The sequence below is a fragment of the Gossypium hirsutum genome, chromosome D04, assembly GCF_007990345.1.
Source record: "Gossypium hirsutum isolate 1008001.06 chromosome D04, Gossypium_hirsutum_v2.1, whole genome shotgun sequence".
Taxonomy (NCBI): Eukaryota; Viridiplantae; Streptophyta; class Magnoliopsida; order Malvales; family Malvaceae; genus Gossypium; species Gossypium hirsutum.
In genome coordinates this window covers 52,202,614-52,274,702 of record NC_053440.1, presented here as the reverse complement: position 1 = coordinate 52,274,702, position 72,089 = coordinate 52,202,614, and the positions used below count along the sequence as shown (strand labels likewise).

General features: G+C 33.6%; 4 protein-coding genes and 2 long non-coding RNA genes across 7 annotated transcripts; 2 read left to right on the top strand and 4 right to left on the bottom strand.

The window, feature by feature from the left end:
• Positions 1 to 4,888: 4,888 nt before the first annotated feature.
• On the top strand, positions 4,889 to 5,799 carry LOC121215942 (uncharacterized). The gene is made up of 2 exons (XR_005911931.1): positions 4,889 to 5,300; positions 5,600 to 5,799. It is a non-coding gene; the product is annotated as an uncharacterized lncRNA (long non-coding RNA).
• Positions 5,800 to 25,604: 19,805 nt separating this feature from the next.
• Positions 25,605 to 29,311, bottom strand: LOC107898932 (uncharacterized). Its single transcript, XR_005911930.1, has 5 exons — positions 28,956 to 29,311; positions 28,094 to 28,302; positions 27,930 to 28,002; positions 27,038 to 27,119; positions 25,605 to 25,651 (listed from the first exon to the last, which is right to left on the bottom strand). It is a non-coding gene; the product is annotated as an uncharacterized lncRNA (long non-coding RNA).
• Positions 29,312 to 35,639: 6,328 nt separating this feature from the next.
• LOC107898360 (germin-like protein 9-3) lies at positions 35,640 to 36,766 on the bottom strand. Its single transcript, XM_016823866.2, has 2 exons — positions 36,674 to 36,766; positions 35,640 to 36,452 (listed from the first exon to the last, which is right to left on the bottom strand). The coding sequence occupies exons 1-2, from the start codon at positions 36,764 to 36,766 to the stop codon at positions 35,802 to 35,804; spliced, it is 744 nt and encodes a 247-aa protein (XP_016679355.2). The 3' UTR covers positions 35,640 to 35,801.
• Positions 36,767 to 44,335: 7,569 nt separating this feature from the next.
• On the bottom strand, positions 44,336 to 55,997 carry LOC107898095 (germin-like protein 9-3). The gene is made up of 3 exons (XM_016823641.2): positions 55,351 to 55,997; positions 44,537 to 44,614; positions 44,336 to 44,417 (listed from the first exon to the last, which is right to left on the bottom strand). Exons 1-3 carry the CDS (start codon positions 55,995 to 55,997, stop codon positions 44,336 to 44,338), a joined length of 807 nt encoding a protein of 268 aa, XP_016679130.1.
• Positions 55,998 to 65,092: 9,095 nt separating this feature from the next.
• On the top strand, positions 65,093 to 67,233 carry LOC107898936 (pentatricopeptide repeat-containing protein At1g11900). 2 transcript variants are annotated; one of them, XM_016824506.2, is made up of 4 exons: positions 65,107 to 65,463; positions 65,580 to 65,736; positions 65,872 to 66,728; positions 66,917 to 67,233. In XM_016824506.2, the coding sequence occupies exons 1-3, from the start codon at positions 65,314 to 65,316 to the stop codon at positions 66,606 to 66,608; spliced, it is 1,044 nt and encodes a 347-aa protein (XP_016679995.1). In that variant the 5' UTR covers positions 65,107 to 65,313; the 3' UTR covers positions 66,609 to 66,728; positions 66,917 to 67,233. The 2 variants fall into 2 exon arrangements, with proteins under 2 accessions (XP_016679994.1, XP_016679995.1); XM_016824505.2 differs by having other exon boundaries at positions 65,093 to 65,463; positions 65,580 to 66,728.
• A 39-nt stretch (positions 67,234 to 67,272) lies between these two features.
• Positions 67,273 to 71,136, bottom strand: LOC107898935 (external alternative NAD(P)H-ubiquinone oxidoreductase B1, mitochondrial). The gene is made up of 10 exons (XM_016824504.2): positions 70,921 to 71,136; positions 70,189 to 70,465; positions 69,542 to 69,748; positions 69,184 to 69,434; positions 68,723 to 68,942; positions 68,529 to 68,633; positions 68,181 to 68,444; positions 67,971 to 68,092; positions 67,728 to 67,847; positions 67,273 to 67,616 (listed from the first exon to the last, which is right to left on the bottom strand). The coding sequence occupies exons 1-10, from the start codon at positions 71,013 to 71,015 to the stop codon at positions 67,529 to 67,531; spliced, it is 1,749 nt and encodes a 582-aa protein (XP_016679993.2). The 5' UTR covers positions 71,016 to 71,136; the 3' UTR covers positions 67,273 to 67,528.
• Positions 71,137 to 72,089: the final 953 nt, after the last annotated feature.

Genomic DNA, 72,089 nt, shown 5'->3' with positions numbered 1-72,089 from the left:
ATGATTAAATCCATGCTTCACTAAATTCCATCTTAGCTTTAGGCCAGTGTTCTTTCCAATCGGGAATCGTGAGATACGAATCCATACCAAAAATTCTTCCAATCGGTATTCACATTTTTCCTAAGTATCAGGATTGACAACTCATCCCTTAAAGTTAACTCGATTTCAAGTCAAAAAGTAGAAGTTGGGTTAGAGTCGTGTTTGTTGATAGTTGGAGGAATAAGTTAGCCATGTTGTATTTGGATCTTCGAGAACAAATCAAGGAAGAAGTGATCGAGTTTAAACGACCCACACGGTTGAGGCCGTTAATTCAAGTTGGGTTCTTCAGAGCGCAAGGCTGCCGAAATCTTGAATCGGCAACAAGTGTATCTCAGTTAGATAATCGGTAAGGGTTGGTTTGTAGGTTGTATCAGGACCAGCTACGAGAGGAAGAATTGGTGGTTAGGACGTTCTTAACTGCTATAACCAGCTTATTGATTGGAGGAGAAAATTATTTTTTAAGGATCGATTCAAAAAAATTCGGAATCCATCGAGTCTAAGGCTAAGGCTTATTATCTTTGATTACAAAATCCGAATTTAAATTCCAATTTATTTAATTATTTATTTTTGTTGTTTCAATTACTTAGTTTCTAAACATTCCAAATTCCGATGATTTATTCGTTTATTTTCTTTATAGGTCCGTTTGGAGTCGTGGGCATGACTTTTGCCATGACTTTCAACACGACAAAAATTTTGATCACAAGTTAAACGCAGAAGTTGATTATAACATCCAATCCATTTGGACTCGACCCTACTACCACTCTTTACTACTATTTAGAGTTATTTTTGTAGGAATTATTTTTGGTGGTTTCGATGCCTATTAGTGAGTCAAATTTGTAAACACCTATCTTCTTAGAGGTTCTTACTGTTTACTCAATATTTGTACCAATTGTAAATTTGGAGAGTTACTAGCTAGTGTAGTGCTTTATCTAAGCTTTAAGAAAAATATAGGGATAGTAAAGGTTCACATTTTCTTTGAAATGAGACCATTCTTATAGTGAATTGGGGAAATCCCTTGGTTTTTGAGCCTAAAAATAATAGGTACTAATCATATCCAACTCTTTTTGATACAAAAACAATGCCCAGAACTACCCATAGCCCCTCCCCAACTCATAAATAAGAGGATAATACGCTTCAGCAAACTCGAACTCACGTTCTGCTATATTTACAAGAATGCTTATGCTAATCGAGCTAAGACTCAATCAACAATTTATTTTTAAATTGTCATTGCAAATATTTTACTATCAATAATATTTTTAATCTAAAATTTTGATATTTTTATTGTTAATAACATCATTGAATTTAAAATTTGTGGGTAAGTAGAAATCAATTAGATTTTTAGGATTTAAAACACATGTAAAAAAATTTCAATTTTGTAAAAATAATTTTTGAAGTTAAACAAAATCAAAATCAATTTTTTAAAATATATTAGATTTTTTTAATATTTTGCATTATATTTTAATAATTTCTCTTCACTCATTAATTTTACTTGCAAATAACAAGATAATATTTTTTATGTGTTTCTTGTATTTGCAATTGTCTATCAAAATCATATGATATAAGTTGAAATTGTATATTTTATGACAATAGTCAATGGCAAGTAGAATTTACAAACTATAAATTAAAACAAATTAACAATTTATGTTATAAGTATTATGTTTATTAACCTCTCTCAAAAATATTTAAGTTTAAGTCAATTTGAGTCTAGATTAATTTTAAATCCAAATTATTGACGTTTTTATAATCCAATCGAGTTTAATTGGGTTGGTTAACATAATTTTCTTGTGGAATAGGCCAATTTACAGCCTCGAGTGGTCAATTTTATGAGTTAAACAGATAGCCGAGCGGCTACGCTACAAACAACCTGACGAGGAAAGGAAGCGTAAGAATGGGACTCATCTAGTATAGCAAGCCAAGCAAACAAGGGGGATCATCAATGTTTCAATTGACTCAACCTTGTCGTTAGTAGCTCTCAAGCCTCATGGGATAGGCCCACTATCGCTTATCATCGTTCAAGAGAAGAAGATAAGATTTTGCCAAAACGAAAAAAAGGGGTGCTACTAAACGATAACATGTTTAGATTCCCATAGGTTATAAACTCTATTATAATAGAATCTTGGAACACTGCATGTGTTCTAAGCTTATGCAATTTGACTGCAAAACCTTGAGGCAGATTCAATCACTGATGTTGCAAGAGGCTACTTAAGTTGAGGGATCGTTGATCTTTCTTTTGTCAAAGCAGCGGAATGGGGAAAATTATTTGGATGCTTTATGGTCACAAAATTACAAGGAAACTAAAGCAAAGAGATAAGCATTATGCATGAACTAGAAAAAAAAAGTGGGTAGGTTAACTGTTAAATAAAAGGACTACTTTATGGGCATGGTCCCTTGTTTACACTAATTTTGTTTTGATTGTTGAGGTGCTTGAGATTAGAGTTTTTTTTTTTGGCTTATTGTTTCTTCTTAAAAAATGGCATTCATATATAGCTTGGTGGGGGTGGGGGTGGGGCTTTATCTTGTGATTTTAGTAGAATGCAATGAACATTTAAAAGAAAGGCGCTGCCTAGAGTTGTGTCAAGGATGGAGACGACGCAGTAGTGGTGATAACGGTTGAATTTGATTTTTAGATATTTTTGAATCTTAATTAATAATTCAGTTTAGTTCTTGATTTTTTCATATCAATTTTTTATTTTAAAATTTTAGACTTATTTTTAACAAAATGAGCTTTGTTTTAAACCTTTTGAATAATATTTGACAAAATTTCAAAGCTTTTTTTTATATATATTTCTAAAAAAATTCAAGAACATTTAAATTAATTTCACTATTTTAAATATAAAATATTTATTTTATATCATAAAAATTAAAATTCATTATATAATAAATAAAATAGAATTCAGTTCAATTATGGGTAGTCACATTTTTCAAACTGGCATTCTATAAACGTCCAAACACCTTGGTTTGGGTTAATTTTTTATTTTCTTGCTCAACCCTACAATGCATGGTGTGTTATGGGTAAAGTGTATTGGTAGTCACCCAACTATTAGTTTCTTTTTTGGGCGTTGAACTATGAAAAATTACAAAATGGTCATCCAACTATTTGACTTTTTTTTCTACCCACTATGCTAACGGAAAGATAACACAACAACTTTTAAAAATATTATAATAACAAAATCCTCAACGTGTCGAAACTATTTTTTTTTTGAAATTTGAAAAATGGGGATCGATTTTGAAAATGGAGTCGCCACCAATCTTTTATTGAGGTGATATCGGATAACCTTAAAATGATTTTAGGTCTGCGAATTTTGAGAAAACAAGTTCGGGAGTCGGTTACACACGAGGAAGGATTAGCACCCTCGTAACGCCCAAAATTGGTACCGAATTGATTGTTTAATGTCTTAGTGTCGAAACTTGAAAAGATTTTTAAATACGATCCCATGAAATGAAAGCTTAAATAATTGAATTGGCTAAATAGACGGACCCATTTCAAATGAATAAACCGCCACACTCAGTGAGTTAGAGTGCAACAGTTCAGTCTTCGAAGTTAGATTCGTCTCTTTTTTTTAAAAAAAATCATATGTTTTAAGAAGGATATTTGATTATTTAGATAAATCGAGAAATCAGAATCCAGTAAGTTAGGGTTCAATTTCTCGAAATTCTTAAACATCAAATATTGCCTTTATTTTAAAATCGAGATAACAAAATATCATATCCAGTAAGTTAGGATCCAACATTTTGAAATTTTAAGAACTTTATTTTTTTTTAAATGTATGGTTTTAATAAAATGGACATTTGATTATCTAAGTTCATCGAGAAGAATTGAAGCCCAGTAAGTTAGGGCACAATTCTCTCTAGAACTTATAAACACCAAGCTTTTTTAGGAATTATGAAATAAAATGATTATAGTGCTTTAATAAAATACAACTCTTACAAATGGAACATGATTGAATGACAATACATATAATGCAAAAGATAAATAACAATCTAAACTTAAACTAGAAGCAATCAAGCAAGTGATAGGCAAATACAAACATTAACTTTAATCATATCGTACAAACTTCAATATTAATAAATAAACAACCAACAAAACGCAAGAAATAAATAAGGTTTAAGAAACAAAACATTTATATATAAAAACTATATATATAAAAAAGCTAATTCGAAGTTAATGATATATTTTATATATATACACTTATACTAAGAATAATTTCATATAAATTATATATATATTCAAAAGAATCATGTAATATTATTGTGAAAATAAGATTTAAGCTATATTATAAAATACATTGTTCAAAGATATAAATTAACATATCAAAATTTTATAAAAATATATCAAGAATGATGGAACAAATAATAATATCAAATTGGAAAATAAAAGTGTACAATAGAAATTTTGAAATATTAGAAATAATGAATTAAGATAAGAATTAATTTACTTAAAAAACACTTTTGAAGACAAAATTAGATATGATAAAACGACTTTGAAAAATGATAACAATAATTATAAAAAATATCAATGAATTTAAAATTGGAGCTTAAATAAAATAATAATAAATATATAGTAGATTCAAAATATTAGCATATAATGAATTTAAAAGTATCAATAACAAATTAAAATAATAATTTAATATATTTTAAAACCATAATAGTGAATTTAAAATATTATCAAAAGTTAAATATCCAAAAATTATGTTAAATTTTATAATAAATGAAAGTAGGACTAATTATAATTAAAATATTGTTGAATTTAAGAAAAGAAAACTAAATTTGTATGAAATTAAAATCTATTTCAACATTGAAGGACTAAATCAGCAACTACACGCAAGCATTGAAATAATCAAGATCAATCGTAAAAACAGCGCCGCTTAGGCTTGGATTCAAGTGAAAACAAAGTCAAATATGCGGTACAAACTAAAAAGATTAAAGGAAATCAAATTGAAACTATTTGAAACAAAGAGGGACCTGTTGAATAAATAGACCAATCGATCCATAATGCGTGGATCCTGCCCGGATCGGGTCACCATGCGGATCGGGTCCTCAAAACGATGCCGTTTCAAAGCCATTGCATTGACTCCAAACAACAGCGTTTTATTCCCGTGCTTAAAGGCCAAAATAACCTAAAAAATCCTTTTCATTTTCTTAAAAAAACCTAAATAGAATCAGATGAACTCTGCGCCGTTTTGTACTGAGGGCATACAAACGGTTTTCGAACCTAGCCCATAATCCGATGACGACGGAGATGGCCAGGATCTCGTCACAAGGTACGTTTCTCCTTTCTTTTACTGCCTTTTTTCCTTAACAAACGATCGACAGATGCAAAACGAAAAAAAGAAAAGCTAAATAACAACCAGGGAATGAAAAGTAAGAAGAAACTCAAAAATCACCTCTTCAATTTCCTTAAGATTTTGATTTTTTTTTGTTTTCACTTTCTCTGAATGCGTGTGTCTAACTGATTACAACGATTTCGCCTTTTGTTTTATAGGCCGAAAAAATAAACAAAAATAACAAAAATGAAAATACCATTTTTTCTTTTCTGTTGCGTTGTTTGCTCTATTTGCAGGTACGGCGTACGGAGTCGGGGACGTGGCGTGTACGGAGGCCAGCTGGAGGCGCGTGGTGGTACTACGTGCGTGGCTTGGTAGCGGCGCATCAGCCATTAGGGTTTTCCGGCTTTTGTTTCTATGTTGGGCCATTTGGGCTGAGTTGGTTATTGGGCTGGGGTGTATTGGGTAATTCGGGTTATGTTAGTGGGTTTTGTATTGTATTTTGATTTATTTGGACCTGTAATATTGGACTTTGAAAGTGGACTTTTAATTTATTTATTTATTCGGTTTTTATATTTGTATCGGGCTGGACAAATTTGGGTTTCTACACAACCTTTACACAATACCTAATGTAGTCAAGTGCAAATCTTTTAAAACCGATGAAGAGTGAAACGACGAAGACAAATTAATCTTAGTTATTAGTTTCCCATCCAATTGTGGAGAATCGAAGCATCAATAGAAAGAATTTGAAAATGTGAAAATTATGATCTTGGGTTTTTGAGTGTTTCTATTTTTGGTATTTTTTTGTCAAATTTTGCTGATAAATTTTCTTTTTAAAGCTTTTTAAGTGAAATGGTCACAAAGAAAGGCAAAACTACAAAAATGACTAAATTGCACAATGTGTGAATGTTTATTGTTAAATTTTTTTTTAGAATCAAGACTAAATTGACACAATGTATAAATGTTTAATGGTTAAAATTGCTATTATGCCAATTTTAAAAACTGACATGTCATTTTTCCATTAGCTGTTTAATGTCTAGTGACCAAAAAAGAAAAGAATCGAATAGTTGAGTGATCATTTTGTAACTTTTCATGGTTAGGTGACTAAAAAAAACTTACTGATTATTGGTTGACCACTGGTGTAATTTACTCTTATTTTATTTGGCTAGAGAGAGATAACATGATTCTAAAGACATGTTTTAGCCTTATTGAATATGGTAGAATGTTTCAAAAGCTCTCGAATGTTGTAGCCTTGTATAGAGTAGTTTAGGCTAGTGTAGAATACTCTAAAGACATGTTATGGACCATCAAATGTAAATGATCTTGGTTGTAGGATCAATGGGCTTTACCTATAAATAGGAGGCACCCCTCCTTCATTTTTACATAACTTTGCATTTAAGTGAAATACATCTCCTAGCATTCTCCCAACCCTCAGTGTGCTTAAAGAGTGCACTCTTAGTGTGCTTGTAAGGCTCAAAGGCTAGAGAGTGCTGATGTGTCTTAAACTAACTAAAAATTTGACTAAGGCAATTGCACCTATCAATTAATAGTATAGCTAAGGTAAGCAAAGATATCATTTCCACGAAGGCTAAAAGTACTAGTAATTACTATCTTTTATTTAACTGATAAATTCGAGTGATTGATTAAAAACTAAAATTAACTAAATTAATTAACTAACGAACACAAAAAAGAAAAAACATGAAAATAATCGATTAACAACCAAGAAGCAAAACAATACCCAATAAAAGAATTCACCTACACTTCATCCGCCACTATCAATCTAAATTACACAATTTATTTACTCAATATCTTGATTCGTAGAAATTCCTAAATTATGCTAATATCTCTTTCGAGAGTAAGAGCAACTGACTCTAGGTTGATTACTTGAAATTTCTTTCTAATTAAAACTCCTATTATCACATTAACTTATGTTATGGATTCTCTTATTAGATTTGACTCTAATCTGGTAGATTTATGTCATCTTATTTCTAGGATTGCATGCAACTCCACTCAATTACGCAAGATCTACTCTTAAATAGGTTCTATTCCTCCTCTGGTTTAAGCACATCAAACATGGGTCAATAATCTAGAAATATCAAACTATTAATTAAGCACACATAATTGAGAACAAAATCTAAGTATTTATTGCGTAAAATAAAAATTATATGACAAAATCCATCGTAGGGTTCATCTCCGTAGGTATTTAGAAAATTAGTTCATGCTTAAAGATAAAAACATCCAGGATACAGTATAACCACAAGAAACAAAGAAACTCATGATGGCTTCTTAAGAAATCAACTGGGAGTCTTTAATCTTGACGGGAATCTACTTCAAAATCGACTTCAATGGTGTTTTTCAAGTTATTTTCTTGAATATTCTATGACGACTCTCTCCTATCTTCTTATTTTTATCACATATATGTCTTATAATGCTTGAAAAACCTAAAAATCGTGTTTTCCTGCAGTTCAGAGTGCCAATTCATAAAATCGACATGGCAGTATGGCAACCCATATGGCTCACACGGCCATGTGGAAGGAGTTAGCCCGTGTAGATCTTGTACCTTACTCCGATTTTCTAGTTTTTGCTCATTTTGCTCCCAAATGCCCTTCTAAGTATAAAAATATGAATTTAAAGGATTAGGAGCATAAAATTCACCATTAACATCGAATAATCAGCCAAAACACATTAAAAATTAGATTAAAACATGTTACTTTTAACACTTATCAAGTGCCTCTTCGATCTAAATAGTAGGTTTTACTTCAGTATTATTGGCATAAAACTCTAACTTAAGGTCTCACGTTGGTGGAGCTAAAGTCTCGGCCCATGATACATCCACATGGTTTGCCTTATCAAGCATCTGATGAGGCAATTCAACTTTCTGAATTAATTGCCTCTTTAGGAACTTGGGCTCTCATTAGATTCGGGAGACAAAACCTTCCACTAGGGACAACACTGACCCTTTAAAGTGTCCATTGGCTCTCGCCTTTCTAGGCACTTGACAAGGCACTCCCACCCTATGAATTCGTCGCCTTTTCAAGCGATTGGGCTCTTATTAGATTAAGGAGAGTAAACTCTCACCAGAGATAATACTGACATGATGAGAGGTCATCAGCTCTCAGCAAACAACATTTCACAGAATTCTCCCAACGGAGTTAACCTTCCTCAACAAGATCTTAGCTTAATGGTAAGGTTAATGCCTTAGGAACTTTAAGATCTCAAGTTCGAATCTCACTTTACCTAACCATGTATAGGTTCTTAGTCTATTTTTATTTTGGTTTATGTCCCACTATATGTAGACTCTGTATATATTTATTTAGTATAGGTTTAGATATATTCCAATTATCAATCTAATCGTGTTTTATAATGATAAATTCTGATTATAATTATTCGAATATATTATTTGTGATTGCAATTGTGTTTTTACTAGTAACTTCTAAAAAACATACAAATATTAATTGAACAATACATTATTTTTAACATATGACTATATTAGAATATAATGCAATTTATAATTTAATTTAATAATATTTAAATTATTTTATAACTAATTATTTTTATTATTTTTAATTAAAAATTATTTAATATAAAGATTGAAGGTAAAAAATAAAATAATAAATAAATAGTAAGGAATAAAGTTGTCTTTTTCTTTAAAAAATATTTAATAACAAGTTTCCTCGGGTAAGTTGTATCCTTTGGAAATACCAGAGTGGAAGTGGGATAAGATCACCATGGATTTTGTGTCAATGCTACCCCTCAGTCCTTTAAAGAAAAATTTAATTTGGGTGATACTAGATCGACTTACTAAGTCAGCTCATTTTCTGCTAGTGAACACTACTTATTCTCTGGAGAAGTTAGCTAAGCTTTATATTTCTGAGATAGTACGTCTGCATGGAACCTCACCTTCCATAGTTTCACATAGAGATCTAAGGTTTACTTCAAGATTATAGAAGCAATTACATGGATCATTGGGAACTAAGTTGCAATTCAGTATTGCTTTTCATCCTCGGACAGATGGTCAGTCTGAAAGAGTTATTTAAGTTTTAGAGGATATGTTAAGAAGTTGTGTAACTGAATTTGTGTTAAATTGGGAAAGGTGTGTTCCTTTGGTTGAATTTATGTATAACAACAATTATCATACTAGTTTGAAAATGTCTCTATTTAAAGCTTTGTTTGGTAGAAAGTGCAAAACGCCCACATGTTGGATGAAACTCAGTGAAAGAAAATTATTAGGTCCTAAGTTAGTGTATGAAACAGAATAAACAGTTTTTGTTATCCGTAGTCATTTAAAGGCTGCACAGAATCATGAAAAAGCCTATGCTAATCTGAAGAGGAAAGAAATTTCTTTTGGAGTTGATGATAAAGTATTTTTAAAGGTTTCTCCTTGGAAGAAGATTATTAGATTTGGTCAAAAGGAAAAATTAAGTCCACGATTTGTAGGGCCATATAAAGTTTAAAGCAGGCTGGACCAGTGACTTATAGGTTGGCTTTGCCTCCAGAGTTTTCAAATATTCACAATGTATTTCATGTGTCTATGCTAAGAAGATACAAATCCAATCTAAATCATATTGTACAGAGTGAAAAATTAGAGGTTGAACCAAATCTGTCTTAGAAAGAAGAGCCCGTTCGTATTCTGGCAAATGAGGTAAAAGAGCTAAGGAATAAGTGGATCCTATTAGTGAAAGTATTGTGGATAAATCATAATATAGAAGAAGCCACTTGGGAAAGAGAAAGTATAATGAAAGAGCAGTATCCACATTTATTCACAGGTATGAAGTAAGGTTCATAGTATTAGGCTAACTCATACGTTAGTACCAGTTTACTACTCAAGAAGATAACGAAGGTCCAAATGATAAGAGCAAGAGACCTATTTTATAGACTTATGTTAAAGTTTCTGGTGAGTTCCTTCTTATTTCTATGTGTTGTCGTTTCTTTATTTTATATTTCATGTAAGGTAAGTATTTTTCCTCTATAAAGTATGAAAAGTGTGTGAGTGATTAATGAATGAAAGATGTTTGTGTGGATAATGGTTATCCACAATTATCTGTCGGAGTACAGTTTGTCTGTAAAGTGAAGTAAACGCCATTCTTCATGCTTAATCCACTACCATCTGCTTTTTATATGTATGATACGATATGATCTGATATATGATGATGAGGATGTGGAGATATATTTGTGTAGCCTTTGGTAGGGTAGATATATTGCAAACCAGATTGGTAGAACACGATAAAACATGTTGTTCTGAATGGAAATGAGATGAGGAATTAAGAGGGAGTATAATTTTGAATAAGTCTAAATGATACACTTTTAATTTTGTATTCTGGGTATGTGGATGGCACGAAGATGGATTTGTTTGAGTTATGTTAAGTTGGTGTACAATATACGCCTAAATGGTAAGTAAGTTGGCATTCTAAGTCTAACTGTGTTCTGTATACACTAGTGGGCGTACTCTATGTAATTCATGTACGATCTTCAGAAAGGTTTGGATAATGTACTAAGTAATGTATTATATGATTTTTCTTTGGAACTCACTAAGTTCAAACGAACTTACTCGATTATTCCCTTTTCCTTCTCTGGATTGTTGATAGAATGAAGATTTTGTTCAAGGATTACGCCTGAGTGTTGTTAGGATTGTGAACTAACTACTTTGTGTCTGTATCATGCATGTCTTATGGGGGAGGCACATAACTGTATTGTGAAATGGAATTGTACAAAGAACTTTTTGTTAAGACTCTGTTTTGATGAGACTTTTATGAAGTACTAATATTTGACTATGTAAGATTTATCCAAAGTTTTTGCTGAAATTAGTTTGATTTTAAGTAGTGGCACACCATACTCAAATCCTATTATAAGGTCGAATTTGACATGTTACAAGTTTAATATGGGTTTGAATACTTTCACATGAACTTTTTAAAATAAGGTGTGATTAAATAAATAACTAACATATTAACAAAAAAAGTAATCAGATACATTGCAAAATATTAACAATTATTAGAGACCATGATCCTTCATTGGTGTGGAAAAAATACACGATCATAAAAAAGACATGAATTTCACATCAGTTATATATTAAAATTGATATCAATAAATGTTTTGTGTAACAATAAGATATATTATACTTTTAATAAAACAACACATATTTAATCTTTAAAAATTAGATTAATAAAAAGTAAAATCATAAACCAAACATTAATATAAAAATAAAATGAATACTAAAATTGATATTCAAATATCAACATTCACATTATTTTCAATTTATAAAATATATTGTTTGAATGTACCCGCAAAGCAATGTGCGTACTCATTTCGATGATGAATAAGAATTTGATTTAACCAAACAAAGGCGAAAGCTGTCTGCCTACTTAATGTGTCAATCTTATCCAGTTGACGAAGACGTCAATGGGGACTCGTAGACACTCACATGCATATATGCCTTCTGCTCCTATCTCTATGGAAGCAACCTGCTATGTATCTTTCACTATCTCCAAACTGTACCAACACAAGCTCTTGTTTTTCACTTTAATACTAAAGCAGAACCCCCAAAGATAATCAAGAATATTTATGTAAATTAAAAAGTGGGAATAAAAAAGAAATTTATGATAAGAGAAGATAAAGGGACTTACCGTATTTCAACTTTAGTCAATTCTGTCATTCTAATGGTATATATATCAGCCGATAACAAAGCAGTAGTACCTAATTAGATACCATGCTGATCAACTGCATAGTGAAATCTTTAAAAGTTCATTAATATTTAATAAGATAGAAAGAACATGAAATCTTTAAAAGTTGGATTTGATATAGTGAGTGTTTTTTTCACTTGAAGTTAGCATGGTGGAGAATCAAGTTCAATTTTGATTATGTAATCATATTTAAAAAATTTCATCAGGTGGACGTCAACAACAAATAATAAAAATAATAAAAGTATGAATTGAGGATGACATATTTTAAGTTATCTATTTACAAATAAATATTTCGGATTAAATTGGGTTACGAAAAAAACTACCTTTAAGGCTTGGCAAAGGAAATTTATGTTACTAGGCTCCATCTCCCCTTGCCTATAAGTATAGCTAACTACAAGGGCTACTCTCTTACGGTGTGTTTTCTTTTTCTTTCTCTCTCTATTTTCTTTTTCTCAAAGTCCAAACTCCAAACACAAGTGAAGAAAGGCGTTTTGGTTAAAGAAGAGATGAGCTTGAGGAACACAAGCAGGGAACTGTTGCAAGTAGAATCACAGGTGATGCAAGGCATCAAAGACCACCAACCTCCAATCACTGGGTCCGTTTTCAAATCTTCTTCTAAGCAAGTCAGAAACATTTGTACTGACAAATCTGCTAAAAAAACTAGTTATGACACCAACAAGCTTAAACTGCAGTCGGAGGAGTCCCTTAGGACTGTCATGTACTTGAGCTTCTGGGGTCCTAACTAATGTCAATACAAGTTGGCTCTACTATTTCAAGTCTTTCAACTGTGTTTTTTTTTTCTCTAGAGCTGGCTGTTCCCTAAGCCAAATCCAGGCAGTCACGGCATATGCACAAATATATATATACATATATATCTTGATTATTGTAAATTATAGTTGCCTGCATAATTAGGGTTCTGGTGTCTATATTGACACAAGTTATCAATGTTTCTCTTAAAAATGATTGCTTGGTTAAAACGAATTACCCCACCGACACACGGAGTGTACAAATTCTAATATTATCCAACAGGAGTAAAAAAGGGGAATGTTATTCAACTCAACCGGGTGAATTAAATAGTAGGAATTGTGTGCTAATAATGTATGAGTTGTAAAAAAAATGATGGTTAATTTTCGGCTAAAATTTTAATAGATGTTAAAATTTTAAGATATTATTATGTGATATTATCTTTTAGGAATATATGGTATATTATTATATATTTTTTAGGTATATATTGAGGAATATATTGTATATATTTTCTATTCCTACGTGATTACTGTTGAATAAATATTATGTATATTCTTAAGGTCTATCAATAATATTAAAAGAGGTTACTCTATTTTTATCACAAACACAATAAATAATGATTACTATAATTTTAATTTTTATTATAAAACAAACTCGGAATTATGAGCTATTAGTGAAACCTTTATTTTTCTCACGAACTTATATTCGAATAATCGTTGTATATAGAAAAAAAAATCTTGATCATAAAGTCGTCTTCACCTTTCACACATGATCTAGATTGGCCAAAAGGTAGCATTAGAATTTGAGCTGCTCGATTGATAGGTAAATCCACCATCCTTATATTTTTAATTACTGCAATATCTTGAAGGCTTTGGATTCCATTGTATGGTAATGAAGTGGATTGGTTTTTTGTTTACCTCGATCCTGGCTATACCTCTTGCTCCTATCCTGCCTCAAACTAGAATTTATTAAATTTTAAAAAATTAAATAAAATATATAATAAAATTAAGAAAGTATAAAAAATATTTTATAAAATTAAAATATTAGAAGTTAATCTACCCAAAAAAATTAAAAGTTAAAAAAAATCATAAATGGTTATATAATTAAAAGACAGACAAGTTACTAAATATATCTGGAGGTAAGATGGAGCATATTTTTCCTAAACTCAAGCCAACCTAATCCAAAAATTTTGATAGAAAATTCGACGCATTCCACTCGTAATTCCATTTTCAAAAGAAAAAAACATCTTTATAAAGTCAAGATTGCCCATTTTCACCAAGGTCATAGGATCCAAATTAGACTGTGTGGTAGGCTGAAATTCCCTTTTTACACCAATTTTTAAAAATATTTTTATTCTAAATTTGATTTTTATAATTTTCGTAATGTAACTTACTTTTTTTATAATTTTATGATAATTAATTATAATATTTAAATAAATAAAATAGCATATGTTAAATTTTACAATTTAGTATTATGTTCATACTTGACAAGAGTATTATGTTCTACAGTTGATTACCCTCAATTATTAAAAAAATATTATATATACATAAATAATCTATTAATATGCTATTATCTTTACTAGTTTATCCGAGTTAAGATTCAAATGTATAACTAAGGACGAAAGATTTGCACCTTCCATATTATTACCATTGTAATGGACCATTTTTGCCCAAGCCCTAAACAGAGACTAAAAAACAAATAAATACAAAAATACAAATTGATAGTCCCAAAGTTCATTTACAAAAGAGGCCGAAATAGCCCAAAACTAAAAACCCTAAAGTTACGGCCCAGTGGCCCAAAACATTTCAGAAAAAATAGGAAACCCTAATTCCTTTCTAGCGCCGCACCCCTCCCTTCGCATGCACGCCGCCCGAGGTGCCTCGTCCCGAGGCCTGGCGCGCCCTGCCACCATTTGCACCACAACAGCAAGCCTTCACCTCCGTTGACTGCCAACGCCTGCAAAAAAGGACAACAAAAAATGAAACAGAAGTAGTAAGAACAACAGCATAAACAGTAAAGAAACAGAAGTGAAACAATGTATTAGTGGCTATAAAGGCCACAAAAACATATTGTAATTTACAGAGCGAGAAATATATACAAAAACAAAAAAGTAATCAAAAAACGAACAAAGGAGATTTCTTTTTCCGTCTTATTTTGAAAAGAAACAATAAATAAAAAGTAAAACTGGTTTTTTACCTGAGTCGATTCATCTTCCACGGTTGTCGGATGCCTTCTCCGGCGTCGAATCTCTGAATCCATTAGGATTCGGCCTAGGCTTCGACGGAGCAGGACCTGAATAGTTAACTGAGGCGAAGGTTTTCCTTCACAGTTTATATATTTTTATTTTTATTTTTATTTCAAAAAAGCTTAGTGTAATAGGCCAATTTTGGCCCAATCCAAAATAAACCAAATAAAGTCCAAATAATAAATAAAAACACCCAAATTACCCAGCCCAATAACCTAAAAAAATTAACCCTAGCCTAACACCAAACTAAAAACTAAAAAACCCTAGGTAGCAAAGTCCTTAACCGCTGCCACTAGCAAGGTCTCCAGCCACCGCACGCCTCGGAGCCGGCCACCGCGCGCGCCGCTTCTCCGCACAAGCCACCACGTGTGTACCTGCAAAAGGACTAGAAGAGTTCAAAACCAACACAAACAATGTAAAAAAATAGAAAAAATAGGGAATTTTTGGGCTATATAAACATCCAAATTTATGTATTTTGGGACACAAATGAATCAGAAAGAAATAAAGAGAAATCAGTTCAAATATCGATCCTTTTCAAAGGTAGTCTTTTTTTTTTTTCCGGCTTACTTATCCTTTTTTTATATATTTAAAAAAACGGAAGTAAAAGGGTAAAAATCATACCTTTTCCGCAAGAGAGGTACCAATTCCGATGAAAATCGGCGTTCTATGGACTCAGGGACGGAAAAATAAAAAAAATGATGACTTTTCGTTTTTCGGCCACCGCAGAAGGAGCCGCCGTCGCCGACGACCGGCGGTCGCCACGATGGTTCGACACCGGAGTCATAGCCGGATTCTGGAAAAGTTTGAAGGTTAGAAGGGAGTTGAGAGAAAAGAGTTTTTTTCTTCTAAAAGGAGGCTTCAGCTGATTTTTTTGGGGTTTTTTTTACTTATATAAACACCCCAAAACGACGTCGTTTTGGGGCATGGCTTCTGATGCCCAAAACGACGTCGTTTTATGTTTGCCCATATGTGACCCGACCCGTCCAAGGGGGATCCGCGTGTTTTGTTAAATTGGGCCATTTGCGCGATTGGTCCTCGTGTTTTACATCGTATTTTTAAATTAATTTTTTTATTTCTTTTAAATTTCGCAAGCATATTTTATTTTTGCTTCAATTTAGCCCATCGCTGTGCAGCATTTTAGAAGGCGGGAATAATTTCCCTTTTGGTCCTCCATTGTTGCTTGCGCATTCAAGTTGGGCCCTCTCTTTTTTATTTTCGATTTTTACCCCATTTTTTTATTAAACTTTAATTTAGTCCTTTTTCCTTTTTAATATAATTTTAGCCCTATTTTGTTTTAATTTTTTTATATTTCGAGGGCAATTAAGTTTCTTTTTGTTTTTTCCCTATCTTGTTTCTAATGTTTTATTTATTTATTTATTTTTTACTTACTCCTTTAGTTTTTTTCATCGTTTTTGTTTTATATTTTGTTTTATTTTATTATCATTCTAATCTTCATTACTACTATTACTATTGCTAATATTATTATTATTATTATTATATTTTTATAACAATTTATCTAACCTTTTTGCATGAATAATTTTATTCTATTTATATCACTGTAATATATTATTATTTTATCTTATAATGTATTATTTTATTTCTTTTTAAAATCTAATATAATGCATATATTTTGATGTTTTTATTTTGTAGTATGTGTTTTTTAAAAACTTTCATTTTATATATTTTTGTGTTTTGAAGATTTATATAGAGGTATTTTTATATAATATTGTTTTATCTATACATATACAATTACTGATTTGTTTAAACTACTGAAATTATTTTTATACGTGAGTTTTCAAAATATTCGGCGTTCGAAATTCTCGAGGGGATTGTGTCCTAACTTACTGGGTTTCAATTTTTTTCGTTGAATTTAAATAGCCGAATATCTTTTTTTTTCAATAAATTTATAAACATTTCAAGATTTAAATTTACTCTCGAGACTTCAAAGGGTTGTGTCCTAACTCACTGGATGTGACATTTTGTTATCTCGAGACGAGTGTTTTTAAAAACAAAAGCAAATTATTCATTCGACCTCAAGACATTAAATAATTAATTTGGTACCAATTTTGGGCGTTACGAGGGTGCTAACCCTTCCTGGTACGTAACCGACTCCTAAACCCATTTTCTCAAATTTCGTAGACCAAAATCGTTTTTAAGGTGAGCCGATCACACCTCAATAAAGGATCAGTGGCGACTCTAATTTTCATTTTTAAGTCGAAACTAAATTTTTTTTGTTTTTGAAAAGCGGTTTCGACAACTTGGCGACTCCACTGGGGATGCTAGAGAGTCGAGCCATAAATTGATTAATTTTTGTCTTATGGTCGAAAAATCAAACTTTGTTTTAAATTATGATTTCCCTTTTGCATTCATTTGTTTTCTTCATGATATACTTGCTCGACTGGTTTAAATATTTGCATATTACATTACATAAGTTTGGTGATTTTACCCCTTTAAATGGGAGTGAGAAGCTAGTCCTTCGTGAGGTTTTCACCTCCGTGTAGGATAGTGGACCACTTTCGGAATACATCCGTACCTATGTCTTCGTGAGATTTTCATCTCTGTGCAGCCATAGGAAAATGTATTCCCCTGAACCGAACTCGGTCCATATGAGCCTATAACGGGTGAGGATCGAGGAATCTGCTGGTTTGGGTACCTTTGTTCTAAAAGCTAAAACCTCATGTAGTGAACCTTAGGAACTTGCCCTAGGTAGAACTATACCAAACCCTAGTAGATTCCTGAATAGGTACTTTATTATTTCCTGTTTGTGCTGAATTTTGTTTTTATACATGATACTAACTTTTGTATGTTTTGCTTTGATTGCATGGCATTTTGACTGCATAGCATTTCATCCTAAAAGGTGTCGATTCATATTCAGTTACTAAACAGAGAGCTTATCATGGAAAATGAATTTCTTGATAAAGTAGAGGATAATGCGGCTGTCCAAACTTGGTCTGAGGCAATACAGCAGGAAAGAGGTGATAGTTTGGCCAAAGGATATGTATCAGAGTTGTGGGACTTCACTCGTATTAGTGTAACCCAGAATAGTCTGTAGGAATTAAAAGAGATCTGGGATCAGTGGAATGATGAGGTCAAGCAGCTTTTTTATGCTAGCTATAGAGATTTGCCTTATCTGCTTGACATAAAGGTGGACAAACACTTGTTTCGTGCCCTCGCCCAGTTTTGGAATCCTGCTTACAGTTGTTTCACTTTTGGGGGAGGTGATCTGGTACCTACAGTGGAGGAATATATGGCTACAGTGGAGGAATATATGGCTTTACTTCGTTGCTCGAATATTCAAGCAGATAGAGTTTACTCGAGAGCTGTCAATGTCCCAAAATTTTTGAAGAAGTTGATAAATATTACTGGGATGAGCGAGCAATGGGTTGCAGCACGAATCAAGCAGAAAGGGGATAGCAAATGTATTCCTTGGAAGAATCTGAAGGGTCTAATTCTAGCACACCCAGATGTGAAGAGGAAAGTTGATGAAGAGCGTCAAAAAGAACAGCTCATTTATTGCCAGAACTAAGTCAAGAACAGAGATCATATTATGGGGGAGGCTGTAACTCAGATTCGAGAAGTAGCAGATTATTTACAGACTTTGGCAGTAGAAGCTGATATACTAAGTGTAAAGTATGAACTGGAATCAGACCGGGGGTAGGAGTTAGCTTCACTGTTTAGGAAAATTAAGGCCATGAGTGTTAGGGCTAGGCCGTATATGTAATTTGTTTTATGTAAATATTTTTGTTTTCTAGTAAAGTTTTCTAAATGGAATTGAATTTAAATTGACGCCTTTTTGCATTCACTTCATGCATTTGCATTACATCACATCATATGCATTAAAATCCACCAAAAGGACCTAGTTAGTTAAAATTATTTCAGTTTACCTGGTAACCAGCAAAAAACCTGTCAGCAAAAAATCAAGTGGGAACCAATTATGTTCCCCCACATATCAGAAATTTTTGTGTCAGGAGGGATTATTCATTCTGAGCAAAAGACGTCAATGAGAGAAAGTATTAGAGAAATGTTGAGAAGTGTTCAAATAAATGCCATAGACCGGGCTGAAAGAAGGACATTGTTAGGAATTCGCCCTTACGAACCTGGGAGCGAGCTAAATAATTAGACTGCGGAAGAAATCCCTGTAGTCTTTAGAGCTTATTCAGAGTAATGTTCAGAACATTCTTATTGTTTTTAGCCTAAAAATAATAGGAAATCCTTTGTGAAATAGGCTCATGTCAGAACGTTATTATTCTAATAAAATACATCCTTGCATTAATTTTAAGCAAGTATTCTTTTATTCTTTCATTTGTTTGAGATTGTTTTCCAAATCATTCTTCATTACATTTATAATTATGTTCATAAATTTATTCCTTATATATTCTTTGGTACCCATCATAGGTCCCCAGATATGAATGACATGAGTGACGCTGCTACGAACTCAGAATTTCCTTTTGAACGAGACATGTGTTTAGAAGGATCGCATGACTTTGGAGATGTAGACTGTAGTTTATCTCCGGACTTATTGAGGATGGTAGAACAAGAAGAGAAACAAATTCTACCTCACAATGAGTCAATAGAGATTGTGAGTTTGGATGAGGGAAAAGATGTGAATATGGGAACTGACATTACCATAAAGACGAGGCGAGACCTCATTGAGTTACTCTAGGAATTCAGGGATGTCTTCGCATGGTCATACCAGGATATGCCGGGATTAAGCACTAACATCGTAGTTCATCGCCTTCCTATAAGAGAGGATTACAAGCCAGTTTAGCAGAAACTCCGAAGGATGAGGCTTGACATTATGCTAAAAATAAAGGAGAAAGTCAAAATGCAGTTCGATGCTGGGTTCTTACAGGCGATCAAGTACTCCGAGTGGGTAGCCAATATTGCCCCAGTCCCTAAAAAAGATGGGAAAGTAAGAATGTGCGTGGATTACAGAGACCTAAACAAGGCCAGCCCAAAAGATAATTTCCCGCTCCCTCATGTTGACACTCTGGTGGATAATACAGCAGGCTACTCTCTGTTTTCCTTTATGGACGGCTTCTCTGGATACAACCAGATAAAAATGCATCCCAAGGATATGGGAAAGACCACATTCATCACCCTGTGGAGAACGTTTTGTTATAAGGTGATGCCGTTTGGTTTAAAGAATGCTGGGGCAACATATCAAAGAGCCATGGTAGCCTTGTTCCATGACATGATGCACAAGGAAATCGAGGTTTACGTTGACGATATGATTGCAAAATCTAGAACGGAGGAAGAACATGTGCAGGTCCTGAGAAAGTTGTTCTTAAGACTGAGAAAGTTCCAGCTCAAGCTTAATCCAACGAAATGCACCTTTGGAGCTAGGTCAGGAAAACTGTTGGGTTTTAATGTCAGTAAAAAAAGAATCGAGATCGACCCAAATAAGGTCAAGGTGATACGAGATTTACCTCCGCCACGGACTCAAAAGGAAGTTCGAAGTTTCTTAGGGAGATTGAATTACATTGCTCGGTTCATGTCACAACTAACTGAGAAATGTGATATCATATTCCGTATTTTGAAGAAACGTAATCGAGGTGAATAGGACGAAGAATTCCAGGAAGCTTTTGACAGGGTAAAACAGTACTTGTCCAATTCCCCGGTACTGTCGCCACCTAGCCCCGATAAGCCATTGATACTGTATTTGATGCTGTTTGACAATTCTATGGGATGTGTGCTAGGCCAACATGATGAGACAGGAAAGAAAGAAAAAACGATATACTATCTCAGTAAAAAATTTATTGATTGTGAAATGAGATACTCGTCTATTGAGAAATTGTGTTGTGCTTTGGTCTAGACAACTTAGAGACTGAGGCAGTACATGTTGTACCACACAACTTGGTTGATTTCAAAATTAGACCCTTTGAAGTATATGATGGAGGCAATCGCTTTGAATGGGAGGATGGCCAAGTGGCAGATTTTGCTTTCCGAATTTGACATAGTCTATGTGAGTCAGAAGGCCGTGAAAGGGAGTGCAATAGCTGACTTTCTAGCTAATAGAGCCTTGGAAGATTATGAGCCATTGAATTTTGATTTCCCAAATGAGGACTTGATGTATGTGGCAACCACTAAAGAAGATTCTCAAGTGGGTCACATTTGGAAGCTAAACTTTGATGGAGTAGAATTGGGGTAGTCTTAGTATCCCCAAATGGAGATCATTATCCTTTTGCTTGCAAATTAGATTTTGATTGCACAAACAATATGGCAGAATATCAAGCATGCATCATGGGCATTTGTGCGGCTATAGAGCGTGAAATCAAAGTGCTAGAGGTATATGAAGATTCTATATTGGAATATACCAACTCAAGGGTGAATGGGAAACGAGATATCCCAAATTAATTAGTTACCAAAAGCTGGTTCTCAAATTGATTGAAGAGTTTGATGACATTACTTTCTGCTATCTTCCACGAGATGAAAACTAAATGGCTGACGCGTTAGCTACTTTAGCCTCCATGATTAAAGTGAACAGACAGGAGGACATGAAGCCTATCCGAATGAGCATCTATGAAACTCCAGCTCATTGTTGTAATATTGAAGAAGGAGAAAAGGATGACAGCCCGTGGTATCAAGATATATTACGATATGTGAAGAATCGTGAGTATCCTGATCAGGCAGCTGAGAATGATAAAAAGACTCTAAGAAGACTAGCCATTGGTTATGTCTAAGATGTGGAGATCTTATATAGAAGAGGGAAGGATCAGGTACTATTAAAATGTGTGGACGCTATGGAGGGTAAAAGAATCTTGGAGGAGGTCCATAAGGGTATTTGTGGAACGTATGCCAGTGGTTTCACAATGGCTAGACAGATTATGAGATTCGGGTACTATTGGTCCACTATAGAAGGAGATTGCATCAATTATGCCAGAAGGTGCCATAAATGCCAAATTTATGGTGATAAAATGCATGCGCCTCCTTCACCTCTTCATGTTATGACTTCTCCATGGCCTTTTTCCATGTGGGGTATGGATGTCATTGGCCCAATATCACCGAAGGATTCTAATGGGCATCGTTTCATCTTTGTGGTTATTGATTACTTTACTAAGTGGGTGGAAGCTGCTTCATATGCTAATGTCACAAAGTCAGCGGTCAGCAAGTTCTTGAAAAAAGAGATTATATGCCGATATGGAATGCCCGAAAGAATCATATCTGACAATGCGTTGAATTTGAACAACAGCTCAATAGCGGAGGTCTGCAGTCAATTTAAGATTAAGCACCATAACTCGTCACCATATCGCCCAAAAATGAATGGTACAGTGGAAGCTGCCAATAAGAATATCAAGAAAATTGTGGGGAAAATCACTGAGACTTATAAGGACTGGCATGAGAAATTACTGTTTTCTCTCATTGCTTATCGAACCTCAATCAGGACTTCCACCGGGGCAACGCCTTTCTCCTTGGTTTATGGTATGGAGGCAGTGTTACCTATTGAAGTTGAAATCTCTTCTCTCCGGGTGTTGGCTGAACTAAAGTTAGATGAAGCAGAATGGGTCTAGTCTCGATACGATCAGCTAAACTTAATAGAGGGAAAAAGGCTAAAAGCTATCCAACACGGTCAGATGTATCAGAGGCGAATGATGCGGGCCTACAACAAAAAGGTTCATCCAAGAGAATTCCACGAGGGGGACCTAGTATTGAAAAAGATCCTTCCTATACAAAAGGATTTTAGAGGGAAATGGATGCCAAATTGGGAAGGTTCATATGTTGTAAAGAAGGCCTTTTCTGGATGAGCTTTAATCTTGAGTGAGATGCAGTCAAGAGGTACTTTACCTAAAAGAGGAAGGATCAAGGTTAAAACCCGCAAAGGGCGCTTTGAGTCCTTAAAAAAAAGGAGAGGCCAAGGTGAAAACCCGCAAAGGGCGTCTTGAGACCAAAGGGGATTTGAGTTGAAAACTCGAAAAGGGCGGCTCATATTTTGATCAAGATGGGACATGAGGTGATCAGAGTAGCTCAAAATTTTGATCGGGGCATGTGGTGATCTTGCAATGCCTGAATTAATAGGAAAGGGGTATTCGATTTTTAGGGCATCGACAGAGTGTTGTAGATCTTCTAAACACATGTCTTCAGAAAGTTTGTACAAAGAAGCTCAGGCTGCGATATCTGGGGCACCTAGTCTTCTTACTATTTATATTAAACTTATTGTCCCAGGAATACTTTATTCTTTGCTATTATTGGAATACTTTATTCTTTTCAAGAAATTTGTTCTCAATCAATTTTTTATATATATACATACTTCTCGATAATTTATTCACTTCGAGCTATCTTATTCATATCCAGTGTCAATCTTTTGCAAGCATGTTGCATTAGAATAATGATTAATGGACTGACAAATTTTCATAAGGGAAGTTTTGCATATTACTCTGGAAGTTTCTAAATAATACAGTAATCTGAAACAGGACTATTGTTTAGAATATGCCAAGCTTAAATGATGAAATTTCTAAGAAGGAAAAGTCTAAGTTGAGACTATCCCTTCAGATTTTGTTGTCAGAAGTATTGATTAAACAAAATGACAAGATGTCATGTTGGTGATAAATCTTCAATCACTAAGCAATAAAAAGGGGTTTCCTTAGAGAAGCGAATCATTCATTTATGTATAGGCATTTGGTTTGACACATTGGGAATGGTGTAAAGGGTCAAAAAGTCTCACATCCTTAAATTGCAATAGGAGAAGATTGAGAAAGACCAGGTTTTTCTACCCTTAGGTTACAGTGGGAGAAAAATGGTACAAATTTTGTGACCCAGTGGATTGAACTTTGAAGTTTATAGTGGGGCAATCTGATTAAGTTTTGTCTTGGATGCTGATCGAGCAGGAAGGTGTTATAGCACGTCAATGATAAGACCTTAATAAACTTCGAGCAATGACAACATATGAGATAAAAAAAGGATCATTCTAAAAAAAATGACAAAAAAAGAGAAAAAAATAACATTCTGCATTCATGCAAACATATTCATACATGCCTAGTTAGGAGCATTTGATTCACTTTGATCATGGCATCCCAATCATTAGGCATAATTAGGTTCGTGCAGGTCTTGTTCCCCATAGAATAGACCATTGAAGATTGCAGATCTTGTCTCCCTAATCAGTAGCGGAGCAGATCGAAGACGGCGAATCTTATCTTCCCAAAATAGTGGAGAAGCAGATTTAAGCCATTAGTCCTATCTCCTTGAGCAGCAGTGGAGTAGGTTAAAGATTGCAGATCCTGTCTCCATAAGCAGTAGCGGAGCAGATCGAAAATGATGAATCTTATCTTCCCAAGATAGTGGAGAAGTAGATTTATGCCATTAGTTCTATCTCCCTGAGCAGCAGTGGAGTAGGTTGAAGATTACAGATCCTGTCTCCCTAAGCAGTAGCGGAGCAGATCGAAGACGGCGAATCTTATTTTCCCAATATAGTGGAGAAACAGATTTAAGCCATTGGTCCTATCTCCTTGAGCAGTAGTAGAGTAGGTTGAAGAATGTAAATACTGTCTCCCTAAGCAGTAGTGGAGCACATCATGGATCTTATCTTCCCAAGGTAGTAGGGAAGCAAATTTAAGCCCCTCCTATTTCCCTGAACAGCAGTGGAGTAGGTTGAAGATTGTAGATCCTGTCTCCCTAAGTAGTAGAGGAGCAAGTCGAGGACGGCAAATCTTATCTTCCTAAGATAGTAGTGAAGCAGATTTAAGCCACCGGTCCTATCTCCCTGAGCAGCAGTGGAGTAGGTTGAAGAATGTAGATACTGTCTCCCTAAGCAGTAGTGGAGCAGACACTACACCAAAACAGATTTTTAGCGGCGTTTTTTAATACCTTTAGCGGCGCTTTTTAGCGCCGCTAAAAGTATTTGCGGCATTTTTGAAAGCGCTGCAAAAAATGCCACTGTTGTCATCGCCGCAAACTTTTGCGGCGTTTTTAGAAATAAACGCCGCTATAGATCAGGATCTTTAGCGGCGCTTTTCTAACAAACGCCGCTATAACTTGGGATCTTTAGCGGCGCTTTTCTAACAAACGCCACTATAGCTCAAGACCTTTAGCGACGCTTTTACCACAAACGCCACTATATATCAAAGACCTTTAGCGACGCTTTGATTACAAACGCCGCTAAAAACACCATTCTTTGGCACCGTTTATGAAAAAACGCCACTAACTTTTAAAAAACATTTAGAAATATTAAATATTAAAATAAAACATTATTAATATAAAAATTAATTAGTATTAAATATATACTTTTAGTTAAAAAGATAGTATTTAATCATATAATAAATTAATTTTTTTAGTCAAAATATTGAAAAATTATGTTAATATTTAAATAGCAAAATTACAAGTTCAAATAGTGCAACTAATTGATTGCAAAAAAAATGCACAAGTTCAAAATGTAAAATTTATAGACTAAAATGGAAATTCAAAAACCCTTTGAAATTAAACTGAAATGGATCATCTTCATCTTCATCTTCATCATCTTCTTCTTCACTTTCAACTCTGTGACCATCTTCTTCTCTGCTGCCTATGTGATTCAATGCTCTCCTTTCATCATCTTCATCGTCATTATAAGGCACAGTGACTCTTCAGGAGGTGAAGATGGTGAATCCACAACCCTCTGCCGTTTTAAGTCCCGTTTTACGTCTACACTATCACCAAGTTTCCTTTTTGCTTTCATCTTCTTTCCCCCTCCTTCACTCTCACAATTTTTGCTGTTATACCACAGTAGCATTCATCAATTAAACTAAATTCCCATGAGATCTTCTACTACAATCGTTCACCTAAAATAAATGAAAAAAAAAAGAACTATACTTTTGGATGCTGAGAAAAAAAGCAGAAAAATTCATAGCCAACTATTTAGGGTTTTTATTGAGTACCAGATAAAACATAGCAGCATAGCAAGTCAAAGTTGGTAGGGATTTTCCCAACCAAGAATATGGAATCACACTACACTAGAAGAAAATAACATGCCTCGTTGCTTATTTCGGTTCCACAGTCATGATCATAAGTATAATTATAATAAAATAGGTTTTGAGTCCTGAAGTATTGACTGACCTGTTGGGGTCTTATTATCTTTGTATCGGGATCATCTAGAGACTCGTGCCAGTGTGCCAAGTACCCAGCCATTCGAGGGATTGCAAATAACACAGTGAAGAACTCTGGTGGAAATCCCATGGCCCTATTGAATAAAACCTCAATTGTCACTGGTCTAACATCTAAAATATATCTTATACATTCGTCTAGTTTCTCAAAGTGAGCAGTGAAATTAATCTTATCTTACCGATATATTAACAAAATAGAAATCAACATTTGGATAAAGCTTCCTCTTAATAAAATATTCGTCAGATAATGCGGCCTTCTCCAAACTAATAGCTACCTGCAAAAGGGGAAAATGATAGACGGCAAGAGAAAAGCATATTAAAACATTTACAGTAAACAAAGAAATCATGGACAAAATTAGAATGTCACTTATACAAACTACAAAGTACTAATGAATCCCTGTTTAGAAAACATAATACTATTTACGGAATTTGCCACCAAATATGAAGCCAACATGACTGGACTCTCAGTCTATGCGTTATTATACCTTGATCAGCTTACATACCATGAAACATTCAAGTTCAATCATGAAGAACTTAAAACAGATTAGGTGTGGGAAAAGGTTAGTGGGAAAAGGTTAGTTGCTTTATGTAAAAGAAAATAATCCGGAGGGTTGTCGACAAACACCTCAATAAGTGGATCCCGACCAACAATAGAAAAAATTAAGTACAAAGGAGATTAGATAAATTTTCAAACAAAATATCAGCGACTAAAATATACTATACATTTCTTTTATTTTTTTAAAGAAATTAGAAGAGTTTAACAATAAAATTATGAAAAACCACAAGCCACTGTCACTACTGCTGGGACATTCAAACTGACATAAATTAAAACCAAACTCCGATCAAGAAATGAGTATATAGAAAACAATAGAAGATTCTTCAAATATGAAAAAAAATTAAAATCAAAATAAAGAGGAAAAAATACTAAAAAACAAAATAAAATATCAAAGAAAATGAAGCGAAGAAAATTTTCATAAAGAAAATAAATATGACCACCTTCTGTGCAATTCAGTGCAATTGTTGACAAGCCCATTGAGTTCTTAGTACCCTTAGCAAGAGATTCCAAAGAAGCACCAGCCTGCAAAAGGGTACAAAGAAATAGACTGAAACAGGGTTCAATAAAGTAGAAACACAATTCATAGGACGAATAGAAACACTTTGGAAGATAAAGTTGATTAATTATTTTTTCAATTTTTTTATTATAAAGATTAATATTTTCATTTGGATATATGAATGTCTATGAATATATTCAGAATATATGCTTAGGGGCAAACAATGGCCTTACACCTTTCGTTAAATGGAATAATATCAATTTTAATCTCTCAATTTCGTTAAATTTTGTTAAAATTTTACTTTTAACCCCCCAAAATTTTAAAATTACTTCAAGCAATGCATAAAAAAATATCATAATTTTTTTTCAAAAAACAAAGGATGAAAATGAACTAAAATATAATGAAAAAACCTCAATTTTTTTAAAAAAAATTCTCAAAAATAATTAAAATCCGATGATTGAACTGATTGAACTAGCTGTTACCTTATTTATAACTAAGTAAAAAAAACATGAACAAAATTTCGGATTACACCAACTAAATTTCTTTCATCAATGCTTAATAAACCTCATATACTCGGACATGTAATTATAGTATGTTTACTATATACATAAAGAATGAGTAAAAATATATGATCAAAAGCAAATATTTTTTTGATAAAGAAATTCAAATTTGAACCCGCAATTGCAGCAGTAAACTATGCATGTTATCCAGTTTCTGTTTAAGTTCTTTAATGTTAGTAAGGTTCACCAGGGAAGACTCAGAATTAGATGATTCAGTGATGAGAGCGGCACATTTTTCAAGCTTGAGCAACCACAAGATTCCAGCAGTTAACCTACCAATTGAATCAACTTCGGATTTGCATAAGAAAGCAAGGTGTTGAAGTTCGTCCTTGGTTAAAACAGCCTCAATCTATAGAAGTGAATGAAACCTTTATTTAAGAGTGTGATTGGAGATTACTACCTATGTAATCAAGTTCTTTTAAAAGTAAGATTGAATTTACCTGTTGTTTGACTGAGAGTTTAAAGTTCTCCATCATCCAGTTGATGGTTTCGTTGTCAACTTTATCTTCCAATATCTTCATACGAACTTCAAGATTCATTCTTCCAAATATTCAGACACTTTATTTGAAGCCATTTACAGGTAAAGGATCTTTAAGGATGCTGCTCCTCTTGATATTCATGCTAAATGCACAATTTGGATCCCATTTTCCTGTTGATATTCATGCACTCTTTGCAAATAAGGGCACTACCAGACCAACCAGAGTAATGTCATTTCATGTTCTAGAAAAGCTACTTGCATCCATGAATAGAAACACTTTGGCACAGCGCAAACCATGTTTATTAGTAATATTTCTACATCGCATTCTCACAAGCAATCTATCTATTGACAAATTTTGGCATTATGCAATAGAATTCCTCTGAAACAACAACAACATGAGGATAATCTTATGAATATCCTAACTTTATAAACATAATGCAAGAATCGTATAATTTTTTTTAACACAACCAACTTATATTGCAATGAATCCACGTTTTAACACAATAAACCCAGAATTTGAAGACTAGAACAGTGGCAGTGCCATACATCCAAAAGACTAAAAAGGACACGTAAATAAGCTCAGCAACTCTAATAAATAAAACAAGGAAATAGAACGGGCGAGAAATTTAAAAGAAAAAAATGCATTATTTTCTAGCTACTAGAAAAACAAAGAAGACTTCAAGTTGACAGCAAATACGAACAGAAAAAAAGTCGAATTGAGACCACAAGTAAAACCAATTCCTGAAACAAGTATGAAAAAGACCCAATCTTTATTTTATTCCTTTTCTTAAAAACCAATGAAGGAGAAAAGAAAAGGCAAGTACCTCAATAGCGTTCTTCAAAAGAAGGTCATCTTCAGGTATCCAAGTGGAAAGGGCTGGCGCCAAAGCCCCCATCTATTTTGGAACACAACTAAGCAAGAAGGAGCCACCTTTCAACCCCTTCCCCCTTTTCTTTATATTCGTTTTACAACTTTGTCTTCCCACGATTTGTGTCTGGCGAAGCGTCGGTTTGGGTCTCTCTAAGTGTGTGAACCATGAAAATGAAAAACAAAAGAACAAAAAAGAGTGTGTGGGAGGGAATTTTAAGAGGAAACCTAGAACTAAAAACTGAAACCAGAGGACAGTAGAATAGAATAGCTAACCTGGAACAGTAGAAGTCTGCATTTTGTAAAGTTAGGGGTTTCAGGGGAAATTAGGGATTTCGAAAATTTGGGAATAATATGGCGCGATTCTTTTAAAAGTGTTTGTGGCGTTTTACAAAAAAACGCCACAAAAAATCATAGTTTTTAATACATAGTTTTTCGAACTTTGCGGCGTTTATATCATAGCGCCACTAATGCTCATAAAAAACAACACCGTTTTGTTTAAACAAAAAAAAAACAATGAAATTTTGCGGCGCTTTTAGCGTAGCGCCGCTAATGATGACCTTTAGTGGCGTTTTTCTTCTAGCGACGCGAAATCCATTAAATTCGTAGCCAAAAACTACACAGTTTTGTCTATATTATTAAGAATTTTTTTGCGGCATTTTGGACAAAAACGCCACTAATAAATGAAATTCTTTATTGAAACGGCGCCGTTTTGGAAAATTTTAATACATAGGTTTTTTTAAGTTATATTTATAAAAATTAGATAAATTTAAAAATTTTAGTTTTTTAAGTAATATTTATAAAAATTAGATAAAATTAAAAGTTTAGTGTTTTTATTTCATTATTATTTTTGTATTTTAATTTTATTTCTTATAAATTGGCCCTCTCCAAATTTAATAATTATACTTACATTATCCGTAGCAATCTATTACTTTTTTAAACTTATTTATTAATTCGATTTATGGTAATATTTAAATATATCAAATGGTTTAGATTCAATTTTTTTAAATATAAAAACATTAATTAATTGTATAAAATTCCAAATCTCAAGTAAACTTTAACCTTATTAAACCCTAAATGAACCATTGAAATGATATAAATATTTAAGTCTATCTATTATATACATCTCTTTCAAGGCATAATTTAAACCCTAAATTATACATCTTTTACAATTACATAATAACATATTTAAAATATAAATAAAAATCTAAACCCAAAACCCTAACCCGACCCCTAAAACTCTAAACCCTAAATCCCTAACTCTTAGCCACTAACGTCTAACCCCTAAACTCTTAACCCCTAAACCTTAAATCTCGACCAACGTCCCTTAATTAAACCATAATACCTAATCCATAATCCCTAAATCCATATATATAGTAGTCCCTAAACCTTTAAATATGAACCCCTAAACCGGCCTTAAATATTAAATTTATCATATACTCTAAACTAATTAAAAACCCTAAACAATTTTATTATTATCTTTTACAACTACATAATAACATATTTTAAATATAATAATAATCTAAACCCAAAACCCAAAACCCTAACCTGACCCCTGAAACCTTAAGCCCCTAAATCCCTAACTCTTAACCCCTAGCTAACATCTAACTCCTAAACCCCTAACCCCTAAGCCTTAAATCCCAACCCTTAATTAAACCATAATCCCTATTAATCCATAATCCCTAAATCCATAAATACTCCCTAACTAAAACCTTAAAATATGATCTCTTAAACCGACCTTAAATCTTAAATAAAATTATATACCCTAAATTGAAAACCCTAAACTATAGTGATAATTAATTCAATATTTTAAAATTAATAATATCTCTTTTACGATTATATAAGAAATTTTTTATTATATAAATTAAAAAATAATTAGTAACCATGTACCCAAAAAATTTTAAAATTATTTTAACTAATAGTCTTTTAATTTTTCCATGTGTTTTATTTCAAATTATTTCCACGTGTTATTTTTTTCTGAAGATTTTAAATATTTAATTAGAAATAAGTTCAATTTTAAATAATTAATATAAATAATAAATCAATTAAACACCGCTAAATCCCCGAAAGCGCAAAAAAAGGTGTAGTTTTGGCTTAGGTTTTTTGCGGCGCTTTCTAAAAAACGCCGCTAAATCTCCGAAAGCTCACAAAACGGCGTCGTTTTGGATTAGGTTTTTTGCGGCGCTTTCCCAAAAACGCCGCTAAAGCCCTGAGCATTAGCGGCGCTTTCTTAAAAACGCCGCTAAATCCCCGAAAGCTCACAAAAACTGCGTCGTTTTACATTAGGTTTTTTGCGGCGCTATCTCAAAAACGCCGCTAAAGCCGTGAGCATTAGCGGCGCTTCCTTAAAAACGCCGCTAAATCCACAAAGCTCACAAAACTGCATCGTTTTGGATTAGGTTTTTTTGCGGCGCTTTCTCAAAAACGCCGCTAAAGCCCTGAGCATTAGCGGCGCTTCCTTAAAAATGCCGCTAAATCCACAAAGCTCACAAAACTGCGTCGTTTTGGATTATGTTTTTTGCGGCGCTTTCTCAAAAACGCCGCTAAATCCACAAAGCTCACAAAACTGCATTGTTTTGGATTAGGTTTTTTGCTGCGCTTTTTAAAAAACGCCGCTATTGCTTATTGTTAGCGGCGTTTTCCAGGAAGCGTCACTAATGCTCGATCTTTAGCGGCGTTTTTTATTCAAACGCCACTAAAAACGCTGCTAAAAGCCCGTTTTGGTGTAGTGAGATCATGGATTTTATCTTCCCAAGTTGAGTGGATCGAAGCACCAATTCCTATACCTCTGAATATGCGGTAGGATAGGATGAGGCTACTTAAAGAAGAGGAGCACCAAGGTCCAAACACGACCGGGCAAAATTGGCCATTTTTTCTTTGCTCCGTTCCCGTTACACGACAACGAGCAAAGAAGGGCAGCTGTAATAGGCCAATTTTGGCCCAATCCAAAATAAACCAAATAAAGTCCAAATAATAAATAAAAACACCCAAATTACCCAGCCCAATAACCTAAAAAAACTAACCCTAGCCCAACACCAAACTAAAAACTAAAAAACCCTAGGTAGCAAAGTCCTTAGCCGCCGCCACTAGCAAGGTCTCCAGCCGCCGCACGCCTCGGAGTCGGCCACCACGCGCGTCGCTTCTCCGCACAAGCCACCACGCGTGTACCTGCAAAAGGACTAGGAGAGTCCAAAACCAACACAAACAATGTAAAAAAAATAGAAAAAATGGGGAATTTTTGGGCTCTATAAACACCCAAATTTATGTATTTTGGGACACGAATGAATCAGAAAGAAATAAAGAGAAATCAGTTCAAATATCGATCCTTTTCAAAGGTAGTCTTTTATTTATTTTTTTTCCGGCTTACTTATCCCTTTTTTTATATATTTAAAAAAAACAGAAGTAAAAGGATAAAAATCATACCTTTTCCGCAAGAGAGGTACCGATTTCGATGAAAATCGGCGTTCTATGGGCTCAGGGACGGAAAAATTAAAAAAATGATGACTTTTCATTTTTCGGCCATCGCGGACGGCGGCATCGTCGCCGACGACCGGCGGCCGCCACGGTGGTTCGACGCCGGAGTCATAACCGGATTCTAGAAAAGTTTGAAGGTTAGAAGTAGAGGTGTTCATGGGTCAGGCCCATAAAAAAATTTCAGCCTGCATACTAGGCCCGGGCCCGGCCCGGCCCGAAATATGGGCTTGAAATTTTGTCCAAGCCCAGCCCGAGAAAAAATTCTTAGGCCCGAGCTCGGCCCTTTTTTAAAAATAAACACCAATTTTTTAAAAAAGTATTTTAAAATTTTAAGAATATAAAAAAATATTTTTTATTATATATTCGGGCCAGGCCCAGGCCAAAAAAGTCGTGCCCGAGGCCCGGCCCGTTTTTTAAATGGGCCTCATTTTTTTGCCCAAACCCATATTTCGGGCGGGCCGTCGGGCCGGATCGGGCTGCCCGGCCCATGAACACCTCTAGTTAGAAGGGAGTTGAGAGAAGAGTTTTTTTTCTTTTAAAAGGAGGCTTCAGATGATTTTTTTGGGGTTTTTTTTACTTATATAAACACCCCAAAACAACGTCATTTTGGGGCTTGGCTTCTGATGCCCAAAACGATGTCGTTTTATGTTTGCCCATATGTGACCCGACCCGTCCAAAGGGGATCCGCGTGTTTTGTTAAATTGGGTCATTTGCGCGATTGGTCCTCATGTTTTACATTGTATTTTTAAATTAATTTTTTTATTTCTTTTAAATTTCGCAAGCATATTTTATTTTTGCTTCAATTTAGCCCATCGCTGCGCAGCGTTTTGGAAGGCGGGAATAATTTTCCTTTTGGTCCTCCATTGTTGCTTGCGCATTCAAGTTGGGCCCTCTCTTTTTTATTTCCGATTTTTACCCCATTTTTTATTAAACTTTAATTTAGTCCTTTTGCCTTTTTAATATAATTTCAGCCCTATTTTGTTTTAAATTTTTTTTATATTTCGAGGGCAATTAAGTTTCTTTTTGTTTTTTCCCTGTCTTGTTTCTAATGTTTTATTTTTTATTTTTACTTACTCCTTTAGTTTTTTTCATCGTTTTTTTTATATTTTGTTTTATTTTGTTATCATTCTAATCTTCATTACTACTATTACTATTGCTAATATTATTATTATTATTATTATTATTATTATTATTATTATTATATTTTTATAACAATTTATCTAACCTTTTTGCATGGATAATTTTATTCTATTTATATCACTGTCATATATTATTATTTTATCTTATAATGTATTATTTTATTTCTTTTTAAAATCTAATATAATGCATATATTTTGATGTTTTTATTTTGTAGTATGTGTTTTTTAAAAACTTTCATTTTATATATTTTTGTGTTTTGAAGATTTATATGGAGGTATTTTTATATAATATTGTTTTATCTATACATATACAATTACTGATTTGTTTAAACTACTGAAATTATTTTTATACGTGAGTTTTCAAAATATTCGGCATTCGAAATTCTCGAGGGGATTGTGCCCTAACTTACTGGGTTTCAATTTTTTTCGTTGAATTTAAATAGCCGAATATCTTTTTTTTCAATAAATTTATAAACATTTCAAGATTTAAATTTACTCTCGAGACTTCAAAGGGTTGTGTCCTAACTCACTGGATGTGACATTTTGTTATCTCGAGACGAGTTTTTTTAAAAACAAAAGCAAATTATTCATTTAACCTCAAGACATTAAATAATTAATTTGGTACCAATTTTGGGCGTTACGAGGGTGCTAACCCTTCCTGGTACGTAACTGACTCCTAAACCCGTTTTCTCAAATTTCGTAGACCAAAATCGTTTTTAAGGTGAGCCGATCACACCTCAATAAAGGATCGGTGGCGACTCTAATTTTCATTTTTAAGTCGAAACTAAATTTTTTTTTTGTTTTCGAAAAGCGGTTTCGACACTTAGATATGGGTTTTTTTTAAAAAAAATTAAAAATGGACTACAAGCATTTTTCCGGCCACGGCGGAGACAACAGAAAATGAGAGAGCACTCAGGTTTTTTTTAATGAAAACATAATGATTTTTTTTAAAAAAATTGACTGAGATAGGCAATGTTGAACAACGTAGCCGGCTTCAGTAATCCTAAAAAAACGTCGTTTTGGGCTTTTGAGCCAAGATCCGACCCAAGACCCCCTAGGATCCGTGTGTTTTTGGACGAAGGGTATATTTAATCCTTAGCTTATTTAATTTCTACCTTTTATAATTTCTATTTTATTTATTTTCGTATTTATCTATTTACTTATATCTTACAATTTATGCCTTACATTTTATTTTTAATTCTAATTGAACCCTCAATTTATTTATTTTCAACTTTTCATTTTTATTATTTTACCTATTTATTCTTTGCCCTTATTTTATATTCATAATGTTTGCATTTCTATCTTATCACGCATTATTCGTCGTTTTTTACCCGTTATCTTATATTGTGCTAGTATTCGTGTCAAGTGTTACACTTAAACGTATTTGGCCGTTTTATACCATACCCGAATAAATTAAATATATATCATTTTAAGTGTTACATTAATTTTTGCTCGATGTATAAAAAGAAATTTTTAAAATTAAGATAATGTTTCATATTTGGATATTCGAAAGGTCGTGCCCTAACTTACGGGGTTCGACTTTCTCTTTGAACCAAGATAATCGAACATTCCTCTTAAAATTTAAACACATGAGATTTAAATAGCATTTTAAAGAGCGAGCTCCTTTTCGAGGATTCGAGATGTCGTATCCTAACTTACGGGACGTGATTTTTTGTTACCTCGAGATAAGAGAGCCTTTTATATATATTTTGATTTATGCAAGCGGTTTAAATAATAACATTATACAAAGTGGGGTCGTTTTCTAAATCTCTTCAAATTTTTATTTTTCGACACTAAAAACATCAAGTAATCAATTAGGTACCAATTTTGGGCGTAACGAGGGTGCTAATCCTTCCTCGTGCGTAACTGACTCCCGAACTCATTTTTTTGGATTTTTGTAGACCGAAAAACATTGTTTTAATAAATCAAACCTTTCATTGAAACAATCAAATTTCGAAGTAACCGGATTACGCCTCTCAAAAGTGATTGGTCGCGACTCCCATTTTCGTTTTAAATAAAAAGTCGATTTAAATAAACAATTACCACATAGATTTTAGTACAACAAACATTTGGAGACAAACCAATTTAGTTCAGAATGCAAAACACATGAACCTCTGACCAAAAGTAGATGGTAAATTTCAATACAAAATCACAATAAAACAACGAAAAAGTTTTAAAGACAAATGGAATCATGCAAGACCAGCCTTGAGAGCTTGAATGGTGGAAACATCGGTTTTGAAGGATTTAGCCAATATAGTGTCGTCAATGTTGGTGGCAAAAAGGGTCTTAGGGAGCGATACGGTTCCTGCATTTGCACTTCCAAACGAAGAAATCGCGATAGCTGGGTTATTGGGATCCGCATTGTACTGATAGTGCACTAACCCTTTAGGAAAGATAAACATGTCGCCGGCTTGTAGACTCTGAGTGAAAAGCTTGTTTGTTGTGTCGACAAAACCAACTTCCAGGCTCCCATCAACGAGGAAAAGCAGCTCGGCCGCACGAGGATGAGTGTGTGGAGGATTGAGAGAGCTTGCAGGGTATTGAAGAACGGCGTAGGACACACTTTGACCATTTAGTGCTGGGAATTCCACCATGCTAGCTTTCAGGATCGTGAAATTTGCAGGGAAGGTGCTTTGGTTGACGAGGACTCGCATCCCTGTGTACGTGAAGAAGCTTCCATCAACGTTGTTTTGGTTAGGGACTAAAAAATCAGAAAGAATATCAGGATCACCAGCCAGGGCTATTTGAACAATGACAAATGAAGATAACACAAGGGAAAGCAATTTCATGGTGGAAATCCTTGAAGCCGTGTTAGAAAAATTAGGGAATGTGGTGCCTGCCTGGATGGGATGGTTCAAGTTTGAAGGATGGTGGTGTATTTATAGAGTTGAATTAAGTGTAATGGCTTTGTTGCAAGACAAATTTGGTGATATTGCAACAGGTGAAGATTACTAAGTCCCTTGTGCTTGTACGTGGGTTGGGTTGGAATTTAGGATGTTAAAAGACGTGAAGAACTATGAAGTTTACCCAAATTCCTATATATCCTTATCCTTCAATATACAGAATAATTGATCGGAGATATTCCCAACAGCTTAGTTGTCACATTTTGCTTCTTGTTGTTGATTAGGGTAAAAAGAGTGGAAGAATCAAGCATTATTATTATTATTATATTTGTTGCCAAAGCAAAATGAGTTGTAGTTTGTCCTCAGGGTACGGTCCCCTTTTTTGTGTGAAGGTTCTTTTATCCAAATTAAACTTCAATTGGGATGGATTCAGATTCCCCAATTAATTATTTAGAAAATGGAAAAAAATTGTGACATCATGTAGGTTGTAAAATGAATCTCTTATTGGCTTTCAGAATTGTAAGTGAATATTTTCTATTTATTCATCTAAATTAATATAGATGAGAGGTTATAATGATCATGTCATTTTTACTCAAACTAACAAATAATCGTGCAAATAAAGTCCTTAGAAATGAATTTTACGTAACCATCCGAAATTATTTTAAATCACTCATTCGTATCTAATTCCGACTTAATCATTATATTCTAAAAATTTTAAATTATCATTATATAGTTCTTAATTCCTACATATAATTCCCTAATAACTCAACAATGATTTCCTTACTAACACTTGTTCAAACTTGCTTCTACATTACCCATTTGTTATTCAACTCAATTTCATCATGATCACAATTTAAATATCATTAATTACTCAGGTTTGAACAAAAATCATTTAATAAAAAATGTATTATGAGTGAACAACCGGTTACGGTGCCTGGTAGGATTTCGAAGAAAGTCCGGTGTCGAGAGGAGGAGCCATCGGATGAAGGAGGAGATTTGGAAACTTTGGGTGCAGGAATGTCCAAACCATTCTCGTTTAAGGATGCTGTTCTTAATACAGGTCCCATGAATAATACCATGGATGATGAGTGGGAAGTGGATGATTTGGATCATCGAGAAGATGATGTGAGGAAAGATGTCGTTGATGGAGTGCCTTCAATTGAGTTTTCGGACAGGGTTTATGGACTTGCTAGAAAGAGCATGTCGAAGACACTAGTAGTCAAGTTGCTGGGAAGGAAAATTGGATATAACGCCTTATGGAACAAGGTGTGTGCCTTGTGGAAACCTAAGATGAGATTCCCATAATATCGATAACGACTATTATTTGGCGAAGTTTGAATCTGACTTGGACTACAATAATGTTGTTTCAAAGGGTCCATGGGTGATCTTCGGACATTATTTGACCATTCAGTCTTGGTCGACTCAATTTTCAACTCTTGAGGATTTTCCACTAAGTGTGTGGCTTGGGTCCGTATTCTAGGGCTCTTTGGAGCTCTATATAAAAGGAGCCTACTGCAAGAGATTGGGAGTTTGATTGGAAAGGTAGTCAAAGTTGATTTCCAAACGGACAAGGGATCGAGGGGCCAGTTTGCAGGGTTTGTAGTGCAAGTGAATCTGTCCAAACCTTTGGTTTCAAATCTCCGGGTTGCGAGCAGACTTCATTGAATTGAGTATGAATCTCTTCTGTCGATTTGCTTCCATTGTGGGAGATTTGGACATTTGCGGGATGTCCCTATGGTTCTCTGGAGAAGGGCATGAAAGGTGATGGGGAGAATCTTCATGGTAATAAATCACCAAATCAGCAAGGGGATAGTGTGGGTGTTCAAGAAAGGGTGGAAAAAGAGGAATTCAACAAGTGGATGGTGGTTAATCGTCGACAACGGCGTCAGCAACGACAGGGAGTCACAGGTTCAGGAGCAACTCAGGGAAATAATAGGGTTGGATCTAGGTTTAATGTACTTTCCAAAGTTGGGGAGGTGAAAGATGGAATACATGCACCAGCTTCGGGACCCTTTCAATTTGGGAAGCAGAATAATGATTGAGGGATAAAATAATAATGGGGATAGGATCAGTGAAGTTACGGTAAAAACAGGAGACAAATCACGGAAGGATACATTTGAGAATAAAAGCTCAAAAGAACAGGGGCTAAAAGTTGCAAACAAGCCTAGGAAACAAAAACAACTTTTAAATGGGCCAGTGGATATGAAGTTGGGTATCCGAAAGGATGGGTCCGGTTCTAGCTTGGGCAGTGAGGATGCTGGGTCAAAGTTTGGGCTGGGAAGGAGAAATGGAGGGAACTCAAATGGGCTTATGCTACTTGATCCCAAACACCACTCTCTGATGAATTTGAAAGAAAACAGAAGCCCACATGAGGGCTCTGTTAGGGCTGCTAATTTCAATGACAATTTGGGATTTACCAATTTAATTTCCCCCAAATTTGTTTCCATTGTCATTGAAGAAGAAAATCTCAAAAGACATGCTGGAAATTGGTGATCACAGTAATGATTTACGCCAGCTTGGAATGAATTTACCGGTTCCTTTAGAGCAAGCAATTAACAGGTTAGTGAGACGTTTGGAACCTGGAGAACAAAGTATGGGGAATCGTTCGGGAAATTGTCTGTTAGCTAAGCTAGGCCATATGGAGTTAGAACAAATTTCGGAAGTTCCTTGCGAGAATGTTTTGGATGACGAGGCCGGTACAGTGGGGATGGACGCCTCTTCAGACTGAATCTTCAGGTCGAGGTTTGGTTAATTTACGTTTTCCATGAAGCTGATATAGTTGTGTGGAACTGCCAAGGTGCAGGATATCCAAAATTTCACAAATTTTTAAAGGAATATTTGCGTGATTTTTATCCTAATGTGGTTCTTCTGGTTGAAACCAGAGTTAGTGGGTTTAAGGCAAAATGTGTTATTAAAAAGATTGGATTGCCAAATTCTCATAAAGTTGAAGCTAGTGGTTTCTTTGGGAGAGTTTGGATTTTGTGGAAGGATATTGTTAATGTGATTGTGGAAGTTAATAATTTTCAATTCGTGCACTTGAAAGTGAAATTTTCAATGGCTTTGTTTACTGGGATTTATAGGAGCCCTTGGTGGGTGTTGAGAAAGGATTTATGGGTTGCTTTTGGTTATATTGCCCAGAACGTTAAGGGTCCTTGGACGTTAGCAGGTGATTTCAATGCACTGCTTAATGAAGATGAGAAACAAGGAGGTTCAAGGAAAAATAATTGTACTTTCCCTCTCTTCCAACAATTTTGTTTTGATTATAGTTTGAAGGATATTGGTTTTCAAGGTCCTAAGTTCACTTGGAATAGAGGTTCTTTGTTTGAATGCCTTGATCGTGCACGGTGCAATTACCAATGGGATAATTTGGTTCCTAACTCCACGGTTTATCACATTCATAAGATTAAATTCGATCATCATGCTTTAGCTATTCGTTTTGGTCAGTATAAGACTTTAAAAGCCCCTCGCCCTTTTCGTTTCTTAAGTAGTGGGTTTTCTCATAGTGATTTTGGTCGATTTGTAAATGAGACTTGGAGTAATGGCAAGCATTTGGAGGGGTCTGTAACGAGTTTTGTAGCGGCTGTGAAAAACTGAAGTAAGGAAGTTTTCGGTAACATTCAGAAGAGGAAACAGATTTTACTGTCTCAGATTTGTAGGATTCAAAGGTGTCTTGAGAGATATCGTTCAAGAAAGCTTATTGAGTTAGAGAAAAACCTGCAAATTGAGCTCGAAGGGGTTCTTGACAATGAGGAACTCCTTTGGAAACAAAAATCACGAAGTGATTGGCTTTCGCTTGGGGATCGGAATACTAAGTATTTTCACTGTCAAGCGAGTAAAAGGAAACGAGCTAATCAAATTAATTCACTGAAGATGGATGACGGGTTGTGGAGTTATGAGGAGGATAGAATCAAATGTGAAGTAGTTTATTTCTATCGACAATTGTATACTAATGATGCAACCAATGTGGGCCTTTTTTTTGGTTAGAAACGTGTTCCCTATTCTTGAGCCCGATTTGCTTGAGACACTTGATCGAAGTTTGTCTACTCAGGAAGTTCATAATGCTTTGTTTGAAATGACACCACTTAAAGCCCCGAGGATTGATGGATTGCATGCCCAATTTTATCAGTCGTAGTGGGATGTTGTTGGTGAGTCTTTAGTGGCTATGGTTAGGAAAGTCTTCGAGAATGGGGATTTGGAGGATTTCTTTAATAAAACCTTAATTGTGCTTATTCTGAAGGTTGCTGCCCCTGAATTACTTTCGCAGTTTAGACTCATAAGTCTTTGTGCTGTTCCGTACAAAATACTCTCCAAGGTTATTGTGAATCGTCTTAAACCCAGAATGTCTATTCTAGTTGCGGAGAACCAAACTAGTTTTGTGGAAGGGAGACATATTATGGATAATGTTGTAATAGCCAAGAGATCATCCATTCGATGAGGAGTCGCAAAAGGAAAAAATGGTGGATGGCGATTAAAATAGATATGGAAAAAGCATATGATCAATTAAGGTGGGATTTTATTAAGGATATTCTTGATGATGCGAAGATACCTAATAATGTTGTTCGCATTATAATGCAGTGTGTTTCGATTTCAACAATGCAAGTGCTGTGGAATGGAAGGTTCACGGATGAGTTCAAACCAACGAGAGGTATAAGGCAAATTTTCTGTTGTCTCCAAAACTGTTTTACTAGAAAAAATTTTAAAAATTTGATCATTTGAGTGGGTAAACGACTTCGTTTTGATCTAAAATTTTAACCTCTATTTTTAGGCACCATTTTATGGTAACAAAAATGTTTCTACAAAAAGAACTAGTTCAAAAAAGTAAAAATAAATAAATAAGTAAATTCAAAAAAGTGAAAAAAAGTCAAAAAATATTCCGTGGGTAGAATTTTGTGCCAAAAATTTCCATATCAACTTTTTATCCTTTGAGAATGCTTCATATTGAATTTCATAATTTTAGCACATCAAAAGCAACTTGAACGAAAAATTCAAGTTGTTTTCCCTTGTTTCCGGTTGAAATAAAAAAAAATTGGAAAAGTGAAAAAAAAAGTCGAAAAATATTATATGGGTGGAATTTTGTGTTGAAAATTTTTAGACCAGTTTTTTTATTATCATTTAAGGATGCTCCAGATTAAATTTCATAATTTTAGCACATTAGAAACACCTTGAACAAAAAATTCAAGTTGTTTTTCATTATTTTATACATTTTAACACATTTTCGCTTCTTGTGTTAATAGGTACGAAAAGAGTTGTCTTTCCTTTCTTTGTGCAACTTAATTCTTTGGGAGTCAAGTTTTCTTTGGCCTTTTAGAGCTTTAGGCAAGCTTTGGTAAAGAGTGATCCCACATCTTTTTCAAATGCTATCGAGTTTGATTACTCTTTAAAAGTTACAAGTAAGAAAATCTTAAATTTTTTCTTTGCCTCTTAGAGTTGTTTATTTTATTATGAGTGCTTACAGTGAGATTTTGTAACACCTCATACCTAATCTGGTCGTCAGGTTTGAGCTATAAGACACCACATTCGTTGTCGGAGCAACTACTATCAGTTTAGATACATACACACATCATCGATCATGCAAATATAAGAGTTATAGGCTAACAATATAATAAGAATACAACCTTAGGTTCTATACGAACTTACGAAAGCTTTAAAGTTAACCTGAGGTTAAATTAGGACTGAATTGTAAAATTTTCAAAACACAAGGTCAACGTTATGATGTCACCAAATAGTTTGTCACGTCACGACGACAGTCCACTCGACATCGCGGTTCCTCGCCTCAACATGACATTATAGGCCTTTTCTCATCACAACGATATTCGTATGATGTCGCGATGTCGCATACTGTTTTTGCAAACTTCATTTGCAAACCTGCAATTTTGAACAACTCAATTCTATTCTCATAAATGACCAAATGAACAGTACTTATAAACCTTCAACACATACATACAACATATCAATCATCCACTTAGTTGATATATGCATGACATTCAAGACATTATTCACATATATATACATAACAACTTAACAAAATTTATATACATACATACACCATTCCTTAAGTAACAATTTAAGCATGACTCAACCTAATTGATATATGCCAAGTTTAATAAAAATGGAAACAAACAAACTCTACTGAGCACAAGATCATTGTTTGGATGCTGAAATCGATGCTTGGAAAGCTCGAATTGAACAATTGAACCTAACTTGCGCATGGGAAAAACAAATTGTATGCTGAGTAAAACACTTTGTGGCAATCTATGATTCGAAAATAATTTAAACAAATGTAAGTCAATGCATGCGACTATTTTTAAATCAACATAAAACAAAGCATGTGCAATATATTTTATACTAATCATCTTCCCACACAATTTAATATGCTCATAATCATACTAACACCCTGTCATACCCTAAAATTGGACTCGATAGTTTTAGGTTAGTGGATTGGATTCTCGATTTAGGAGTCGGGTTTAATTTTGGGAAAAGATGAGATTGGTACAGAATTAGAAACTCGAAATTATTAATTCGGGAAATCAATTTAGTAAAATGATTTTTGTAAGGAAAAAAAAGAAAATGGACTTGAAGATTTAATTTCAATTAAATTGAATTTTTTAAAAAAATTAAAATAATAGGGTTAAATTGGAATAATTAAGAAATGGGTGATAATTGAGACATAGGACTAAATAGCAAAACAAGGGAAAGATAGGAGTGTTTATGTGGCAAATAGCTAATTTTTTAAAATTTGGGTGTTCTTCCTTACAAAGTTAAAACACACATTGTTCATCTTTCTTTTGGCATTCATTTTCTTTTCTTTTTCTTTAAAGCTCTCAAATTCTCTCAAATTTTCATCTCATATCTGAAATTTCGCTCATCCTAACTCCAAATACTCACCAAGTTTTCAAAAAGATAATATAAATTCTATCAAATTCTCCCTTGTTTTTCAAGTTACAACACTTGATTTTCAAAATCAGACATTGTTGATCCTAGCTAGGGTAAATTTTTTATTCTTAATCATGTTTTTAGTTGATTTGAGTCTTTAATTTAAGTTTAACTTAAGTTTAGATAGATCTATCTTATATCCGCTAATTTTGATCGAAATGAGCTTGAAAATGGAAAATCTCGTGTCTCTTTATTAAATCTCTAATTTAAAGTATTTTTCAACTAAATTTTACTAGATTAAAAGTGTTTTATTCTTAAATCAATAGATCATGAAGGATTTTTAAGAAATCTGATAACAAAGTTGAGTTTAAATCTTGTTAATAGAGAATTATTTTTTGATTTGTGCAAATTCGAGTTTCTTAATTTTAAATTGGTTTAGATCAGATTTTAGAGTATAATTAAGTGTTTAGAATAATTCCTAAGTTAGTAGAATAGACCTAGATTGAGAAATCTGAATTTCGACTAGTTTCGGCTAAGTTTTCAGTCTGGAAAATAAAGACTGAAGTATGGGGTTTTGTTTGAATTTCTAGTGCTTTAATATGTGCTCTAACATATATGTATGTTGTATTTCATGTGGTTGAAGTGACAGATCCTTCTATGCCATAATCAAGCAAGTTGAGAGGCAAGGAAAAAGTCGGTTGAGCTTTCGACAAAGTGAGCGGAAGTGTCGAGGTAAGTGCTCTAGTGTTTGGCTATTGGTAAGTGTGATTTCAGATGTTAATCAAAGGCTTAGGAGGTCTTAAATAAGATTTAAGGCTTTGGTGTAAGTGTTTTTTTTCTCTTCGCTTGTGTTAAGTAAAGTATGCCTATGTGATGCTTTGTTGATGATGTGTAAGTGTGCAAAGTAGTAATTAAATGAGGTTTAATATATGTATATGTGATGTGAGTTGCTAATTTTATGCACATGTGTACAGCCCAATTTTGCCCGAGCCCAATTAACCATAAACCTACCTAGGTCCAACCTCAGCTACCCAAACACAACCAACCCAAATCCAAACAGAACCAGACCCAACTAGCCTAAACCCGAGCCTAATTACATCAAACCCAAATGGCCCTAACCCAGCAAACCCGGAGCCCAATAGCCCAGGCCCAATTTCATAAAAAATATCTGCCTAGAGTTTCAGAGACTGAAACCCTAGGCGCCGCACCTATTGCCTTTTGGCCTGTCGCTGCCGCCGGACGTCCCATCCGCGTCCATCATCGCCCATCCACTTACGCCGCCAGACCTGCAAACAAACAAGAGAAGTAGCAGAAACAAGCAGTAGCAAGTGGAGGGGATTTTGTAATGAAAAAGGCTATATAAAAAGCCATTTTTTTGTAATGAAAAGGGGGGAGAACAAATGTAAAGAAAAAATATATTGAGAAATCAATACAAGAATCGCAAAAAATTTAAAAAAAGGTGTTCTTCCTTTTTATTCTTGTTTTCGAGCTCATTTTTTTCTTTTTCTTTTTTTTTCAATCATATATATACATACATATAATAGTTTATATTTACAAAAAATACAAAAAAGTGAATTTTTACCTTTTTGAATTTTCCGGACGGCAGAGCCTCACCGGACCCTTGGCCGGATTTTTGGACAGGGGAGGGGATTTTGAGAGAAAAATCAATTTTTTTTAAGAGAAAGGGCAAAAAATGAAGTTTAAAACTTTTTTTTTATTATTTATAAAGGTATTAGAAACGGCGCTGTTTTGCCCTTAGGGGTCAGGTGCCAAAACGACGTCGTTTTGGCCCTGACCCATGCGGTGACCCGACCCTGGGGGAGGATCCGCGTGTTTTCTAAAAGGGGGATATTTGCGCGCGCAGTCCCCCTATTTTTCAGCACATTACAGCTTGGTCCTATTTCGTTGTTTTCTTTTATTTTGGATCTAGCCCTAAAGTTTTACTTTTGTTTCATTTTAGTCCACTGAAGTGCTGCGTTTTAGAACTTTGGTTTATTTACTATTTCGGTCCTTCCCTTTTTGCGCGTGTCGCAATTTGATCCTTCTTGTTATTTATTATTTCGAATTGGCCCTGTATCTTCGTTCTTATTTCGATTTAATCCTTTTTTAGCATCTTTTATTATTTAGTCAATTGTTTTTTAACATTATTACTTTTAATAATAATATTATTATTATTGTTATTATTATTATCATTATTATAATTGCCCTTATATATATACGTTTTTTTATATATATACATATTTTTTTATATACTTACACACATACTTTTTGTAATATATATATACACTTACATATTCTTTTTTTTAATATGTATTTTATATATGTGTTGTTTATATTTTATGATTCATACATATATCTATATATATACTTTTTATTTTATGATAGTTACATACATATATATGTATATGCTTACTTATATATATTCTTTATTTAATATTTTTAAAATACACATACATATATACATTATAATGTTATTCACTGTTATCGTTTCATTTGGTGTTAATTTATTTATTTATTTACATGCTCATTATTATTTTTATTTTATTTAGGTGCTTTAATTTTATATTTGTTTATTTACTTTTATTTGTTGATTTCTTTTCATTATATATTTGCCATCTTATTTATTTATCTTTTCTTATTTTGCTTGTGTTATTTACATTATCATTATTATCATTATCTTACATTTTACTCGGATTTATCAAAAACAAAATTTTTCAAATAAGGCAATGTTTTGCGTTTGGGAAATTCGAGAAAACGTGCCCTAAGGTGCTGGGTGTCGATTTTTCTCATTCAACCAAATGGCTAAATATCCTTTTAAAAATTTTCAAATAATGCAATGTTTTGCGTTTGGGAAATTCGAGAAAACGTGCCCTAAGGTGCTGGGTGTCGATTTTTCTCATTCAACCAAATGGCTAAATATCCTTTTAAAAAATTTTCAAATAAGGCAATGTTTTGCGTTTGGGAAATTCGAGAAAACGTGCCTTAAGGTGCTGGGGGTCGATTTTTCTCATTTAACCGAATAGCCAAATATCCTCTTGAATTTCAATCCATATCATCCGAGTTTTTTTTTTAGGATCGTATTTTAAATTTCATTAAAGTTTTCAATTTTTTGACACTAAGACATTAAGTAATCAACTAGGTACCAATTTTGGGCGTATCGAGGGTGCTAATCCTTCCTCGTGCGTAACCGACTCCCGAACCTATTTTTCTGAATTTCGTGGACCAAATTTGTTGTTTTAATAAAATCAAATCATTTATTAAAAACAACCACTTTTTAAGGTGACCCGATCACACCTTATCAAAAAGGATTGGTGGCGACTCCCATTTTCGTTTTCATTTTCAAAAACCCAAGTCGACCCCGTTTTCAATCAAAAAAAATGGTGTCAACAACATGTATGCAAGTCTAAGTTTGTGTGGCTTTATGAGCATTGTAGAAGTGTTATAAACACCTTTATGTGAGCATGCATAGTGAATGTGTAAAGTATTTGTGAAAATGTGAAATGGTTATATAATGTGCATAAAATAGTAATAAACCATGTGTTATTGTGATGTATTGGCCTTTTGACCACTTGGAACCATTGGATATAGTTGGCATGCCATAGGATTGTAAGTACTCACCATTATGTGTTATATGTGATGAGCATTGAAGCTTATGGGACAACGTGGAGAGATAAGGGAGCGTTGAGCTTAGCTCCGTTCACCAGGATAGCGTGGCGTGTTTGGAGAGTGTTAGCCATGAGCTACACTTATGGGACAACGTATGGCTCATTGAGTCTTTGGTGTGTTTGGAGATCCGGGTATCCAATGTATATGTAAGCATATATGTGTTGTGTTGCATGGTTCTTAAGTGCTTAGTAGTAACCTTAACATTCATTGAGCTATGTTTAGCTCACACACTTCAGTTTAAATGTGCAGCAAGTTGAATACTAAGTTGTGAAGGCAAGTGAGCTAAGTTAACCAAGGGAATCTACCATCTTTAGTAGGTGTTTGAAACTTGTGTTAGTTCTTAAAGGCAATATGATATGGATTTTTGGGAGTAGACATTTTATGTTATTTATGGATTGTTTGATTACTAGCTGAACATTTATATTGATGATATATGGTTGATATATTTTGATGCATGTTGGGCGTATATTTTATGTTGGAATGTTAATAGAGTAGCTAAAATGCGGTAAGATGAGCATGTTTGTAACAGCCCGATTTTGGGTCTAGATGGAACAGTGGTTTTTGGACGACAAATCCGACGAGAAAAAAAAATATAATGGCCTGAATTTTCAGATGTGTCGGAACGGTGATTCGAGATCACTAAATTCGACAAATGAGTAAAAAATATTATTAATTTAGTGAATATAAGTTAAATGTGAAGTTAGGAAAATTTTTGAAATAGTAAATAGCGCACTAGAAATAAATATTAAAATAATTAGAATAAAAAAATAGGGTATCGAGACCTCAGAGATTTTAAATCAAGCCATAAATATTTTTATAAATATTTATGGAGTGTTAAAAAGTTAGTATTAAAGTTTCGTTAAGAAATTTTAAAGTTCCGATAATTAATTGAACAAAAAGGACTAAATTGTAACAAATGCAAAATTATGAAAAATGATTAAATAGCTTAAATAATAAAAGGAAGAGGGCTTCAAAGGCAAATAGACCCAAGGTCTATTTGGGCTGGACGACAAAGGCATGAAATCAGCAACAAAGTAAGGAGAATTAAGGGCAAAATTGGAATATTGCAAAATTTACTTAATAAAGTTAGAACCAAAGTGGAATTATCTAGATTTCTCTTTATTTTTCTGCATTCTCATCAGCAAAAACACCATAGAAGGGTTTCCTTAATCTGGTTCTTCCTATTTTTACTGCAGGTAAGTTCAATTCTTGATTATTTCTTGAAATTTTGGTGTTTTTGTGACTTTTACAACTAGGCCCACTTGTTGAATTCATTAGTTTTTGATTCTATGAAAGAAGTTGAAAGTTGCTATGAATACATGCTGGAAGTATATGATGATTTAGCATGGAATTAGAGCTTTAAATTGTTCATATGCTGATTTTATTGAAAGAATTGAATAGAAAGTGAATGTTTGGGACCTAATAGTAAAAGAGTTTGAAGATAGAGTTATATGTGAAAATTCTGAATTTCAATAGTTGTGAAACAACTTATAATGTCTAGGTAAAGTATTAATTGAGAAAATTAGATTAATTGAGGGGTTAATTGAGAAAGGACCGAATTGTATAAACTGTGAAATTTGGGGCAGAATGGAAATCAACATTTTGCACTAAAGCAGTTTTGGACAGCAGCAGTAGTATAACTTTGAAAAATCACCAAAAATTGTGGGAATTGAATTAGAGAGTGAATAAAATATTAAATTAAAACTTATTGAGTCTAGTTTCTCATAGAAGAAACGGTGTAATTAATGGAATTGTAAATCATGAGATATAATAAATTTTGTGAGATAATGTCAGAATGATTTGGGGTTCCCCTGTTCTAACTTTGGAAAATCATAAAAAATTGAATAAAAATAATTATGAGTTATAATTTATATGCTTAGAATCCTTAATGAGTCTATTTCCAAAGGAAATAAACAGAAACATCATCCAAATTCTGTACAATTAGATAATTCATTTTTAGTGAAGAGTAGTCGGAACTATCAGACAGCGAAACAGGGGAAACTTTAAAGAATAAACTGTACTATTTGGATGAACTAAAAATTCTGAAAATTTTATGGTAAGAAGGTATGTGAGTATAGTTTCAGTTAAAATTAACAGATCTTAATTTGGAGCTCTGTATCCCCAGATAAAAATAATTTAGTGACTCTGACTCGGATAAACAGCTTTGAATATACATGTGAGTGAATAGTGAAATTATAACTAATGTTGTTTAAGTGTGTTATACACATTAAGGATGTGGAATGGAGAGGAGGAGGAGGAAAATTGGGAAATATATGAATGATTTGTGTATAGTTGGTCATATGCTTGATTATAATTGATAAACGATGAAATAGAAATGATGCTTATATTTGTGCATTATTGGTCATAGTTTAAGCTCATGTGTGAAAATAAAGTTTCATAGTATGTGTGAATGGTATATTCGATATATGATTTGGCATGAAATAATGTCATGAATGGTTTATGAATTAACACATGTTGGTAAGCCTGATACTTGAATAAATGTTGTGCTCATCCATGCTTATAATGCTTATGCTATATGTGTATTTGGCTAACATATTTGGTGTATATGCTTAGGCTTTGGCCAAGTAGTGGCTAGATTATGCCACGTTAAATTTATAAGTTATGCATTGAAATGGTTTATCGTGTGGTTAGTTCCAAAAAGAGTTATGTTTAAATACACTAGCTTGCAACTATGGTTGAATGATATGCTTATATCTTGTGTAATGTGCATAGAAACAAGTGTGGAAAGATAATGAAATAGTAAGTTCATATGGCTGAAATTTAATGGTTAAATGTTAATTTCATGAATTATATAATGTATGATGAAATGTATTTAGTGTTGAAATGAGAGTAAAATAAAAATGCGAAAATCAAACAAATAATCAAATTAAGCGGAACGCCGGATTTGAGTACTTTTAATCAAGAGATAAAGTGATAAGTGGTAGCTTTAGCTACACCAAGTGACAAAGTGATAAGTGCTACACTTATCTGATCAAGAGACAAAGTGATAAGTGGTAGTTTTAGCTACACTTATCTGATCAAGTGACAAAGTGATAAGTACTACACTTATCTGATCAAGAGACAAAGTGATAAGTGGTAGCTTTAGCTACACTTATCTGATCAAGTGACAAAGTGATAAGTGGTAACTTTAGCTACACTTATCTGATCAAGTGACAAAGTGATAAGTGTTAGCTTTAGCTACACTTATCTGATCAAGTGACAAAGTGATAAGTGGTAGCCTTAGCTACACTTATCTGATCAAGTGACAAAGTGATAAGTGGTAGCCTTAGCTACATTTATCTGATCAAGTGACAAAGTGATAAGTGGTAGTCTTAGCTACAATTATCTGATTAGGGACAAGTGATAAGTGATCATACGTAAGACCATAGTTATACTATGGCAAAGTCAAAGTGAAGTACTCAATTTTCCATAACCGTTCCCTAATTTGATTAAGGATGGTAAGTGACAAATGAGCCCAAATGAATTAAAGTAAATGGATAAGTGGCAGTGTATTTATACCAGGATGATGTTGTTATTTAAGCTAAAGTGATATTTTCATTGCAAAAATTGAGAATTTCATAAATGTGTTATTGAATGGTATAATCGATAAACGTTGAGTTAAATGGTAAATACGTATTAGTGTTGAACTTAATGTCATTGAATTGTACGTGAATTAAATGGAAATTGCTAGTGAATTGATTTAAATTGTGAGCATGAGAAGTTGCAAATTGAATGAAATGGAGATGAAACATTGAATTGCATGAGTATGTATCGGGTCTCGTAGGCCCTAATTATTATGATTATAATATTTTGAGGATATATTGTGAAAAGCTATAGAAGCATGTTAATTATTTTGAAAGTTTTAATTTAGATGAAATTTTATAACTCGGTTAAATACGTTTACAAGTGTATGTGTTTTGGTAATGCCTCGTACCCTATTCCGGTGTTGGATACGGGTAAGGGGTGTTACAATGTTGGTATTTTGGCAATTGAGGTGTGTTTCAATAGGCGAATTGGTATGTTTTGACTATTTAGGTATCTTTGAAAAGCATGAATGTCAAATTTATCATTTTGAGTATGGATTTTTGGAGGCCAGGATGTTTTTGAAAAGGTTTGAAAGTTTGCATGCTTATGTTTTAAATGTTTTATTTCATATAAATGCAATAAATTTTATATTTCAAATAATTCTCAATATTTTGACATTTTTATAAAAATTAGTCTCTAATTAATTGATTCTAAAATTAACTGAGATTTTATAATCGGACCAAGATTATTCTTTTATCAAGGGTCTAATTAAGTGTTTTAAGACTAACACATGTCGTTAGTTTAATTTTTTATGTATGATACTCATATGATAAGCATGAATGCCTGTTAAATAAGCATGCAAATAGGTTTAATTTCTTGTAATTGATCATGTATGACGTATCAAACATATAATTGTCTTCCGTTGATATCTTATTAATATTAATGTTAGCAAATCACATGTTAATATGTCAGTTCTAGTCCGGGTCACTTTGGTGACTAATGTGACCTCTTAAATTCAGGTCGGACTGACCCGGCCGGATTTGGGGTGCCACACACCCAATTCTATATGCATACAAATATATATACACATACTTATCCTTTCATACCACAAATTTATGTCATTTCCAAGTCAATTAGCTCCTTAATACGCAATTGGCCCCCAAGGCTCATTTTCGATTCAATTTGCACTTATATGTCCATAGCATATATCCTATCACATGTTTTTTAAATAATTCATTCATTTACAATAAAAATGACATCACATTTTAATCACTCAAATATATGTTTCTTACTTATGTTTATTATATCGACTAGTCAAATATACATGTACCTCTAATCAAGCTTATCATTAGTTCACTTTATTACATAAATAATATTACGATACTATAATGCAATCACACCATCAAACATATGTACACATATGTTAAAACATAACTCAATCATAGCTATTAATAAAGTATATACATACCTCAACTCATGTTTATGATCACAATCGTTTGATACATTTAGCTGCCTATTTAAACGTGAATTGAAATAAATTATGATAGCATAAACTTTATTTTTCAATTAACCAATTCAAGAATAAGTCATCCTTATAACTAAAATGCAAATCGATTTATATAATTAATCGTATAAATACTTTAATTCAAAGAAAGCTATAATTATGCTAGCACAAACCAATTATGCTATTTCTCGTCTGTTTTGCCTTTGTCCTAGGACATTCTGACCTTAACATTAACTACGAACATTAATTCGTTCATCAAATGGTATTAGTTTCACAACTAATCAATTATAATCAACAACCAAACATAAATGTCTACTTTACAATGAAGTTCCTTTAACCTTAATATTTGGAATGTCCGTATTTCGTTATTTACTCGATCAAATCAAATCTATCTTTGTATTTATTCTACAAAGATCTCAAAATATCAATTCATAAAGTAATATAACATATTTAAGCTCAATTTCATACCAATTTCCTATATTAGTTAAGTTATGCAAATTTTTATTCTATTCAATTTAGTCTCTGTCTCAATCTTCAATTCCCACCATAACATTTCACCCAATAACTATTAATAGTTTACCTCAATATTGTATAATGCAGTATATCATGAATATGCAATAACTAAATTAGTTTCGGGTCATAGAAATACAAACCGGAAGCTTGCACCACTCGTCATCGACTCTCGTCTTTTCTTTTCCCCTTTCGATGATCCTGCATCGTTTTTAGCTACGAATAATAATTCAATAATAGTATAATATAAAATTCTATCGAAATCAGATTAAATTAAAAATTCATACATATTTTTCAAATTATCCAATTTATCAGTCAATTTATCATTTCTTTACGATTTAGTCCATATCTCACCTTCTGTACCAAATTGCAAACAGTTCAAATTACTATCTAACTTACACAAATTCATAATTAAATTATATAAAAATTTAAATAGAATCATACCATATGGACTTATCTAACAAAACCAGCAATTAATAAGACGTCGAGGACTAATTTGTTAATTTGCCTTTTTGCAATTATCTACGGTTTGGTCCAAATCTCGATCTATACAAGTATTCAATTCAATTTATCAATTCAAAATATTTTATGGAAGTCTAATATATGCATGTATTATTTTAATTTCATTTTTTAGATTCTCCCTAATTTTTTTCATTTTATTCAGTTTAGTCCCTAAAACTGAAATTTTCATAACTCTCAAATTTGAGCTTTGATTTCGAAATCAATCTCAAATTCATCCTTATATAACTCACTTGCATCTAATATTATAGAAATTTCATCCCACTGTTTATAGTTTTTACACATTAGTCCTTTTTGACAAAACTTATATAAGGATTGTCACATTCATCTTCCTTGCCCCGCAAATGACAGTGAATACATTTAAACTGTTGAGCATTCACTTTGATGATAGCAATGAACCTGCAATGAGTACTAGTGAAGTAGTGCTAAAGATTATTTTTTGGGGAAGAAAACAGTAAATCGAGCATTAAAATGAGAAAAAAGTTAACGGGAAACAATTCCTATCAATTTCTTAATAATCTATTAATTTACTAATCTACGGGTCCGTTTGTTTACATGTAAAAGGTTTTACGGAAAATGTTTTCTGCATTTTCCTGTGTTTGTTTCGCAGAAAACAGTTTGGTCAACGGAAAATGACTTACAGGTCAACGGAAAATAAGCCTTTTTCCTTGTAAAATGGCTTACAGGTCAACGGAAAATAAGCCTTTTTCCTTGTAACCTTTTGAAAAGTGTAAGTCATTTTTCAGAGAAGAGCTCCTCAATAGATAATTTTACTTTTATATAAAAATTAACTTAAATCAAGTTTATTATTATATTGATAATAAATTTTATTTTTATTTTTAAAAATATTTAAAATATTAATATAAAATATTATATTTTTTAATATTATTAAACATACGTATTTAATTATTTATATTTAGTCATATAATAAATTATTAATATAATTAATATAATTAATTATTTTTAATAAATTATTTAATATTTAAATTTTTTTAATAGTAACTTTTAAAAATAAAAATTTTAAATAATATTATTCACATATTATTGAAAATATCAATATTAATATTTTAATACTAAATATTTATTATAGTTATAAATATATTAATAATAAATGTTTTGTAGTATAAATGTTAAAATATGTCATAAGTCTATATACTCTTCACAAATTTGCAATTTAGTTTCTGTACTTTTATTTTTAAGAATTTAGTCCCTCTACTTTCCAGATTTGAAAATCAAGTCCAACTGCTGACGTTGTTGATTTTTTTTTGTCAATTTTGTTAATGTCACATTTTTAAATAAAAAAATACTCAGTTGGTAGTCATGTAACTAAAAAATGATCATTGCAAAGAACCTAAATTTAACAAAAATATTTTTAATATATGTAAAAACAATGTAAAATATAAAATTATAGATATAAAATAAACTCAATTAAACAATGAAAAAAAAATCTCAAATGTATGTTTGTTTAATTGAAAACGACTTTTATGAAATATTTTTAAAGAATCTGCCAAATAAAAGAAAATATTTTACACAGATTCATCCAAACACCAGAAAATATTAACTTTTCCAGAAAAGTAAGTTATTTTTCAAAAATCATTTTTCGGAAGTCATTTTCAGTGAAACAAACGAAGCCTACATGTCAAAAAAAATAGTGGTAAGGAACGTAAAGGGGCACATAATAGGGTAGAGGAATTTTATTCCTTCAATAACATATTGGAGAATATTTGTATACATATTCGGAGCTACTTTTATACCCTAAACTTACACTATGGCGATCCGGAGGCTTATGCAAATTAACAGGGATTTGAGAGTCATGAGACCTTTAACCAAATTTTTATCCCACTGCTAGTGCCCTATTTCGGGGAATAATTCTTGGACTTTCATGTTTTCGATACCCGATAGAGGTGCTGAGTCAACAAAAAAGTTTATCTTCACAAATCCATGGGTCATTGAATACCTCAATGGTGGCTCCATTCCTCAGCCACCAACAAATACCCTTTGCAAGCAATAGCTTGGTAATAAAAATGCTCTTGTAAATAAAAGAATGATTATTCCATTCATTAGCATCAAGAAATCCACAACTTCGAAAATCTTACTAATTAAGAAGAGAGTCATAATTAGAGATATATCTTGAACGCATCTTCAATACTATTACCACATAGGTTTTAGTACTACAAACATTTGGAGACAAACAACTTAGTTAAAAATGGAAACACATGAATCTCTGATCAAGAGGTGGTAAAATTCAATCAAAACCACAATAGAGCAACCAATAAATTTTTTTTTTTAAAAAGACACCCGTCCTTAAAATGACTTTTACTAGGATGCAAGACCAGCTTGAGAGCTTGAATGATAGAAACATCAGTTTTGAAGGATTTAGCCAATATAATGTCGTCTATGTTGGTGGCAAAAAGGGTCTTAGGGAGCGATACGGTTCCTGCATTTGCACTTCCAAACGAAGAAATCGCGATAGCTGGGTTATTGGGATCCGCGTTGTACTGATAGTGCACTAACCCTTTAGGGAAGATAAACATGTCGCCGGCTTGTAGACTCTGAGTGAAAAGCTTGTTCGTTGTGTCGACAAAACCAACTTCCAGGCTCCCATCAACGAGGAAAAGCGGCTCGGCGGCACGAGGATGAGTGTGTGGAGGGTTGAGAGAGCTTGCAGGGTACTGAAGAACGGCGTAGGACACACTTTGACCATTTAGTGCTGGGAATTCCACCATGCTAGCTTTCAGAATCGTGAAATTTGCAGGGAAGGTGCTTTGATTGACGAGGACTCGCATCCCTGTGTACGTGAAGAAGCCTCCACCAACGTTATTTTGGTTTGCAGGGACTAAAAAATCAGAAAGAATATCAAGATCACTAGCCAGGGCTATTTGGACAATGAGAAATGAAGATAACACAAGGGAAAGCAATTTCATGGTGGGAATCCTTGAAGCCATATTAGGAAAACTGGGGAATGTGGTGCCTACCTTGATGGGATGGTTCGAGTTTGAAGGATGGTGGTGTATTTATAGAGTTGAATTAAGTGTAATGGCTTTGTTGCAAAACAAATTTGGTGATATTGCAACAGGTGAAGATTACCAAGTCCCTTGTGCTTGTGTCACGGACCGCAGTTCAAAGCCCGTGACAAGCGCACCAAATGCATCCAATGGAGGTTTGTTGCTCAGATGGGGATCATTTGGCCTACGAGAACTGGCCCGATTCAAAGAGCTGTTGGACAGGCCTGTCACATTGAAGCCTGATGGGCCCGATAATGAAGATAGGACTAAGTAGTCTTAGAAGTTCTAATTGTACACAACTTCTAATTCTGTAAAGTTAGAGTCCTAATTGAATACAGCTTTTAATTGTAGCCATCGGTTTTGGGGGAGCTCAACTATAAATAGAGAGCCTCCCCCTCATTTGTACTCACTCCTGAATTGTTTCATTATTCTTTGTGAATAAGAATTGAGAGCATTTACTCAAACTTTTCTCTCAAGCGTTCTTGCTTTTGTTCATCTTTCAAAGATCGTTCTTAATTCGTTATTCCGCTGTTCTTCATGGAAACTGACTTAGGCGTTTTTACGGTTGAATCCATTATTGGTGGAAGTTAGGCTGACTTAGGCGTTTTTAAGCCAAGAAACTGCCTAAGGCCACACGGATGTGTGGGAAAACTCCAAGTCCGTGACAAGTGGTATCCGAGCCAAGGTTTAAACCAAGTAATATTCGAGTTGTTGGTTCAAAGGCACCGTTGGGATGTCGAAAGAAGAGTTTGAACAAAGGTGGGTGAGGAAGTCTTTGAGGGAGACAATGTCGGCAGTAGAGGAACGTGTGGGTAAACTCGAGGGATCCATGGCGGATGTAAAGGAGGCAGTCGATGGGGTCGAGGATCGCATAACAAACTGGGAGGAGCAGTCCAGAGACTATGTAAAGATGTCTCTTGATTCCACCATGGACAAGGTAAACGAGTTGTTTAATTCACACAGGGATAAGCTGTCGGAAAGGAATGATGCTCTCGAGGCCATGATGATGGCTTTGAAGGAGGAAACAATGGCCACGACGAAGGCTTTGAGCACAAGAATAGAGGAGCTCGAGGGAGAGCTGTTCTTGTGTCAAGCAGCCGTGGGGAAAGGAGTGGCAAATGCAGCACTCAGTAATGAGGATGTCCCAAAGCCGAAAGAGTTTGTGGGGACAAGGTCTGCATGTGATGTGGACAATTTCTTGTGGAGGATGGAAAACTACTTCCGTGCCAAAGGCATCATGGAGGATGCGGTTAAGGTAAACACTGCTTCAATGTTTCTTACTGACATTGCGCTTTTATGGTGGCGAGGTAGGACCACAGATAAAAGGCAAGGTGAGATTGGGACGTGGCAAGAGTTCCAATGCGAGTTGAAGGAACAGTTTTACCCAGAATTTACCGAGGAAGAAGCTCGGGCAAAGCTGCAAGAGATAATGCAACATGGCACAGTGAGGGAGTATGTTCAAGAGTTCAAGGAACTCATGCTCCAAATTTCAGATGTGACCGATGAAGAAGCATTGCTTGCTTTTTAAAAGGGATTGAAGCCGTGGGTCAGACAGGAGGTGGAACAGGTGTCCAAAAACTGTCGGAAGCCATGACGGTAGTTGAGTTTGTGGTGAAGCTTGGTCTAGGGAAAGACAAGCTTGGGTCTTCCAAGTTCGATGGAAGGGGCGTATGTGAAATAGATCACAAGGAAGATAGAGTTAATGGCAATGAAAACGGCGACAATGGTGGTAATGGGAAACCACGAGTTGGGAAGAAGAAACCCAAGAGAAAAAAGGACAAGCTAAAATGCTTTCTCTGCGACGGTCCACACATGTTGAAGAAATGTCTGAAGAAATCCGCGCTTAAGGAGAAGCCGGTGGGTAAGGCCTTGGTACTTGGTTCGAGCGCAAGGGGTGTCGAAGCCAAGGAGGCCGAAAGCGAGAAGAAGCCAGTGGAGTGCTTCTTGTGTCATGGTCCGCATAGGTTGCGGAAGTGTCCGAAGAAGTCTGTCATCGAGGGGAACGATGGAGCAGACAATGAGCCCAAGAAGCTTGGTTCGAGCAAGGGAAAAGCCGAAGCCAAGAGGGCAAAGAGGAGCAAAAAGAAGCAAGTTAAGTGCTTCTTGTGCCGTGGTCCGCATGAGTTGCGGAACTGTCCAAAGCAAGCCGGAGTCGAAAGAAACGCAACGTCTGAGCTTGGTGAGTCGTCGAAGGGGCTTCCACCCAAGGAAGAGGTGAGTTTGTCATCTAACTTAGCGGATAAAGTTGCGATGAAAACAGTGAAGCTGGGACCAATGAGGCTCAAGTTGAGTGAAGTATCAGAGTTAGCCGAGTCATCGACAAGGCTTCCACCTATGGGAAAGGTAGGTGGTGCATCAGACTTTAAAGGAAAAGAAGCGATGCATGTGGGACAGTTGACCAGAGTAAATGCGACGAGCAGGACGGCTCGAGTTAAGAAGCGACAGAAGCCGAGGCAAGAATCCCAAAAAAGGGAAAGGCTAAGGCGACGAGACGAGACCGAGGCGAATCAAGTCAGTGCCATTCAGAAGTCGCAACGAGGGCGTTGCGAGAATGGGTGGGGGAGAATGTCACGGACCGCAGTTCAAAGCCCGTGACAAGCGCACCAAATGCATCCAATGGAGGTCTGTTGCTCAGATGGGGATCATTTGGCCTACGAGAACTGGCCCGATTCAAAGAGCTGTTGGACAGGCCTGTCACATTGAAGCCTGATGGGCCCGATAATGAAGATAGGACTAAGTAGTCTTAGAAGTTCTAATTGTACACAACTTCTAATTCTGTAAAGTTAGAGTCCTAATTGAATACAGCTTTTAATTGTAGCCATCGGTTTTGGGGGAGCTCAACTATAAATAGAGAGCCTCCCCCTCATTTGTACTCACTCCTGAATTGTTTCATTATTCTTTGTGAATAAGAATTGAGAGCATTTACTCAAACTTTTCTCTCAAGCGTTCTTGCTTTTGTTCATCTTTCAAAGATCGTTCTTAATTCGTTCTTCCGCTGTTCTTCATGGAAACTTTAAGGGAATTCTGTTGAATCCTTTATTGTTGCGAGTTGAGCTGACTTAGGCGTTTTTACGGTTGAATCCATTATTGGTGGAAGTTAGGCTGACTTAGGCGTTTTTAAGCCAAGAAACTGCCTAAGGCCGCACGGATGTGTGGGAAAACTCCAAGTCCGTGACACTTGTACGTGGGTTGGGTTGGAATTTAGGATGTTAAAAGACGTGAAGAACTATGAAGTTTACCCAAATTCCTATATATCCTTATCCTTCAATATACAGAATAATTTATTGGAGCTATTCCCAACAGTTTGGTTGTCAAATTTTGCTTGCTTCTGTTGATTAGTGCAAAAAGAGTCGAAGAATGAAGCACTTTATTACTCTATATTTTTTGCCAAAATTAAATGAATTGTAATAAGATAAGGTCAGAATGTTTGTAAGTGAATAATTTATAATTTATTCCACTAAATAAATAGAGGTGTGCAGTTATAATGGTGTCATTCTTAATCAAACTAACAAACAGCCATGCAAATGAAGTCCTTCATAATAATAAGATATGTTTAAATTTTTGGTCTCTCCGTAAGAAGCCAAATCTTGATCTTGTTCGCAATGACACTAGTCTCCACGTTGATTGCTAGTTGTGGCTTCTTTAACAGTATTCTTCGATTGTTCATTAATTTTTAGTTTCAATCCACCCTATTTTCTCTTAAAACTATTGTGGTTCTTGTATAAGTTTACACTATCTTCAATTTTGTTTTTGTTCAATTTATTTTCTTTAAAAATTGTCCTGGCTCATGTCCACTTTGTTTGTAGTTTCAGTTTTTAGTTGCACTCTAGCTGTTGTTAGCGAGTAAAAATATATATAAATATAAATAAACAAATGTTTATATATATATAATAAATTGAATTGAATAATTTATATTTAAATTATCAGATATGAAAAATCAATAAATAACATAACAAAAACCAGAAATAAAAAATAAGAAACGAGTTTTACTAGATGTTGAGACATGTTTTTACATAATTCCTTAAGACAGATTCGGCCGCTCCTACGGTACTTGGAGAAACGTTGGTCTAATGTCTCCTAGGATACAACAACACGATGATCAAAGCAGTAGCACCATTGCAATGGTCAACGAATAAACGATGTCTTTTTCTATCATCGAAACGTTGGAAAATATGGGGAGAAAAGAGAAGAATTTTTTAGAGAAATAATCTCGGTGTGATAGAGTGAGATTGAACAAAAAATTCTAAAGAAGTCTTTTCCTTTTATAGGCATTCAAAGTGGAGGAATTTTGGAATTATCTATGTATAAGGAGACAACATCTACATTTAAAGGGGCAATTAAATCAATTTAATTAAAATCAAACCAAATTGATTAGAATCAAATAAAAAATCAGGATATATATGTGTTCTTTTAAATCAGATTTTGTATATATGTATTGAGAAAAATTAAATTTCGTGTTGGGCTAAAATATCCACAAACCTATTTTGGGCCTGACATTTTGCGTCGCCTATGTCATGCAAGGGGCCCAACCCCGACGGGTTTGGACCTACACCCCTTTGCACGTCAGGTAAAGTTCCAAACTTTATCATTCAATCACTTTTTAAGTGGGTTCTCATATATATATATATACACATCTCACACTTGGTATTTAACTAATGTGGGATTTAAGCTTTCTTTTCCTCAACAAACATTCATAAGTAGCTTAATTTGAGCATCAATTTCTCATTCATTACTGAACCATTTTGAGCATATGATATACCATTGTAAAGGTTTCAAGGAGTTGAATATAAAATCATAATTTTATGACTCAACTCTCAACTTTTATCAATTAAGAATATACCTGAAAGTTCCCATAAATTACAATTTTTCCCATAAATTACCAAGATAAGGAGGATATACCATTTAAAATTCAAATCAACTCAAATATAACATAGGTAGGCCAACCTTTGGACATGTTTAACTGCATATGTTATATTAATTAGGGTGTGTGATAAAGTATTGATAATAATTTTAATATTTACTTAATATAAAATTTGAATAAAAAGCTTTGAAATAAATGAGAAAGGATCTTTAAAATGAGTTTTCCATTAGTTCAAGAGAATTTTATAAGAGATTTAAGTAATTTTTAAAAAAATAATTAATGATTTTGTAAGTGATTCAAAATTAATTAATTATAAGTAACTTTGTAAACCTATTATAAAAGATTTGAATAATTTTGTAGAAAAATTAATAATTTTATTCAAGATTCAGTATTTACTCAATTATAAATAACTTCAGTAATTTTGTAAAAATATTAATGATTTATAGGAATTTGGTAATTACAAAAAATGTTTTAATGTTGTAACAACTTCAACAATTTAACCAGTTCATATTAGAACTCTCGTAATAGTTACTTATCACTTAATTTAAAAATATCATTATATGTTCTTATCATATTTACTCTTTTTGATACAATATTTAGAACTATCCATAATCTCTCCCCAACCCTTAAATGAGAGGATAATGCACTTCAGCGCACTCAAACCCACGTCTTTCTACACTAACAACAATATCGATGCTAATCGAGCTAAGGCTCAATCGACTATATATTAAAAATTTCTATCTGAAACAAATTATTTAAAAAAAATAAGCATTCAAATAACTGCATTTAATTTTTGTCTAAATTATCCAAATAATACAAATACTATATCAATAAAATTAAAACTAAACAAATGAAAACCTTTATTTTCATTTTTAAAAATCATTTTCAAAATTTTAACTAAATATATTTAAAGGGGTAAGTTATGAGGTTTGAAAAGCTCCCATTAGCATTGCTTCTTTCATTATTATTTAAACCGAATAAGTTAAAAGGGTTTTTTTTTTTGGTGAATTGAGGGATATGTCTTTTATTTATTTATGATACAACGATAACCAATTTTGTTAAGTTTAATCTTTTTTTAGCTTTAGGTCAGAGGTGTTCATAGGTGGGTTAGTCGAATTTAAGTATGATATTTATAAATTTTATATTTGTACGGTCCGACATAAAATATGGGTCTAAAATTTTATTTGCGCTCACCCATATTTATAAATGGTTAATACAAGTCAATTTTAGTTCCGCTTATATTATTTTTAATTTTTTTTGAAAAATATTTATAATATTTATAATTAATATTAATTTTCCAATTATTAAATTTTTATATATAGGCATCTTAGTATTTTTTTAATGTTTACATTATAGTATTATATTCGTAAAATACCTCTCTAGTCCCTCTCAATTTTGATATTGAGCAAATTTGTCTCTTTTAAAAAAAATAAAGCAATTTAACCCCTGTCAATTTCGAAAGTGAGCAACTAAATATAATTAATTACAACGTTAATGTTTTTCGTCAATTTTACACAAATCAAACTGGTATAATAATAAATTTAGCTCTCATAATTTACACATTCTATCAATTTGGTCATGATTTAACAAATTTAGCCTGCAATATCTTTGCAAATGTGTAATTGTTGAGGCTAAATTTGTTTTTTTTTTAGAATCAAGACCAAATTAACAAAATATGTAAACATCGAGGGTTAAATTTGTTATTATACCAATCAAAATTATGCACAATTGACGAAAGGCATTAAAGTCGTAATTAATTGTCCTTAATTTCTCACTTTTAAAATTAACAGGGATTAAATTGCTTCAATTCATTTAGAGGGACTAATTTGCTTAATTTCAAATTTGAGAGACTAGAGAGGTCTTTTTACCTATTATATATTAAGATAGATTTAATTTTTATGTGTTATAAATTATATAATATATAAAAATAGCATAATATGATATATTACAAACTTAAAAAAGGGGTCGGGTCATGCTCGAGTCTTGAATGTTCAAGCACGGGCCCGACCCCTATTTTAAACAGACCTAATTTTTTCAATCCTGTTTTTTAAGCCTAATATATTTACCCAAGCCCTACAAAATTTCAGACAAACCTTCATACTTAAATAGATGACCTGACCTATGAACATATCTATCTTGTTTCTTTCGTATCTTTGCTCCAAGGTTTACTTTCAATTTGTCTTCTTCTAGTTGAGGTCTTCATTTTGCCATTAGTTGGATCATCAAAGGCTCTAATCTCCTTTTAGCCACAACTGAGGTTAGATACAATAAGTATTAAGTTAAAATTAAATCTAATTGTTAATACCATTAAAATTATTTTGTTTTGTTAGCGTATACCTTCGAGCAAGTTGTTGGTCGCAACTTCTTCAATAGTGTTCTCTTATTTTTCTTTTTGTTTTTAATTTCAGTCCATACTAGCGTAGTTTTTTGTCCACACTTTCGTGGTTTTTATCTTGTTCACTCTAATTTTTGGAGAATCTATGAGATTTGCCAAGTAAAGGTGCCACTAGATTTACGAAGAACTATTCTCAAAATGCCTCATCATAATAGAGCATGGTGATGGTGTTTGTAAAATTGGAATTTAATATGATGAGGAGGAGGAGGATAAATCATCTAAGACATGATATTTTTGTGTATCACTGATGTTGTGGGTCTCTTAAAAGCTCTTGGAAGTGGTTTTTTGATTGATCGGAGTTCATCGTCAAATTAGTCTAATGATGGAGGGACTAGGATACAATGGTTTGATCAAGATAATGCATCTATGATATATTTCTAAATTCTTCCAATGCTATGATTACTATTAGTTTATCCATCTTCTCTCCTCTTTTGAGATTATTCTATAAGCATAACATCTGTATATCAATTTATAAATTCATCAATAATCATCTAGTATGTTTTGTCTTTGATTATTCATATTATTATTATTCATAATATTTTCTATAAAAGAAATTTTTTGGATTATTTTCCAAATGAGAATTTAATAAATTTGACTAAGAATAAAATAAACTGGACTTTTTGCCTAGGATTTTTCATTTTCTTTTTGAAGTTAGGATTTTTTTAAATTTAAATGCAAAAGGCTAATTACATTTTAAAAAGAGTAAACTATTTAGTTGGTCACTCAATTTTTAAAGTACTTTCATTTTGGTCACCCAAAACGAAATTCTTACAAATTGTCACCCAACTATTAGGTCGCTTTCATTTTGGCCACCAAAAAATATTTTTTTTAAGTATTGATTGGGATAAAAGAAAATCAAGGATTTAAGAGAAAAAGATAAAAAAAACTAAAACAATACACAAAAATTGTCATACTTTACTTGTTTATCCCATTACCAAAATTCTAAATTTCTTTTTTAAATATTAAAATTTTAATTTCAAAACATCAAAATAAATTGAATAAATTATTAAAAAAATTTTACCCATTGATAACGTTAACCGATTTATTACTATAATATTAAAATTAATTAATTGCTTGTTCTTCGTTTGAGTAAAAAATGATAAAACAAAATTTATGAGTTTTGTTAGGAATGAAAGATAAAATTAATTAATTTAATTAACTGAAAGGTTTTTTCTTTCCTTTTAGTTTAGTATGGAAGATTAAGATCATATAATCAAAAGAAATTTAGGTTTTGTAGACAACTATTAAAGACAATAATTTTGATTGATAATTTTTGAAGATAATTTCAAAACATCAAAACAAATAAATTAAATTGTTTTGAAAATTTTTTATCTATTGATAATCGCAGTCGAGTTGCTACTATAATTTTGAATCTTAATATTTAAAAATTTATATTTCAAAATTCAAATTTAGAATTTCTAGCAATGGGATAAACAAGTACAATTGACAATTTTTTGTATTATTTTAGTTTTTACTTCACTTTAATCCTTGATTTTTTTACCTCAATCAATACTTAAAAAGGTATTTTTTGGGTGACCAAAATGAAAGCGACTTAAAAGTTGGATGACCAAAATGAAAATGCAAACATGACATGGCCTATACATTTAACCGCCGTTCGAGATTCAACATTTGAGTGACTAAAATGAAAGTGTCCTAAAAATTGGGTGACTAAATTGAAAGGATTTCATTTTGAGTGACCAAAACGAAAGCGCCTTAAAAGTTGGGTGACCAACTAGCTAGTTTACCCATGAAAATTAAAGGCAAGGAGAAAAAGGAATTTGGTAAACAAAAATAAAAGTAAAATGGACAACCAAGAAAACCGACTCCTAGAAACAGGATTTCCTCGACGTTGTAACCTAGCAGTATCGCTAAAGCTTGCGATCTTCTGTCCTTCACCCCCATTCGAAACCCTAGCATTGATCCTCGCTATTCATTCTCCCCAAACTCCATTTCCCTTTTGCTTCAAAAGGGAAATGAAAACTGAATAAAACCATTCATTTATGGATCCTTTCTTAAATTTCAAAATTTCAATGGTCGCTGCTTCAAGGTGCTTCAACATTCTCCTTCGATGCAAAACCACTTTCATCTTCAGTTCCAGTCTGGTCCGAGGTTTAGGTAACCGTGTATCGATTCCACATTATCGTCCCCATGTAAGTCAAAATCCGCCCCATTTTCTTTGTAAACCAATCGCATGCGTCTTTGATTGATTAATTTCTATTCTAGTGTTCTTTTTAGCTTGTAATCGGTGCCTTTGCTTCTATCCCAGAATTACTTCACTTGTGTCCACCTGTTTTGCCCTATTGTAAGCAAAATCGTCGGAAATTACAACTCGCTTGCAACTCAGGCTGCTCGAGATGATGAAGGAATGGCTGATGAATTCTTGAACCAAATCCTCGCTACCTATCGAAACGCGCCGAATTCAAGTAAGGAAAGGTGTAATGCTTATGTTCATAAGCTCTGCAAAGCAGGGAATCTTTCTACGGCTATTAGATTACTGCAATCTTTGCGTGATAATAATATATTCATCCCCAATGCATATAATACACTTTTGGCTGCAGCTGCTGAAAGAAATCAGGTTGACCTTTCGTTTCGGATATTCAAAGATTTATTAGTTTTTCATGGACCCTTGACCTTAACTTGTTATCTTAACCTTGCAAGGGCTTGTGCTGATACTAATGACTGTACAGCATTGATTAGATATGTCAAGCAAGTGTCGGATTTAGCTTTCCCGAATAACATGATTGTTATAAATCGAATCATCTTTGCCTTTGGTGAATGTAGGCAGATAGAGAAGGCTCTTTTGGTATTTAATCAGATTAAGGGTTTTGGATGTAAGCCCAATGTAATAACATATAATACTATTTTGGATATCTTGGGTCGTGCTGGTCGGGTGGATGAAATGGTCCTTGAGTTTACTTCCATGAAGGAAGCTGGCTTTGTTCCAGATTTTATTACTTATAATACATTGTTGAACAATTTGAGGAGGGTTGGGAGATTGGATATGTGCTTAGTGTTTTTTAGAGAAATGGATGATAGTGGAGTTGAACCAGATTTGCTTACTTACAGAGAAATGATTGAGGCATTTGGCCGATCAGGGAACACTAGAGAAGCATTAAGACTCTTTAATGATATGAAACAGAGGAAGATACGCCCGTCAATCTACATATATCGATCCCTAGTTGACATTTTGAAGAAAGCAGGAAAGGTGGATTTGGCAATGTCGATTTCACAGGAGATGAATTCATCTACTCCAGACTTGTTTGGTTCGAAGGATTTCAAACGAAAACGTAGGTAGTTATGTAATTGATTCAGGGATTGAACTTCCAAAGAATCCTTTTTACTGTCAACATGAGTACTTCTTGGCTCAAACTATATGGATGCAAGGATGTTCCCTAGTGCATTACTGTTGATATCGGTATGTGTATTCTGTAGTCTACTTCATCCTTCTGTAAATTTGATTGATGATTTATGGTTGCAATGTAACATGTGATCCATGTTAAATGATTGATAACTAGGATTTGCGTCATGCAAAGTATGCTTTTATAGCGTAACATACATCGCATATTGTCGATAACTATGCTAATGTATGTTGTTTTCCTTCAGGTATTCTTGACATGAGAAGCAGAGCCCAAGGCCAAGCCTCAACCATGAACAATGGTGTAAATTGGCTGAACTGAGTATGCATTCAAGCATGGCATTCATTTTCCTTGTAATAGAAAATTAATTGTCTTTTTGCCAATGGTCGACATACTTCATGGCAACATTAGGGTCAAAGAGCTTCAAATTTTTTTAACTTCAATTTTAAGTGGTTGCCTTCATCCAATACTTTTTGCCATAGGATAAGAAGAGAATAAGATTTTATGTAAAAAATCAATTTGATTAATGTATTTGGTTCGAGCTTCTATATACAAACTTCGTCAGATCTGTGTGAATTGGTCATTCATGATCCCTATGAAAAATATGGAAATACCAAATCATTTATAGTCGAAGATCAATGTAAGTTACATTATATAGCCCAAAGTGCTATCTTCATGGATCTTACAAGAAAAAATATTGACAAGCATACACGAAGACAAGGAAACAGCATAATGAAGAGATTTAAAGCTTACGTAAATATCCATACGGATGGTAATACTCATGTACAACAGATGCAATGCAAGCACCATATGAATGACGATGGAATGAAATATTATTACAAGGTTCTCTGTTGCTGCCTCAAATGCGGCTTGAATCTCTTCCGAAAATGAATCTTCGAGTCCAATCGGATACCACCAACACCCGAGTACGCCAGCTCACTTGTTTGCTGAACCAGAATGAGTGAGAAAATTAATCATGTCAAAAGATGTCCCTCAATGTAACGTGCATGTGCTAAGCAAGTAAATGTAAAACAATAGGAAGATGGCCAGGATTTCACCTTGCATATACAGAGTACCAGAGCCACTGTGTGCTACGACCCATGGAAACCCAGTCCCCAGGCAGCTCAGCAGCTGCTTGCTCCCCTCCTAAAGGAGCAAATTGCCCAAGGTGTTTGTATCTTGCAGTTGAAATGAAAAAAACATTAAAATTAGGATTTGTCCAAGAACCATTAGCATTTATGGATGCATTCAAATTTAATTGCATCTAGTTACTTGCATAGGAAACAACTAAGAGCACATACTGAAATGGATGGAATTGATGACGACCAGACCCTCTAAAACGCCGTGGGCCTTCAGGATTATCTTTCCACTTAGACTTGCGGTTGAAGCATTTAGAAAGATATGCACCTTGTTGTGCCGCAACCTAAAGATCAAGCAATGAGATCGTGTGGTCTCTATGCAATACCTAACAAACCCAACCTAGTCCAACTTGTATACCAAAAGACAAATACCTGAGCTGTTGCAGGCAGATTCTTCACTTGTGAATCAGCTTGACAAAGGGCTAGCTTAAATCCTTCAATGTCCACTTCATCTATATCATTCCCCTCGGAATCTTTCATCAGATCAGTTACATCCCTCAGGTGCTTGCTCTTCAAATAGTGTTCCACTTGTGGATACCTCTCAAGGATATCGTCTATAACATCTTTGAATTCCTCAACGGTTAAGAAACCAGAGTTATCTTTATCTGCAGCCTTAAATATGGCAGCGATATCTTCCTGAAGGAGCATAATGGAAAATTACAGACCATAATATTCATCAAAAGTTTGCAGACTTAAACTCAAAAGATTAAAGGGAAATACCATGACTTTACGCTGATTTATAGTGGCGCAATCACCAAGGGCATACACATCTTCACATCCTTTTACTCGCAACCATTCATCGGTTGCTAGAACACGTCTATTAGCCTGAAATGTGAAAACCTATCGTATGTGACTTGACTGCAACATAACCAATAATTTCAAACATAACAACTGATGACAAGAAAGTATCACACCTGCCCAATTTGCCCCATGAAGTCCTTCACAAAAGGGCGAGTCTCAACACCAGTGGACCAAACAACCAATCCATGAGGTACAGAACAAATCTCTCCTTTCGCCTTGAGCTTCATAGTGATTTCCTTATCGGAAACACTAATAACACGAGATCCAGTTTGAACTTCGATACCATCTCTTTGAAATTTTTGCTCAGCGAAACTACTTATTCGTTCATCAAACCTGCAGGGAGTGTAAATCTGCTAAGATCTTTGTGATTTTGTCTATAAACTGCATTGCAATTTATAAGCAGCATTACAAATACCTCATGAACAATAATGTAAAACCAGTACCATTACATGTTTAGACACAGAATATGACAGAGAATGAAAAGAGAAAGATAAACAGAATCGAATAGTTCAGTCAGTCACTGAAATTCAAAAACCATACAGTGGAAATAAAATCAAAAATCATATCCTCTTACATATTCAGAATATGGTCCCCTGATTGAATCACAGTTATTTTCACCATATCTTTAACCGAAGGATATAAGTTGACCAAATCCTCCTGAACAAAGTCATGCAACTCTGCTGCAAACTCCACACCAGTAGGTCCCCCTCCAACAATTACAAAATGAAGGTTTATCCTTCGTTCTTCTTCACTTAGTCCAGGAAGGACAGCCTTTTCAAAGCAGTCAATAACGGTCCTCCGTATCTTCTGTGCATCCTCGACTTCCTGCATTCAAGTGGGGGCCCGGAAAGACTTTATTTATAAAAGGATGAGCTCCGGAATGCCATCAAATGTCCATTTCACTACAATATATACAACTAAAATGACTTTACCTTCAGAAAGTGGCAGTTCTCAAGGACACCAGGGGTGTTAAATGTATTTACTTGTGCTCCCACTGCTATAACCAAATAGTCATATTCCAAAGAGAATTCATCATTTCCCACCAAGTTATTTTCCACAGTATACCGGCACAAAAGTTTCTTGTTTGCAGCATCAATCTTCATACATTCAGCTTCCCAAAACTGTATTTCTCCATTTCTCTGCCATCAACAATATAAATTTCTTTTGAATAACATTTCTGTTCCCTTACAATTGTTCAGATCACTTAAGCAAGCAATGCGCCAAAACTAACCCCTTGGTGCAATTACAATGTGGTCACAGGCTCACAGCAGTTCCAAGCCATTTTCTATATGCGGTCTAGAAAAGTATTGGTACAATTATAGCAACTACAACGCTTCATCACGAAAAGAAACCATATGCCTTATTCAACAGTTTATATATTATGGAAGTCAAGAAGTATCAAAATATTGCAATTCAACGAAACAACATAGAAAGGCCTATACATAATACACATCCATGAAGCTGTAACTATGTATGCACCTACATGCATATACAGTCAAGTATATCATTTAGCACCTACCAAACAATTAAAGAGAAAAGGAAAAAAATATATTGTGCAGCTCTAGTTTGTTTCATCTACCTTCTTTATAATGTTTCGAACAGGCTCTACAATGCTCCGTGCTTCAACCGTTCCACAGGTGACACTAGGCAACAATGGGGTGAATGCAAAATAATTCCGGGGTGAAACAACCTGAACATCATAAGCCGAAACATCAAGATCTTTAAGGAAACTAATACCGGCCCATCCCGTTCCAAGAACCACCACTCTCTTTTTCTTGCAATCTTTTTCGTTCACTTGAACACTAGTTTTGCTAGCATCTACTTGTGCTTCTGAGTAAGCCACAACACCTCCACCACTGCACTAAGCCAAACATAAAAGGTAATTAATCTACCTTGTAAAACCAAATGCTGCATCTAAAATTTACACAGTAGAACAAGTGGAAAAGCAAAGTCTTACTTCAAAATGTCTAATGGTTTTCAGCTGGAACTAAATCAGTTCCCTTTATATTTAACCATAGATACCAACATTTTACAGTAAAATCAACCCTTTTGAAATTGTATCAAATCAATGCATACCCTTAGCACTTACTGATCCCATTATGATCAACAAAATACACACTTCAGTTCCACTAAAATTTTATTAAATAAAAAACCTAAGTTTTACAGTACTATCAGATTTACTAATTTCACTTTTCACTATCCCAATCTACTGTTAGCAATAAAACAGAAGCCAAAAGAACTAAAAAGTAAACAAAAGTGGGTATTTCCTCAAAAAGTGAAAGAAAAAGAAAAAAAAAAGGGGGGGAGGAACCTGAGACTGAGAGTACAGAGAAGCAAAAGCTTGGAAGAAGAAGGGTAGCCATTGAAAGCCCGTGAAGCTCTGGTGAAGAAAGACAGGATTGTCATTTTAAATGGGGAAATCAGAGAGATATTTTAAAGAAATCTTGTATTTTTTTTTTTGTCTAAACAAGAACAATTACAAGAGCAGAGGAGTGAAGATGATATTTCAGAGTTTTAAGTTTGACGCAAAACGACAGTGCGTTGGATCAGCTTTCTTTTCACTATACGTTGACTTTACACGTGGTAAGTTTTTTTTAATCACTAATTATTTTATTGTTTTAATTCTTATAAAATGCTTTTTTTCAACTACTAGATGAATGAAAAAAAAATCATATAATAAGGTTTAATTTATAAAAAACGATAATTAAAATTCTTGTTAGACACGAGTTTGAATATTTTTACTCTCACCTTCCACCTCAAATATTATTAAGAAAATGCAAAACTATTGGTTTAATTTTTAGGTAAATTATACAATTGTTCACTCAATTTTTATGAGTTTAATTTTTAGGTAAATTATACAATTGTTCACTAAAATTATTTTTAGTTTTTTTTTTGGTAAAAAAAGGAAAAACATGTGTTTTTATAAAATAATTTAATTTCCAATAAAAACCCAAGTTCTTTTTAAAAATAAAATTAATTATAAAAAATTAAATGAGTGATCAAAATAAAAATTTATTAAAATTAGATGACTAAAATATGTGTAAAATAATATTACTTAACTCTAATTTAATGGTAGAAGATGAAAATGAAAATAATGTCTAAAATATATATCTTTTATGTACCATGCTCAAAACGAAATCTTATAAAAATTGAGTAACTTACCCTTAATATTTTATTAGATATGCATCAATTGACTTTATATATATATAACACACTTGGCACTAATCACGAGAAATTAAGATATAGCATTGAAGATCCAACGCCTCATCTCTGCTTTTATTCTTTTTCCTAATGATGGTTAAGTTTTAAATTAAGCTAATCTAACTCATTCCTCTCATTGAATTGAATGCATAACTGCATTTGCATCCTTTTTTGACAATAGAGAAAATAAAATTATTAAAAATATGGGTGTCACCGTCAACCCAATTGGTAGTGTTATGATAAAAAAAAACACTTGTTGAAATTAAAAATATTGGGCAT

What these genes read in the sequence shown, in the direction of transcription:
- LOC107898360 (XM_016823866.2), bottom strand. Translation starts at nt 36,766, where the DNA reads ATGCTTGATTCTTCCACTCTTTTTACCCTAATCAACAACAAGAAGCAA. An exon ending in TATCTCCGATCAATTATTCT is followed by an intron (nt 36,453 to 36,673) that starts GTATATTGAAGG and finishes CATCCCATCCAG; the next exon opens with GCAGGCACCACATTCCCTAA.
- LOC107898095 (XM_016823641.2), bottom strand. Translation starts at nt 55,997, where the DNA reads ATGGCTTCAAGGATTCCCACCATGAAATTGCTTTCCCTTGTGTTATCT. An exon ending in AAAAGTCATTTTAAGGACGG is followed by an intron (nt 44,615 to 55,350) that starts GTGTCTTTTTAA and finishes GTTTGTTTGCAG; the next exon opens with GTCTGGCGGCGTAAGTGGAT. An exon ending in GACAGGCCAAAAGGCAATAG is followed by an intron (nt 44,418 to 44,536) that starts GTGCGGCGCCTA and finishes TGATGTAATTAG; the next exon opens with GCTCGGGTTTAGGCTAGTTG.
- LOC107898936 (XM_016824505.2), top strand. Translation starts at nt 65,314, where the DNA reads ATGGATCCTTTCTTAAATTTCAAAATTTCAATGGTCGCTGCTTCAAGG. An exon ending in TTCCACATTATCGTCCCCAT is followed by an intron (nt 65,464 to 65,579) that starts GTAAGTCAAAAT and finishes CTTCTATCCCAG; the next exon opens with AATTACTTCACTTGTGTCCA.
- LOC107898935 (XM_016824504.2), bottom strand. Translation starts at nt 71,015, where the DNA reads ATGACAATCCTGTCTTTCTTCACCAGAGCTTCACGGGCTTTCAATGGC. An exon ending in TTCGAAACATTATAAAGAAG is followed by an intron (nt 69,749 to 70,188) that starts GTAGATGAAACA and finishes TGTTGATGGCAG; the next exon opens with AGAAATGGAGAAATACAGTT. An exon ending in TGGTACTCTGTATATGCAAG is followed by an intron (nt 67,617 to 67,727) that starts GTGAAATCCTGG and finishes ATTCTGGTTCAG; the next exon opens with CAAACAAGTGAGCTGGCGTA.